The sequence below is a fragment of the Rhododendron vialii genome, chromosome 9a (genome assembly GCF_030253575.1).
Source record: "Rhododendron vialii isolate Sample 1 chromosome 9a, ASM3025357v1".
NCBI classification, from domain to species: Eukaryota; Viridiplantae; Streptophyta; class Magnoliopsida; order Ericales; family Ericaceae; genus Rhododendron; species Rhododendron vialii.
In genome coordinates this window covers 35,358,498-35,430,586 of record NC_080565.1, presented here as the reverse complement: position 1 = coordinate 35,430,586, position 72,089 = coordinate 35,358,498, and the positions used below count along the sequence as shown (strand labels likewise).

General features: G+C 38.2%; 5 protein-coding genes and 3 long non-coding RNA genes across 10 annotated transcripts; 3 read left to right on the top strand and 5 right to left on the bottom strand.

Moving 5' to 3' along the window:
• The first annotated feature begins 7,976 nt into the window (after positions 1–7,976).
• On the top strand, positions 7,977–10,501 carry LOC131301604 (uncharacterized). Of its 3 annotated transcripts, none has more exons than XR_009191349.1 (3): positions 7,977–8,298; positions 9,619–9,683; positions 10,280–10,501. It is a non-coding gene; the product is annotated as an uncharacterized LOC131301604 (long non-coding RNA). The 3 variants fall into 3 exon arrangements; XR_009191347.1 differs by having other exon boundaries at positions 8,176–8,298; positions 9,619–9,730; XR_009191348.1 differs by having other exon boundaries at positions 8,176–8,298; positions 9,619–10,501.
• Positions 10,502–24,168: 13,667 nt separating this feature from the next.
• Positions 24,169–24,975, bottom strand: LOC131299846 (uncharacterized). Its single transcript, XM_058325419.1, has 2 exons — positions 24,956–24,975; positions 24,169–24,703 (listed from the first exon to the last, which is right to left on the bottom strand). The coding sequence occupies exons 1-2, from the start codon at positions 24,973–24,975 to the stop codon at positions 24,169–24,171; spliced, it is 555 nt and encodes a 184-aa protein (XP_058181402.1).
• Positions 24,976–26,364: 1,389 nt separating this feature from the next.
• LOC131301639 (uncharacterized) lies at positions 26,365–29,040 on the bottom strand. The gene is made up of 3 exons (XM_058328015.1): positions 28,549–29,040; positions 27,331–27,601; positions 26,365–27,068 (listed from the first exon to the last, which is right to left on the bottom strand). Exons 1-3 carry the CDS (start codon positions 28,911–28,913, stop codon positions 26,628–26,630), a joined length of 1,077 nt encoding a protein of 358 aa, XP_058183998.1. The 5' UTR covers positions 28,914–29,040; the 3' UTR covers positions 26,365–26,627.
• Positions 29,041–29,179: 139 nt separating this feature from the next.
• Positions 29,180–29,675, bottom strand: LOC131301640 (uncharacterized). Its single transcript, XR_009191364.1, has 2 exons — positions 29,559–29,675; positions 29,180–29,471 (listed from the first exon to the last, which is right to left on the bottom strand). It is a non-coding gene; the product is annotated as an uncharacterized LOC131301640 (long non-coding RNA).
• Positions 29,676–43,884: 14,209 nt separating this feature from the next.
• LOC131299845 (uncharacterized) lies at positions 43,885–46,665 on the top strand. Its single transcript, XM_058325418.1, has 2 exons — positions 43,885–44,040; positions 46,079–46,665. The coding sequence occupies exon 2, from the start codon at positions 46,087–46,089 to the stop codon at positions 46,663–46,665; it is 579 nt and encodes a 192-aa protein (XP_058181401.1). The 5' UTR covers positions 43,885–44,040; positions 46,079–46,086.
• Positions 46,666–48,369: 1,704 nt separating this feature from the next.
• Positions 48,370–50,135, bottom strand: LOC131299844 (uncharacterized). The gene is made up of 3 exons (XM_058325417.1): positions 49,768–50,135; positions 48,556–48,820; positions 48,370–48,474 (listed from the first exon to the last, which is right to left on the bottom strand). The coding sequence occupies exons 1-3, from the start codon at positions 50,133–50,135 to the stop codon at positions 48,370–48,372; spliced, it is 738 nt and encodes a 245-aa protein (XP_058181400.1).
• A 927-nt stretch (positions 50,136–51,062) lies between these two features.
• Positions 51,063–52,057, top strand: LOC131301336 (uncharacterized). The gene has a single exon (XM_058327558.1). The coding sequence runs from the start codon at positions 51,277–51,279 to the stop codon at positions 51,898–51,900; it is 624 nt and encodes a 207-aa protein (XP_058183541.1). The 5' UTR covers positions 51,063–51,276; the 3' UTR covers positions 51,901–52,057.
• A 14,845-nt stretch (positions 52,058–66,902) lies between these two features.
• LOC131300546 (uncharacterized) lies at positions 66,903–68,722 on the bottom strand. The gene is made up of 2 exons (XR_009190983.1): positions 68,488–68,722; positions 66,903–67,112 (listed from the first exon to the last, which is right to left on the bottom strand). It is a non-coding gene; the product is annotated as an uncharacterized LOC131300546 (long non-coding RNA).
• Between the last annotated feature and the right edge of the window lie 3,367 nt (positions 68,723–72,089).

Here is a 72,089-nt window from a genome sequence, read left to right as displayed (position 1 = left end):
GATGCATTTTAACGGTGAAGTTATTCGCCTCGGTTGCGGCCGGAAGGACTATAGTGGGCCGCGGAGTAGTACGGGCTGGATTCAAATAGTCGCTCATAGTCCTTTCGGGCACAACCGGCGGCATTTCGCCTTCACCGTTTCCGGCCATTCTTTCTCGAGGAGGGGTTCTTATAGAAAAAGGAGTTCTTTGGGGTGGTGGTGTCCTAGCTCGAACCCGACGAGGAGTTTTGGGTCGAGGAGGAGAAAAAGATCTATGAAGCCTCTTAGAATTTGGGCTTCGAAAGGCACCACGATGACCACCACACATACAATTTAAAAACCCTTCTCGAGAATTAATGGGCAACAAGCACAAAGTAAACAGACAAGAGGGGCTATGCCGCCGCCTCCTAACAACAGCTTCGAGGGGCTATGCCGCCGCCTCGATAAGAGAAGACAATAAAAGAAAATGTGATTTGTACTTACTCTAGCTTCGTTAAACCTCACGTTTGAGAAACTCAAGTTAGGGGTATCCACTAGATTAAGTACAAATCACGCAAAGTAAAATGAAACGGGATACTTACAATGGTTTGGCGAACCTCCAAAATAAGCTATAAAAGAAAGCGCTCCCCGGCAACGGCGCCAAAAATGCTTGCGACCTTAATGTGTGTTGTAATAAGAATACCCCAAGCGTAGGGTTAGGTCGGTTGAAAGCATAATACCCGGAAGTCCGGGGTCGAATCCACAGGGAGCGCATCCATAACTTGTTTTCAGAGATTAGCTCGCGTAGAGATTTAGCGTTAGGACCGCCAACCAAACTTCGGCGTTGAGACGGCCAACTGAACGATTTAGTTAACTGGCTACTTAACCTAACTACGGATTTTTAACTGGAGATTAACCTAAAGGCTAGGTTTAGGGATAATTAACACCCATAACGCAAGGATAAACTTGATTCTTCTCTTTTTAACCAAAGTGTTAAACATGTCTAGGGTTCTTTTGGTGCATTTAGACAAACACAAGGAGGGACATAGCTCCAAGTATCAAATGTGGCAAGAAGTTTAACCCTTGCCTACATTTGATCAAAGAGATTAACACCTCAAAGTTTTGATACTTAAAATTGACCCTAGCACATGCTTAAGCTAGAAAAACGAAAATTACATGAGAAGAACAAGCAACACCCTTGGTTATGGGATGCTAACCATCCCACAACCTAACCTTACTACACTACTCACACATATCGTAAGAAGACATGAAATGAGTACGGGTAATGGTAAGGAGAAAACTAAACATTGATTAAATTCGAAATAAAGACAAGATCCTCGAAGAGAATGAGATTCCTTACACCTTTAATGAAGACTACAAGCTTCGGAAGTAGACGAATCGTACTCGAAAATCCTCCTCAAAGTATAAATGAAGAGAGAGATGGGAACTCCATCAATGGAGGTAGAGAGAGAGAGTGCCAAAGTAAAGATCCCCTACTGAAATCAGGCTTGAAAGTATTTATAGCCCCTTAAAAAAGAGTTACAAAAGTCCTAAATACCCCTAAGTTGTTGCTTGGTCGGGTACAAAATTCGGCAGAAAATCCCAGTTGGTACAGGTACTGCATTTTTGCGGTACCGGTACCAGTTCAGATTGGAGCTTTTTGCCACGCTACTGATTACTGGGTACAGGTACTGAGATTTCAAGTACGGGTACCACCTGGACAATTTTTATCTTTCATTGCTCCTTCACCCTATGCATGTCCCTTGGCCTTACGATGTCCGGCACACCTTCCAATGCTACTTCTCATCATTCTTGGGACTCGGTGGCAGGGTGCCACGTGGCCTCAGGTGTACGGCTACCCTTAGAGCTAATCCACGGCGACAAAACACGTCTTTTTTTCATGAGATTTGCCTGAAACTTGCAAACACAACGCCTTCGCACGAAATCAACGAATTTAGCAATGAAATGCATGGATGCGAGACAACAGATGCGAGAGATAAGCCCTGATATCAACACTTTCTGGGGCTTATCACAGTGCACATTACATATGGAGTTCACCAAGCACAATGTTGATCACTCTGACGTACTAGCTAATTTTATTAGCTGGGATGTTCGTCTCGACAATCGATGGTCTGAATTTTAAAAGAATTTTTTAAAATTTGGACAATCCAAAACACTTTTGAATGATTGAGATTTCACAGCACCACTCTCGCGTTGTTTTATTTAAAAGTTGGGGCCACTAAATTTTTTTTGCATACCCACCGGGCAAAATATAAATCACTTTTAATTTAATTTCTTAGTTAAATTATGAAAAATGATTTTGGCACTCGAGCTTTTTATAATGGCAATGTATACTCGAAAGACAAATTTTAAAGTACCCTTAGAGCATCTCCAATCCAACACCCTCCAAATCTCTATTTGAGAAGATCAAATTAATCTATTTTATTTGAAAAGTAGATTTAGAGGATTGTACTATTTGTCTCAACTCCAACCCAACACTCTATTTCTCAACTCCAACACATATTTGGAGGAGATCCTCTATTTTTTCCTTCATCCTCTATATTTAGAGGATCAAAGTTCATTCTCCCAAATGGAGGAGAGTTTTAGAGAATGGGTTGGAGAATGTTTTTCCTCCAAAATGAAGAAATGGAGTATGGATTGGAGATGCTTGTGGGCACACGCCCCCAAAATTCCATTTTTGTTCTTTTAAAAATTTGGGTGCGGCCCTTTTTTGGAAAGCGCAAAGAAACGCTTCGATTCAGAGTCGCCACTCGGGTTTTAGCGGTGAAATACCCAAAGAACCGAACTCGAAAACGTTTGCTACGTTATTTGATTTTGAAAAAGGCTCGTAGACTGATCCGTCGTCACCTTCGATATCTGAGGTTCGGGAGCCAGGTTTCGAGAGGGGAAGGGTTTTATGGCACCCCTCTCACCTAATCCGGAGATCGGTCTCTACTCAGGCATTTTTGTAAAACGTTTGCATTTTTCTCTCATTTGATCATTTTCTAGCCAGTTAGGGAGGGAGAACAGTTAATGGGGGATTAAAACTGTAACAAGTTGTGATTATATGACAAAAATGTTCATGGATGATTTGCTTGCAATAATAAACATAGAGTGAGAACAAGCACCGTGAGCAGTCTGAATAAGGTGGAGTACGCTGTTTTGGAGAGATGTGAGCAGGCATCGCACCAGTATACTGACACAACCTGCGCACGCCAACCCATCACTGGCGTACTCCACTTACCATGAACTCACAGCCTTTGTTTGCAATCTTCTGGACTTTGGAATGGACCAGCGCACACCCAGGACAAATCATGCAATTTAATGGAGCAGAATATAAGTAGTTACAGATAGGCAAAATGGCTCCAAGCCACGAAAAATAACAGAATATCCCAAAAATAGTGTGGGAACATAAAAGATGCCAAAATCATACTAAATGTAAGGGCCAGTCACTGGACCTTGGTAACATTGCCGTACGCCAGTTTTAGGAGACCGCACGCCAGTTCTACCATATGGTTAGTGCTTGGCTTTGCATTAACTGGGCTCTGGACCATGACCAGAAGGATTCCAGAGGCCCTCTAAACAGATAAGGAATAAGCATTAACTACTACAGCTAAGCAACTCTAAATATATAGAAAGCAGTAAACTGGTTATTAGCATGCTAAAGTGATTGACAGAAATGTAAGCTAGCAGAAGTGATGATCGATGATCCCCACGCCAGTAGTGCATATACTGCCATGACTGGCGTACGGCATTATTGTACTGGTGTGCGCCATGTTTCATCTCACACGGTTGTTGTATTTTACCAGTTTAAAGCTAGGACTAGTATTGACTACTAGCTTGGACCTTACTGGTTCCCCTCAGGAGTCGAAAACAGAAAGCCATGCAAAGGTGGTATACCTTTTTGTGTTGAGGCTTGGAGGTGATTTTGAGCTTTGAGGTTGAAGATGAAGGCTGGATGGTGACTGAATGACAGCGGGGTGTATGGAAGTGGGCTTCTCTCCTTTCTCTTTCAATGGAGGAGAAAAGGTAGAAAACAAGAGAGGAGAGAAGAAGGGTTTTTTGACTCTTAATGTGGTTAACCCCTTGCAAATGAATGCAAAGGGGGTATTTATAGAGGAGAGAGAGACTGAGGAAGGGGCTTAACCAGTTGGGTTAGGGCTGGCTTGGTTAAGGGGAGAGCTTCCCATGCATTAAATGCATGGGACTTGGCTTGATGGAGGGTGTAGGAGAGAGAGGGGAACGTCCCTACCGAGTGCAATCATCAGGGAGACTGTAGCCGACGTCAGGGTGGCACAAAAGTCTCGTCCATGTGGCTGAATAAAGTTGATTTGACTGGGTTTGACTGGCGTGCGCCATTCTTTGACCTGCGTGCGCTAGTAATAACTGAGTCAACGGTCGATGACCGACACGTGGCAGTTAATTGGCGTACGTCAGCACAGTACTGGCGTAAGCCAGTTTGGGTTTTGCTGGGGTTGTTTGGCTCTGGTTTGAAGGGTTTGAAATGGGTTTGAATGAGGTTCGAAACGCTCAAAGCTCAAACACACCACCGTCTTCAGACTATTCTGGACCATAATCATCATTGGGGAAATAAAAGACCGAAAAATAGCGTTATCCGGACAGTCCAGAAAGGGGTGTCTATAGTAGCCCCCCTTTGACGGCACTTGGGGTACCATTGACTGGAGACAAGTAACGTCAAAGGTTTTTCTAGACACCCTCTTCGAGGCTATCCAGAATGCATAAGACATGAATCTTTAAAGAACCTGATTGATATTTTGGACGAACGGGCTACTATAGGAAAGGGACTCTCCTGGGGAACAATCCGTTGCAAATGAATCGACTCCTGTTGGGGAAAGAAGGTAGTTGGATGGGTGGATCGTCATTGATTTGAAATTGGACGGATAGATCGTCGTTGATTTGAAATTGGATGGATGGATCGTCGTTGATTTGAAATTGGACGGGTGGACCATCGTTGATTTGAAATCGGACGGATAGATCGTCGTTGATTTGGAATTGGACGGGTGGACCGTCGTTGATTTGAAATTGGACGGATGGATCGTCGTTGATTTGAAATTGGACGGGTGGACCGTCGTTGATTTGAAATTGGACGGATAGATCGTCGTTGATTTGAAATTGGACGGATAGATCGTCGTTGATTTGGAATTGGACGGGTGGACCGTCGTTGATTTGAAATTGGACGGATAGATCGTCGTTGATTTGAAATTGGACGGGTGGACCGTCGTTGATTTGAAATTGGATGGCTAGATCGTCGTTGATTTGAAATTGGATGGATAGATCGTCGTTGATTTGGAATTGGACGGGTGGACCGTCGTTGATTTGAAATTGGACGGATAGATCGTCGGTGATTTGGAATTGGACGGGTGGACCGTCGTTGATTTGAAATTGGACGGGTGGACCGTCGTTAATTTGAAATTGGACGGGCCTCTGCTTGGGAATGGGTCCCAAAACGTTTCAGAATAGGTCGAGCTTCCACTTGAGAATGAATTCCGGCACAGGGCATGAATTGGGCCTGAGGCCCAAAAGTTACTGGCGTACGGCTCTACGAGACTGGCGTGCGCCATCTTGTACAAAGATTCGAGCCCAAACCCGGCCCAACTACTCTCTCATGTCGTATAAGCTTCCGAACCAGTGCAGAAACCGCCATCTTTCGGCTTTGAACTCCCAAGGGCTTTCAAACTCCCTCAAACTCTCTTAATCTCTTTCTCATTCTTCCATTTTTCTCAAAACCTGTGGGCACGCGCCCCGGAAAATGCTTATTTATAAAATTGGGGGTGGCTCTTTTTCGAAAAAGCACGGCGAAACGCCTCGATTCAGAGTCGCTACTCGGGTTTTAGCGGTGAAAATACCCAAGGAACCGAAGTTGAAAACGTTTGCCACGTTTGTTTGATTTTGAAAAAGGTATGGACCGGTCCGTCGTCACCTTTGATATCTAAGGTTCGGGAGCCAAGTTACGAGAGGGGAAGGGTTTTATGGCACCCCTCTCGCCCAATCCGGAGATCGGTCTCTACTTAGGCATTTTTTATAAAACGTTCGCATTTTTCTCTCATTTTATCATTTTTGGCCAATTAGGGCGGGGAAACAGTTAATGGGGATTAAAACTGTAACAAGTTGCATTTATATGACGAAATGTTTATGAATGACTTGCTTGCAATGATAAACATAGATTGAGAACAAGCACTGAGCAACCCGAATAAGTTGGAGTACGCTGCCCAGTAAGAACATGAACAGGCCCTGCACCAGCATGCACTGGTCGAGCCTTTCGACCAGTGCATGCTGGTGTAACCTGCGCACGCCACTATCAGGCTGGCGTACTCCACTTATCTAGCTTCTCAGTCTTTGTACGCAATCCTCTGGGCTCTGGAAAGGGACCAACGCTTATCCCACATCGATGCAAATGAGAATGCTAAAGAAATTGATTAATTGAAACAGAATTGCAAATTCGTAAATGCCTTTTTCAAATTTGGCTCACTTTATTTAGTCAATGTTTAGAAGAAACTACATGAGAGAACAATCGGAAAAGCTCCAGATTGGATTGACCGGACACGAGATCCCGTTAAATTACCATTCCAACCTTCGGCAGCGCGAAGCTCACCGTTTTGACAAACTTTTGTGGGATTGTCCTCAAGTAGCTATAACAAAAGTGAAAATTTTGCAAAGTAGCGATGATGTAAGCAATTTTGATGTTGCTGACTTTTCAGCATTTTTCTCATTAAAGACACGGGATTTTGCCTCCTCCCCCGATGTGGCTGCTCTTAGTTCAGTATTAATCATTCTTAAGTCTCCGTTTGTTTCGATGGATGTAGAATGTTTTTTTAGAAAACAAACTTTAAATTTTTATTTTTTGGTGTTTTGTTGGCACTTGAATTTTTTTTTAGAAATCAAAAAAAAAAGTGTAGAGAGAGGGAGAGAGGAGGGGGGTGCGGCTTAAATAGTGGAGAGGCTTAAGAATATTGTAATTGAATGTGGATCAAGACTGACGATCGAAAAAGCAGTGAGAATTGCAGTAGAATGTAGTGAGTTCATTTTGAAAAATAACTTACAGAAGATTTAAAGGTAAATCATTTTCATTCAATTGATGAAAAATATTTTACATGTAAAATGTTTTTTTTCATTTTTACACAACAAAACACCGAAAAATAGGTAAAATATTTTACCGAATAACATTTTACAACCAAACAAACGGAGCCTAAAAAAGTTTATTCATCAGTTTTAATACTCATTAAGACCGTATGTAGAAAACAACTTATGTACCCTTCTCCTTGCTTTAATACACTCCGTAATAATATTGTTGAAGACCAAAAATCACGTGACCGATCCCATATCCTTTTAAACTATTCCATTCGAATATATGGGATCCAATTCTCTCTGGTCCAAGTCAATTCCAAAAACTCACAAGGACGTCACTCACAAATGAATGTTTTGTTTGGTTTGTAATTTGAGTAGCATTTTTGAATAATGAGTGGAGAGAGAAATGAGAGTAATGATTGAAGAGAGATGTAAAAAGCGGAGAGAGATAGCGAGAAATGAGAGTAATAATTGAAAAGTTAGAAAGAAAAATAAGAGTAATAATTGACATGATCAACGGGAATTGAGCTTGAAGCATCGATTGTCCCCATGCCTCCAAGGAAGACACTTGTTAACGCCATGTTTGAATGCAAAGTCGCCTTTAACAGCTCAAACCCTAAAAAAGAAGGGCATGTTCATTTTCAGTACTAATAAATACTAACAAAGCAAAACTAAAATCGCCAAGGCAATGAGATTTCATTGAACAAAAGATAAATTTAATGCGGTACAAAGGAATTTGTTGTCGAAAATATTGTATTATCAAAATTCATTCCCGTCCTTTCATTTCAATTGTAAATTCTACCAACTATTACATGATTTTGAATGCATTTTCACAAGAAGTTCGTTCATAAATACGTCAACCTTTGAAGTGCACGCATATGAAGCACAATTACGGTGGCAAAGGTAACCATATCCTCCCTTACCGTATGTGTAACACCCATCCCGGGATATTTAGAGTTTCAATTTAATTTTGAGGTTTGGGGTTTAATTTGTATTTGTTGGATTCTATGAGGGGCCTTGGTGTGATTTACATGGAGAATTGTTATTGGTTTGGAGTATAAGTTGAGAGGAGAGGTGACCACATAGGATTTCTTCCTAAGTGACTAAATAGCCATCAGATTCTTCCCAATTCTGCCGACTCCCAATTCTGCCGACATAGCGAGAGAGAGAGGGGGAGAGAAAGGGAGGAGGAGGTCACGGCTAAGGGGAGGGAGGAAGGAGAGGTCCGGTTTCGACGATCCAACTCGGTGACAAGTAAGTTCTTGTACTCTAGAAGTGTAATCCATGTTTAATTTCATGTTTGTGTGGCTAGATTCTCCATGGATTGAGTTTTGAAAGGAAATCGACAAAGTTCATGTTTTGGGTCAAATTCGTGGGTTTTGGTAATCTGTCTTTTGGGGGCCCTTCTGCTAGGAATCAATTTTTGGTGTCTTCATAACTGTCAAAGTACGTTTCAATACGAAGATTTCGGTACCAAGATCATGCAAAACCGATAATCACACAATTAGTTATGAATCTTTGAATACTGGCTGTTTGCTGGATGTGCGATTCTGTGCGTGGCTGTCTTCTTTTAACTTTCTGGGCATGATGAACATTTTGGGTGGCTTTGGGTCTTTTATAGGAGCTGCATATTTAAGTTAAGAAGAGATTGGCGTTGGAATCAAGTAATTTGATTTAGTATACAATTTTTGGTGAATTTCTAAAGCAGGGTTGGTTGACTGGGGCGAAAATGGTTGCAAATCGGTTTTTCTTTTGATTGTTGGGTTAACCTCCTCTCGTTTCTGAACCTGGGATTTTAACTGAGTGCAGGGCTTGTAGTGGTGCAACTTTTGGTGTTGGTTTCAATATTTTTGGGTTTAAGATGAAAGAGTTATGATTTTTCAATCAATTTTACTTATTCCCGCGTAGAATCTGACAGCACCGACGGACTTTGGTATAATGGCCATAACTCCTAGCTCGGGACTCAAAATGACACACCGTTTGTTTTGTTAGAAACTAGACACATAGAGCTTTCCAACGATACGTCCCATGCGTCATGGGTATGTCCGAGCGATAACAGATTTGCATTTAAAGTTGACCTAAATTCTGCCTTTGCTCCAGTTTTTACTGTTATGTTGAAGCTATAATCGTAAGGCCGTAGTTAGGTTACCCGAACTCTGTTTTTGATGTATGACCTATGGATTCAAAGAAGAAGAAGTCTACTTTTCAATGGTTTAAGTGTCGCCCTGGAATTCATGTTGTTTAATTAGATATGGCCAAAATAAGACAGGCTGGTTGTGGTTGTCGTTCCTGTTTTGGGAGTTTTGTTGCGTTGGTCTGTTTGGTTGAGATTGTACACTTGTGGGTCTTTATATTTGATATTTTTGGGTGTGTTGGAGTACCTTGGAGTATGGAAAAGATGTGTGAGGTCTCCCGGGTACGTGGGTACTCCCGGACACCTCTAGAGATTTTGGTGACTTTGTGTAATGTTTGCCCCATTAGCTAGTGTAGAAGGCATGTTATGATTTGTTAGTCTAGCTTTTGGTTTAACATTCCTAGATGTGCATATGCTAATATGGGTTAACTTGTGGCTAGGTAACGAGCCGGTCTTTTAGGAGGTGCCGAAACCGTAAGTTTGGCATACTCCAGTCGAATGAAAGGTGAGTGTGTCTGATATGGTTCTTCTCAATAAGATATTGCTATGGTGGTATGTATATATCTTGCTAATGGTATTTTAGCTTTCAATATGATTATCGATATGTAAATAATGCGGTGGAGGTGATTATATATCAATGATATCATGCTAATCGAGGTTTAGCTATTGATATGGATATATGTGGTCGAAATTGTATATCATGCTATATATTGTTTAGCTAATGGTATGCATGCTTGTTGTATGTTGATTGTACCCGCGAAAGGATTGTGAAGTGAGTCACACCATATCGTGGGCCATGCCGTCTAATTAACGGTGAATGGGAGTGTGGTGTGCGGGACACAATTCCTTGGGTACATGGGATGTGGCAGACGTGTCACTGTATGTTGGTGTTTATACATGTGGTTATACGATTGAGTACTTATGTTGAGTTTCGTGTGATTTACATTCATGCCGTTATTGTTATGTGGTTGTTTATTGAATAATATTGCTATGTTTGGAGAATGTGGTGGTTATGATTATTGATATTCTTTTGGGTATTGTGACATTTTATTGAGCATTTCTATATCTCACACACTCTGGTTTTCCTTTTTGGACTGCCAGGTAGCAGGTGGCTTAGAGTGGGTCCACTACTGGTCAACGCTTTGGAGAGTGCTAGACTAGCGTCGGGTGATGTCTTTGGTTAGATTGTTGCGTAGCTGATTCGTCTAGAAGCTAACCTAAATGTTATGTAATTAATTGGAGAGAGGGATATTTATTATAACTTGAGAGTTGAGGTTTTGGGCGTTGACTTGGTTGTATTTTAAGTGAGAAGTCTTCCGCTAATTTGTATTCTGATTGGTTGTAGAGTGTGGTGTGGTCTATTGTGTGGAATGCCACGTGGCCGCGCTGACTCGGGCCCACTCTGGGTGCCGTTTGCGGGGCGGGGCGTGACAGTATGCCTCTATTACACAACTCAATTATCGAGCATGGAAATTCAACTAACCATCTTATTGTGTTCGCTAACAAATTCAATGAGAAACAGTCGCATAAATTCGCACCATGCAACTTGGTATTTGGAATATTTTCAAGTTGCTCTAGCTGGCACGATTAGAGTAACTGTTTTTCTCTTCCAAGAGTGATAGAAGCTCTCTTAAAGCAGAAAACCATTTCCTTTTTTTCTGATGAAAACAAGAAAATAGTATAGACGGATTTGAACAAATCCCAATTAGTAATCCTATTCCAAAGGGCAGATGCAATTAATTTTCCCGTTCCATAGACAACCAAAGCGAGTTTTAAAAAACTGATTGGTAAAACCTGGAACCGTTCTTGTAAGACTATGTAGACCATGGATTTAAAACTCTTATCACTGAAATTAGCAGAATTACTAGGGAATTAAAATTCTACACATTAAAGATTGCCGACTCAAGTAGTACGCAGACAAAGGTGCTAATCAAGCATGCTATAATGACCAAGTAACGAAGGTTGAGCGGCAACAAAGGTAAGTGTAGTATGTCGCTGATGTGTGGCAATTAGATCGATAAAACTATGCTGGACAAACAGAACCGGCAAACAAGCAAGGACCTCAAAACAGAGCATGCTCGTGATACGCATACAATGACTTTAGATTGTTAGAATTTTGCTCTAGGAAGTAGAATAAAATACACAAAAATATGGAACAAGATAAATATGAAATTAGAGATGCTTTGAGTAAAGATACTGGTTAAAACTGTCTTCGACTATAGAGATGCTTTGCGTAATTTCAAACCCTACCAAAAAAAAAAACCAAAGACATTAGTAATTGGAACTGTTTCCAATTGAAAATTAGAATAACCAACGAATCATTGTTTTCATTTCAAACGAAAGAGAAAGGAAATACTCACTCATAAGAATATGTGCAAATTCTCTAAATAAAATTACCCAAATGCATATCTGGCAATAACAACCTCTCTCTCTCTCTCTCTCTCTCTCTCGATCTCGATAGGCAACAACTTTTCTCTTATGTTTGAACTACAATAACACTGTATGCGATCCCTGTTCAGATGTTCTAACAAGAATTGCAATATTTGAATCCCGAAGTTCTGGAACAAAATTAACCAGAAAAAGGAATAACGAAAAGAAAAACTAAGCAACAAGAGAGAGGGAAACATCAATACCTCATCCATACCAAAACTCACCACCTTCTCCTCCAAAGATGCAACATTTGTAACATTGCACTTGCTAAGCAATGCAATACCAGAGATGGTAGACATGGGCATCACCACCAAATTATCCATCACCTTATATGTTACCACACCTTTAACAAAGCCTCCCTCACCAGATAAACCAGTATAGGCAACCTTTGTTGGCACGAATGTTACCTCAGTCGACATAGGATAGTAGCATATTGGACAAGTAGCTTTTGGGTCATAGGTGAAGTACCTGTAAATCCAAAAAAAAAAAAATTGGAACAAGAAAATGATGTTGTTAGTAAGTAATACAAAATTCTAATGTCAAAAAGAATTTAATCTCAAGCAAAGTCCTCAACTTATAGGATATGTAGGATCCAAATTCTGTGCCGTCCGCAGCAAAATAGAAAATATCTATGAGATCAAAATTAACTCTGAGATTAATAGCGATTCGATAGATATCATAATATGATTTAATCAACAAACAAGTGGTATTTATAATGATGTTCAAGTGTCTTTAAGACACAGCGGGACAAAACAAACCAAATACCACGACAAAAGAGAACCAGTATAATTGTGAGATTTTCTCTATCTCAAGTGCAAAGGGTAAACATCAAATAAATACATCCGAGATTTTCTCAATCTCAAGAATATAAGAGAAACGAAACTTGCATGTGAATAAAAAAGTCACCAGTTAGTGTACCACAGGCAGAAAAGAATATTAAAAAAAAAAAGGGCTTGACAGATTCAGTAGAACCTTGTGAGCGAAGAATGAAAGAATAGTAGTTTCCTTGTAGATTTGATTTCATGGCTTATGATATCTTAGATTTCGAATTTGGCACTTGCTTCCACGAGCTTACTTCTTTTAGCCAATTGTTACAGTGTGATTGGTTTTGACGGGTGATGGAAAATCAAGAATCGAGGATTGAAAATGAGACTGAATTGATGGACTGCATGATCATAGATTCTCTTAGACAACAACCAATTTGGAGAGAGAGAGAAAAATTCCAAACATTAGGAAAGCAACTTCGTGTTGCCTAAATGGTATTCTGAGCGGGTGACGTGGGGTAGCGTCTCTGATAGGTACGTAAATATGCCTATTTACGCCCCCTAACTTAGGTTTGTTATGTCCGTTTAGTGCGCTACTTGGAGTTTGATACTTGTTAATTATGTTTCAGGACTCTTTGAGCCGATGAATAACATCTGGAGTTAAAGCGCAAAATCGGATTTTATTTCGTGCCAAGACAAAGTCGGTCATCACAATTAATTAAAACTCGAATCGACAATTGATGAGTATGTGGCGTGAAATGGTCTTATTTGGGTCAAAACCCATTGTGACTTAATCATGATTGATTGGAAACTGGACAAGTATAAAATGGGCCCACTGATTACAATTTGGAAGGAATTGAAGAAGGAGTTGATATACTTTTAGAAGCCAAAAATCTCGGCAGATTACAACGGGATTGGTCCACTATATATATATATATCCATCCTTCTAAATAATAAGAACGGGATTGAGGGATGCCAATTTTTGGCTCGATTTTTCCAATTAAGTACCTTGATTGGGCAACCTCAAGGCTGGGCACGCGGGGGCTCTGCTGCCCAGGGTGGGCAGCAGCCCCTACCCACACTCACACACACTCACACACTGCACCGTTTTATCAAATGAAAAAAAAAACAAATTCTTCCGTTTGCAATCCTATGGAACAGAAACGTGATTATAAGAGTCTTAGAGTTAAAATTTAATTATGTTTCTTTAGAATAATATGATCAGAATAATAAGATCTTCACGTCAATTCAAACGGATTGAAAATTGGAGCACTTAATTTTTTAATCATATCCATCCTTCTAAATAATAAGAACGGGATTGAGGGATGCCAATTTTTGGCTCGATTTTTCCAATTAAGTACCTTGATTGGGCAACCTCAAGGCTGGGGACGCGGGGGCTCTGCTGCCCAGGGTGGGCAGCAGCCCCTACCCACACTCACACACACTCACACACGGCACCGTTTTATCAAATGAAAAAAAAAACAAATTCTTTCGTTTGCAATCCTATGGAACAGAAACGTAATTATGAGAGTCTTAGAGTTAAAATTTAATTATGTCTCTTTAGAATAATATGATCAGAATAATAAGATCTTCACGTCAATTCAAACGGATTGAAAATTGGAGCACTTAATTTTTTAATCATATTTTTTAATATATAAACGGTCTAAAAAATTAAGTGTGCCACTTTTTAATTCTTAATTCGTTTGAACAAGTACGAATATCTTATTATTCTAATTATATTATTCTAAAGCATCATAATTAATTTTTGTCTCTAGGACTCTCATAATTAAGTATCTGCTCTTTATTTAGGATCCTGTAGATCAGAAACGTGATTATGAAAGTCCTATAGACAAAAGTTAATTATATCTCTTTAAAATAATATGATTAGAATAATAAGATATTCGTACTTGTTCAAACGAATTAAAAAGTGGCACACTTAATTTTTTAGACCGTTTATATATTAAAAATATGATTAAAAAATTAAGTGCTCCAATTTTCAATCCGTTTGAATTGACGTGAAGATCTTATTATTCTGATCATATTATTCTAAAGAGATATAATTAAATTTTAATTCTAAGGCTCTCATAATCACGTTTCTGCTCCATAGGATTGCAAGCGGAAAAGTTTTTTTTTTTTTCTTTGATGAAACGGTGCCGTGTGTGAGTGTGGGCAGGGGCTGCTGCCCACCCGAGCCCCCGCGTCCCAAGGCTGGAGGTTAGGGGTAATTGCGTCCATTTGCGTGCTTCTATTTCGGTAATTACGAGTGTCTTGGAGGGCAATTGAAAATGTGTCATTCCTGTGGGAGTACACGTGTTCTCCTCCCGTTCAACTATTCCTCTCCACCACTTTACTCTCCCTCCCTTCCAGAAGTTTTACACACCGCTGCAACATCTCTCTCTCTCCTCCGTGCTTTCAACTTTGAAGAACGAAGATTGTCACGTTTTGATCGCCGATATTCATGGGTAATCTCTCTTGACCTCTCTACCTCCTGTTCAGAGTGTTTTTAAGGGTTATCTCGATTTCGATTTTGTTTTTTCTCTCACCTCTATGTTTCCCTCTGTCTCATGGAGGTGCCGGCGTCAGAGTCACTCATCGGCTGCAAGAGGTAGGTTTTACACGTACAACTCCAAGATCGCATTTTTCCTGCTTTTCGATTTTGTTTTTTTCTCTCACCTCTATGTTTCCCTTTGTCTCATGGAGGTGCCGGCGTTGGAGTCACTCATCGGCTGCAAGAGGTAGGTTTTACACGTACAACTCCAAGATCGCACTTTTCCTGCTCCAAAATCTGTCGCTGCCATAGATCTGGTACACACACACACACTCTCTCCATGGCAGGTGTTAAGAACACCAAATAATATACCTATTAGTTCTTGATTCTGGGTCTCTCGATTTGGTAAAGAAAGCCCAATAACTTACATGGAGTTTCTCAATTTTTTTATTTGTGAGATGTTGGTTTCTTGATGTAAATCAGATGCCCAATAATAAATTAATGAGGCTTGAGTTTTGTAGCACCTATAGCAGAAGAGTATAGGATCCAGATTTGCTTGACTAAACTTTTCTCTGATTTATAAATTGTCATGTTACGTGTTGGACGATAAGATTTGTCTTCCCTCTCTGTCGTTACTTTCCTTCTCTGTTCAGCAACATATTGAGGATTCTGTTGATTGGGCTACTTGATTGAGTTAAAAGCTTTTGATTTTCTTTTTCATTAGTAGGGAATATCATTGATTCGATGAGTACAAATGGAGGGCCCATGACCCCATTGTTCATTATATATATTCATCATATCCATATTACTGCAGAAAAGTATCCCAAATTATCTCCCAGATCGTCTCAACTAAAAGATCTCAACTAGCCGTCATCTTAGGCCTGTAATTTTCTGAAATCCAACTTGTTGAGTGAATGAATTTGTGTAATTCTTGGCATTTGGCCCAAGCTATTCTTACTCTCTCATCAGATTGTTGTATGGCCAGAAATGGATTGATGGAGAAGCATCAAGTGTCCTCCAATATAACTGCCTTTATGTCATTGTTTTGGCTGTGAATGGTTAAATTATTTATGTAGTTGTCTAATTATTATTTATGCATGCATACTATATATATGCCTACATATAAATTATTTTAACTTTATATATATACGAAGGCATCATGAACCCTTTGGGACAGGATTAGCAATAACACCCCACACTTGGGTTGGCTAATCCCATCAGTTCGGGGGATTGGGCAACACATGGGATTCCTAATCCATCTGATGAAATCACTCCAAGCATGGTTTTTGGTTTGCAGATCACTTTGGTAATCCTACCCAATCCTGCTATCAAATAGGTCCTAAAAGTAGGTTTCACGGAACTTAGTTCTCAGCATTTGTTTTAAACCCTGTTTATTGGACTCTCTTTCAATTAGACAGACTTTGATGTATCCTAATTTTGTTTACTTCTTAAGAAATATTGGACTCTCTTTCCTTATTGTCTTCCTTTATTTTAATGTTTGTTTTTAGAATAGAACTAGGGCTCTTCCTTTATAAAAGGTTCTTTTTCGTTGACTTGTGCAGTTCATTGAAGGAAATGTTGAGAAGGATTTAGATTCTGATGGTCAAGTAACTGGAGATGAAGGACATTCTTGAGGCCTCACCTGATGCCAATATCAAGCATTTTGATTTCTGTGCTTAGTGGAGCAGGTAGGTTTCAACAAGTATTTTACTGACTTAAAATTGTCATTTTACCATTGTGAGTCATCAATTTGACATTGTGCTGAAAGGGTATAACAGTTGGATTGCTAATGCTTGAACTGCAATTTTGAGATTAAAGTCCAGTATCCTAAGTTCAACCTTTTAGTATTGGAATCTGGACCTGTTTTCCTACAAATATACGAGTCTTGTTAGAAGATAGAACAGAAGTGTTGGGCTTACATACGAACAACAAAAATGGCCACTTTTCTATCACTGATAGCTGCCTGCTATTGCTGCTTGCATGCAGGAGAGTGGTAGTTCTAGGAATCTTACTACATTTTTTTCCAGCTTTTGGTGCACAAAAATGATATGGCAAACTATTTTCTTCTCTGATACCTGTCATCATCTCTCTTACATTGCACAAATAAGAATTCTATAGTATTGTGCTCTATTCTAGCCACAAGCATGTAAAAATACCTCCACAACTCTGAAGGTGCTTCTGTTTCGTTCCCCCTTGCAGGCAGATCTTTGTTCATTTACTGTAATGTTACTGAACTAGAATTGCTTGAATTGAATTTTGCAACAGTTGGGATGCCAAGCATTGAGTACATGTTGGTTTAATGTCTTAGCTTCTTGTCTTCAGTCCAATTTGTTCCCAATTTGATGCTGCATCTTCTATTTCTGATGCATATATTCCTTGTTGCTGCCAAGGATGATATTTAAATGCTTCTATAGAATGAAGGTGCTACTATTTGATTTTCAGTGATGCTTTGATGTAGTGCTCTTCATTTTTTGAAGACCTCATTAGTACAAGAAGAATTCAGAAAGCATTTTTTTATTTGTTGAGTAGTGTACTCTCAATGTATAATTATGAGACATTGTTATGTGGTTTGATAGAAAATATTGTGAATTTTTTTGGACAATATGTTTTTCATTTAGAATTATGATAGGCAGATTTGTATGATATTATGAATTGTTTGTATGTGTGTATTTCTTACTTTATTACTTATTATATGTTTGTTAATGAATTATGAACAAGTGAAAATAATAGCAAATGGGTAAAAAAAAGTATTAGTAAGACTATTCCCGGTGTTTAGTAAACGCGGGGAATTCCCTTGTTGGAGGCGGTATGGATTCTAGCCGGAAAAAACGCGGGGATTATTCCCAGCGTTTTGTAAATGCCGGGAAGTATTCCCGACACCGGCAGTCACAGTGTTCATGGAAAACGCTGGGATAAACTCCTGGAAGATTTTTACCAGCGTAAAAGTCAGCGTTTATTTCACTTTTGCTGGTGTTTAAAAAAAAAAAATACCGGGAAAATTGTGATTTCTTATAGTGCGTAAACCATCTAATGCTTTTGCTACTTTGATCAATCTATATAGGAACAAGTTTTCATGCTCTTCTAATCTATATCAAAACTTGTTCCCTTCAACAGGTATGCATTCGTGCTTTGCACGAAGGTGCACCTAGTAAAGAAGAAAAGAAAGGGTTCGAGGGATGTATTATTCCCACGGCAGAAACATTGAAGAGAAGAGGCAGTCAGCAGTTCGACCACGTTTCCGAATCACGGCCGAACCAGCAACAACAGGAGCTTTGGGTTTTATATTTCTTCGTTATTTATTCGAAAGCTTTTAAGTTGTCAATGGAGTTCTGTTCTTACATGCTTATTTGTTCCAATTCCATGAGTGGCTAAACCCCTTGAATAGGGTGATGAAGAGGTCTTTCCAAGTAGCGTAGTTGTTAGATTTCTAGGGTTTTTTATATTCAACTTGATTGTGTGACTTGATCAATTCATAACTTTTTATGAAGTTTTATATTTTTCCAGTATTCGAATGTGTTTGTATCCATGGTTTCAAATACTGTCATGCAATGGTTTATAATGTTCTAGGATAGGCTTTGAGATAGACTATACGACGTGAGACGGATCGTGCCGTTGGTTAAATCCAGTGAGATGATCCGTGCCGTGTTGAGATAGCCTATACGGAGTACAAATCTTGATTATCTTTTTGAGAATTATTGATAGGAATTGCTACCCTACGGTGATCTTGTTGAATGTTGAATATAAACCCTAGGTTTCGAAACAATTGCGTTACAAGGGGAGACTGAATCGGAAACGCTAGTCCCTTCTCTCATTTGTTTCCAAATTCTTTAATCGCTCTCTAGTTTAATTTTAGTTTAATCAAATCCAAATAAAAATCCAACTTCTCTTTACTTTCCGAATTAAATTAGAAATTAATTAAAACGACTGCAACTCAGCTTTTTACTCTCTGCGGACGATCCTGGACTTAACCACTGTTCTTTGGAATACTAGTTAATTCTTTGGTTTTATAAATTATATTTTGGTGCGAAAACGACAGACCCTTGGCCTAAAAGACGAGAATGCTTTGTAGAACTAATCGTGGAGAAGGGCAATTAAGTTGGATTGTGTCCCTTCGCCCTTCAGGTACTGTTTGTACCAAAAAATGACCCAACAATGAGAGATGACCATGAGGGAGGACAACACAAGATTGTCACAAAATCAAGAGGAGCTCCATAAAATTAGCTCATGGAATTTCATTGCTACACAAACATGGATTGAAGGGAGGTAGTGGGCACGTGATCACCTTCACATTCTTTTTTTCTGGTGTGTGTGAGATATGGTGATCAGGAGGAGGAGTGTCTGGGGTCGCTTACATGCACTTCGACTAGTCTCTTCTCCAATTCGGTCAAGGGCAAATCATCCAAAACGAGAAATTACAAGAAATTACTTTCTTGAGGTATATCCCCAAGAGCCAATTAGTTTAATAGACTGACAAACCCAAAGGGATCTTCACGAACGACTCAGTTTATTTCTAACCCTAAAAAAATGTACTCTAAGAAAGCTTTCGTTCCAAAACAGTTAATGCATCCTTAATCTTCAAATTGCACACACATTACAACACGAGTTGCAGGGGAGAAACCCGCGATAATAAATGCGCAACGAAATCAGAAAAAACAAAAATCACATTGGTTATACCTGTGACAGTTTCCAGTCAACTTTGCACACTTGTACACCTTCTTAACTGCCGGCGCGGGGGCATCGTCGCCGGTGAGAAGAAGGGAAGCCTCCGTCGAACAGACCGCCGCCTTGGGCTTCAACAAACCTCCTTGCTCTGGTTGGGCTGCATGTAGGTATCGCTCAGGTTTTCGACGCTTTCGTAGAGGTTCCCAGGCAGCCGACCATTCTGTTGGCGTTGAGGAGGCGGACGACGGTGCCAACGGGGAGAGAGAGGAGGGTGAAGAGGAAGTCGACGAAGTCTTTTCCGGCCTCGGCAAAGAGGACCCTGTTCATCTTCGTGTCGATTAGTAGCTTCAGGGTTACTTCTTTGGAGGAGGATGCCATGGGTGAGTTGAGCGAGTTAGTCGATCACTGGTGCTTTTTTAAATTTTTAGAGGGTTCTGGGTGAAGGAGGGGTTTTTTTATTAGAAAATTATAGGCCGGTCCTCTTTTTTTGATTTAATTTGATCCCAACCCTAAATATTTTTTCCGAACCTATATAGGCTTGGTAATGTTACGTAATGACTTTTATATCCAAATGGATCAAATTAAACCCCTCTCTCTCTCTCTCAAATACTCCCTTCTCCGTCACCGAATTCCCTAAATTCAACCACACAGATTTTCAACCATGTTGAACTAAGCCCATACCAGTTCGGTTCTCAAGATGACGATGACATGGCAGTGGCCGACTAACGTACATGGTTGTCGTGGACTTTGTCGGAGACTTGGTTGAGTTTAAGGCCACCGTCCTTGACGACGGCGTTGACGGAGGTGGAGCCAGCGTCGAGGCTATTCTCAATCAGCTCCTTCACGGGGGAGACTGGCCACTGGATCACTTCTCCGGCGGCGATTTGATTCACCAAGGACATGTCCAGTTCTGTTCTTGAGATGACGACGTGGTGACAAATCGGCACAAAAGGGAGTGGTGCAGTGGAGTGCTCAAGATGATGGGCTCCGGCCGATCGACGGCGGTGGTGATCAATGTCATCATAGGGAATCCCACACTGCAAATTGCATTTCAAACTAAATAGGAGAGAGAGTCCCAATTGGTGGGTGTATCTTTATTCGTTCCTATTTGAGTGAATCTGTACAGGAGGTGGAAATGGTGTATACGAAAACCTGACTATTGTTGTATGTATATTTGTTTGACCCCCTGTTTGTTTGCCATTTTGAAAAACTGTATGTGAACTGTGCCAATGATGCTATCTGAACTATGCGATGATTTATGTGAATTGTGTATTTTGATATGTGTTAAGGCTATGTGAAGTTTTTTTTTTCCACAGAGGCTATGTGAAGTTCACATTACATATGTGAACTGTGTATTTTTGTGCGTGGGAGGCTATGTGAATTGTATGGTGGGTTATGTGAACTGTGTGTGGTGAGGCTATGTGAATTGTATGGGGAGCCGTCAACCTCTCTGTTGATTTTAAATCTTCGAACAACGCAAGCGAGCTTGAAATCGAAGTAATTTTTCAGGTTTGTCACGGAATGTGCTTCGAACCTTGTGATGTCAGTTGAATTCCATTTGTGCGTTTTTCCAATCAACAAAATCTAGAAGTTAAAATGTCTTTAATAAGTAATTGCTGAACACAGAAAAATCAACATAAGAAACCAATGTTGGGTAATCACTGTATATTTTAGTGTGTTAGAGCTATGTGAATTGTGTATTTTAGTATGTATTTGGGCTATGCGAATTGTGTGGTGGGCTGTGTGTTTTTTTTATGAGAATTGTGTATTTTTTTATGAAAACTGTGTATTTTTCATGAGAACAGTATATGAGAATTGTATATTTTCCTATGAGAACTGTGTATTTTCCATGAGAACTGTGTATTTTTCTATGAGAATTGTATATGGTCTATGAGAACTGTGTATTTTAGTATATGGTGAAATTATGTTAACTGTGTATTTTCTATGAGAATTGTGCACAATTCTCATAGACACTATTTTCATAAATAATTCTCATAGAACAATTCTCATAGACACTATTTTCATAAATAATTCTCATAGACACAGTTCTCATAAAAACAGTTCTCATAAAGACAATTCTTATAGAGATAATTTTCATAGAAACAGTTCTGATAAAGTCAATTCTCATAGAAACAGTTCTCATAACAAATGATATTTTTTTAATCTTACCTAATTTCATATTCAATATGAATCTTATTTAGTAGGTATCATTGAGTAAGATCGAAAAATATAATTTTAAAAAAAAAATGAATATCTACAACAAAAGATATGACTTATAAGAATTATGTATCTTAGTGTGTGGTGAGGCTATGAGAACTATATGGTGGAGTTATGAGATTTGTGTGGTTGGAGTATGTGAAGTGTGTAGTGAGTTTATGTGAATTATTTATATAAATTGCAAAGCCCTATGTGAACTGTTTATTTTAGCGTGTGGTGTGGCTATAAGAACTATGTATTTTAGCTTGTGGTGGAGGACTTTCAAACCTAAGTGATGACTCTAAATTGAGCGTTTTGCCCTGCTTTAAAAAGGGGCGCACCCGCTTATCGCGATCGATTTTCGGAGTGTATGCCCACACTACTACACTTGGCTGAATTTTAGCCGAGTGCTATGAATTTGTTCAATTTTTTGGTACTTCGAAAAATTATTCAACTTTTGTTCGTGTGTGTATTTTCTATAAAAATTGTATTTTTTTTATGAGAACTATGTACTTTCTATGAGATTTGTGTATTTGTCCCTGAGAACTGTGTATTTTCTATGAGAATTGTGTATTTTTTGTGAGAACTGTCTATGAGAATTGTGTATTTTATATGAGAACTGTGTATTTTCTACGAGAACAGTGTATTTTTCTATGAGAATTGCATATTTTTCAATGAGAATTATCTATAAGAACTGTATATTTTTCTATGAAAACTATGTATTGTCTATGACAACTATCTATGAGAACTGTGTATTTTCTATGAGAATTGAGTATTATCCATGAGAACTATGTATTTTCTATAAGAACTGTGTATTTTAGTATGTGTTGAGACTATTTTAACTGTGTATTTTTCAGTTCACATAACTAATGGTATTTTGGTCCAAAACAGTTCTCATAAAGACAAGTTCTCATATGGACAATTCTCATAGAAATAATTATCATATACAATTCTCATAAAAACGAGCATTTTTTTAATCTTACATAATTTCATATTCAATATGGATCTTGTTTAGTAGATATTGTTAAGTAGGTTTCAAAAATATAATTTTTTAAAAAAATAAATATCTACAACAAAACATATGACTTTTTGAAATTTAAACAATGTTTTAATGGTGCACTAATGCTCATGGAGCATTGGATAATTTTTCTATATTGGATGCTCTCTAGTTCCGTGCGCTAATGTGCGTGAAGGGGCATGGTTGAAATAAAAAATATAAATAATTTGTGCAGGACTAAATTCAATCCGAACCTAATTTTTGGGACCGGCCTAAAAATTTCCCTTTTTTTTTTATAGGGTTTTAGAGGGTCCTGGTAGGATCGATAAACAACGTAAATTATGATTATAATGTATTTTGAATCTATTACTCCCTCCGTCCCTTTTTTAGAGTCCAGTATTTTATTTTGGGTTGTCCCTTAATAAGTGTCCATTTTGTAAAGTTAGTGGGTAAAAGTTGGTGCATTGTCTATTTTACCCCTAAAAGTAGATTTCTTTTTGAAAAGTAAGTGAGTAAAAGTGTAATGATGATGGGTAAGTAGGGAAAGTGGAGGAAAAAGTTGATGTGAAAGGTATAATGATAATGTCTTTTTAATAAGTTGGAATTACGAAGCAGGACACTTAAAAAGGGACGGAGGGAGTAGAATGTTTAGATGATATGAACAGAATATATTTTGTAACATGATTAGTGTTTGAAAAATATGTGCAAAATATATTATGTATATTTTTTGGTTCGAATTAATGTGAATCACCGGGCTTGGTCCATAGTCCGCTACACTACCGTGAACACTCAAAAGTTTCGAACTTCTCTAATTCGCAGCAGCTTATTTTGGGCATTTCAAAGCTAATAAAATCTGAAACCGGAACAATTAGCAACAGATGATTATATAGATGGAATTCAATATTATGTACACACTTCACAAACCACAGGAGTATCATTGCATGCTTTTGAACCATAGGGCGTGTATCCGCACAAGATCCAAATCACAAGATTTCAAGTAGAGCGTGTATCTGCACAAAATCCAAATCACAAGATTTCAAGTAGAGCGTGTATCCGCACAAGATCCAAATCACAATATTTCAAGTAGACATTGCCAATAAAAAAAAGAAAGGAAGAGAATAAGTGACTAGTCATCTGTATTCATTTGTGTCCGGATGTTTGTATACAAATTTGGCACGAATTTATCATTTCAAAGGGTTTGGCTTAGTATTTGTGAGAAAATCAATAAGTGTTCATATATGAGGTCACTTGTTTCATTTTTACCGAGACCAAACATTCCTAACCTTGGAGCCACTGGGATTTAGGGATTATGCGCATTCGTTATCTTTAAGGCCCCGAAATTAATCAAAAGTACACGCAAGCTGGTTCTGACATCTGGATATAAAAAAAATAAATGATGTCCACCCATTCCTATCTCAATAATACTCTCCGTTTCAATTTAAAGTACCGTTCGTTAAATCATGATCGAATCCACAATGGCAAAAAGAACAACCCTTTCCACAAGTGCCCCCACATCCTTCACATGACATTTGTTCAGAAGGTTAATCGCTGAAATGGTAGACATTGGGGTCACCACCAAATCATCCATCACCATATAAGCCACCACTCCTTTCACAAATCCTCCCTCCCCTGCTTCTAATTTCACTTCCTTCATCCCCTCCTGAGTAACATAAGACATCTCCTTAGACATGCGGTTGTTGCAACGGGGGCAAGTAGCATCGCTAACATACATGTGAGACTGAGTCCCAGTGTAATTAGGGCACACGAAAAACTTTTTGGCTACGCTGTTGGAGACGTCGTTGAGCAAAAACAAAGGATTGACGTCGGAAGAATTACCAGTTGGTGGCTTGGGATTCAAGAGATCCAGCTTGGTTGCGCTGGGCTGGAAGTAGGTTTCGTTAAGATTTTCGATGCTTTCAAAAAGGTTGCCCAAGGTCCCAACCATAGTCTGTGTTGTGAGGAGCTTGACCACGGTTCCAAGTTTCCAACTGGCAAACGGAGAAGGTGGAACAGGAAATCGACGAAGTCTTTCCCTGCTTCTGCAAAAAGGACTCTTTTGGACTTGGTATCGATTAGGAGTTTCAGGTTCACCTTGGCTTTAGAGGATGCCATGGTGGTTGCTCTCTCGTTATGTGCCTTACGCGTACATCTGTTGTCTATATATATAGACCTATATATACGCAGATAGAGTTTATTTGGGGTGATTAACACATTTAATGATTTAATCCACTTTGACTTACCAACCCACATGACGGTCCATCTTCGATATTCAAGCTCTCTCTCTCTCTCTCTCTCTCTTCTCGATATTCAAGCGCGCTCTCTCTCTCTGGCTTGTTATATTGAGAATTGGAACAGACAGAGAACCATTTTTTGCATGCCTATGAAATTGGCTTCCCAATGAGATTTCTTCCGAGAGTAGTCAAATAGGAGTACAATGATATGGATGAAAAGAGCAGAATTGAATCCCGATCGGGGCTGGGTGCTCGGCTTGGTCGAGCGCATGTTTTCCATTCCCACCATAAGCAACTTGAACTTGATCCTCGGAACAACAGCCACCAGTCCCCCACAGCCCCCATGGCTCCTATAACCAACCTCCACTCCTAACAAGAAGGGGAGTTCATGTGCTCTGTTTTAGTGCAGCCCAAATTGCAGGAGGTATAGAGCGGCCGATTCAACCGTCCATTTTAATACGAGCCATTCATTATTCGGATTAAAATCAGAGCTATCAATTGCCGAAATATATGGCAAGATAGGCAGCCCTATAGGATCCCCGGTTGAACAGACAAAACTTGCAACCTAGTTATGACTAAAAACATAGTTTAGGCAAACCACCAGATACCCTCATCAACAAAATAAAATAAAAACAAAAGGGTCAGGTACCTACCATAATATTATGGATCATCAAGATAACCAGAAATTAACATCTCTAAGTCTGGAAAATTTTAAGTGGGATACCATTGTTGACTTATGGGAGGATGTGTTTTTGGTTTTTGAATTTAGAGAGGAGAAGTCAGAAGTATGAGGAGAGGAGCTTTTTGACGTCTCATTTTTTCAGTATTTTTATTGTGGTTAATAAAAAGACGTACAGAATGTATTATGCACATATTTTCCAATATTCTATCATATTCAAAACACATTTTGACCAAAACACAAAAAGCCAAAAAATCAATAACCAAAATATAAAAAGCCAAAAAGTATGGTACCCAGACACAACCCAAGCAGAAAGAAAGGAAAAACTGAAATTAGTAACTCATAAATTTTCCATCAAGTCTGGTACTTTTATTATAGTAGAAGTCAGAATGGCGTTAATGTTAAAGGTGGAGTTTCCACCAAGTTTTTTCCCCCAAAAAAAGAGAGAGGCCATTTTACCATTTCGTTTATAGTAATTAATAAGTTTTGGCATTTTATCATGTTGTTCACAGTAACTAACAGCTTGTTATCAACAAATTTTCACTCAATACCTATCTACAATTTATTGGTGAGTGAAAACAACTTAACATTTTTTAACAACTTATTGATTAGTGGAAATAGCTAATAACTTGTAAGCAACAAATTCTTTCTCAAAACTTATTCCCTATTGAAAATGCCCCCTAAGTTATGATGAAAGGATCTGGAAAAGAGAAACTTTATCTAATCTGGATTGTCAGTGTTTTGGACAACTGAAATTGAGCGCCGTGAATAAGTTTTTCTGTATGTTCATATACATAGCATTATCCAAATGGCTGTTAAGCACTAGCAGAGTATTACACACACACACACACACACACACACACACATATATATATATATATACACACACACGCACACATCCACGCATCGCGCCAACAAACACGTGCAATTGGAGTTCCCAATGAGCTCAAATCCTCCATACCAAATTTGACTTTGTTAACATGCGATCAACGAAGTACTTCATTAGGTTATAATATTGATATCATGCGGCACATAATTAGCGTCCTCTTCTTCTTCATCCGAAAAGTAAGTTGCACCAAATTGCTCCTCCAACTTCGCGACAAAGTAATCAATCCTCCTCCGAATCCTCTTCTGCTCTTTTATGATATTCTTCTGCTCTTTTATGATATTATCTTGGCGGCAGAAGGAAATGTTGAAACATTCCTCAACCCTTTCATGAAACTCTTTGGACTTAGGCTCGGAAGAAGCAACGGCTTCATTTGGAGGAGGTTCAGACAAGGCTTTGTTCGTGCTCGCCGAGGCATCCGTGGTAGACCCTGTTTCGCTGACCGTGACAGGATCACGGGGAATGGAACTTGAAGCATCCATTGTCTTCATGCCTCCAAGGAAGACACTTGTTAACACCATTTTTGAATGCAAAGTCGCCTTTAACAGCTTCAAACCCTAGAAAAGAAGGACATATATGTTCAATGTCTTTTCTACTATGTCACTCATAAGAATTATGTGCAAATTCTTTGTATACAATTACCCAAATGCATATCATGGCAATAACAACTTTTTCCTTATTTTGAACTACAATGACGTGCGATCCATGTTCTAACAAGAATCGCAATATTTGAATCCGAAAGTCCTGGAACGAGATTAACCAAAAATAGGAATAACAAAAAGGAAAACAAAGCAACAAGAGAGGGGGAAACATCAATACCTCATCCATCCCAAAAGTCACCACCTTCTCCTCCAAAGATTGAACATTTGTAACATTGAACTTGCTAAGCAATGCAATCCCAGAGATGGTAGACAAGGGCATCACCACCAAATCATCCATCACCATATATGATATGGGACCTTTAACATAGCCTCCCTCACCGGATAAACCAGTATTGGCAACCTTTGATGGCACAAATGTTACTTCGTACGACATAATATTATTATACTTGCATGATGGACAAGTAAGTTTTGGGTCATTGGTGACGAACCTGTAAATCCGGTTTAAAAAAATTGAAAGAAGAAAACGATTTTGTTAGTAAGTAATGTAAAATTCTAATGTCAAGACGAATTGAATCTCAAACAAAGTCCTCCACATATAGAAAATGTAGGATTCGAATTCCGTGCCATCCGCCACAAAATAGAAAATATCTATGAGATCAAAATTAACTCAAAGATTAAAAGCGATTCGATACATATCATTATATGATTTAATCAACAAAAAAGTGGTATTTATAATGATGTTCAAGATAGTCACAAAATCAAGACGAGCACCACAAAAATAAGCTCATCGAATTTCATTGCTACACAAACATGGGTTGAATGGAGGTAGTGGGCATGTGATCACCTTCACATTTTTTGTTTTGTGTGTGTTTGTGTGAGATATGGCGATAGGAGGAGTGTCAGGGGTCGCTTTCACGCACCTCGAGGTCCTCAACTAATTTCCTTCCCAATTCGATCAAAGGCTAATCATTCACAATGAGATTAGAGAATTCACAAGAAATTATTATTTTGAGGTATATCCTCAAGAGCCGATTTGTTTAATAGACAAATCAAACTAGAACAAATCTTTGCTTTACTGAGTCGGGTCTCGAAAAGTTCACGAATGGCTCAGTTCATTCCTAGTCCTAAAAATAGGTACTCTAAGCAAGCTTTCTTTTTAAAACAGTTAATTAATGAATCCTTAATATTAAAATTGCACACACATCACAACCTGAGTAGCAGAGGAGAAACCCGCGATACATAATTGCTTAATGAAATCAGAAAAAACAAAATCACATTAGTTATAAGGGAGTTTTTTTTCACATTTTTTTTATATTCACACTCTCTTTTTTGTCTTTTAACCAAAAAAAAATACATATTCTTTAACACTAAAAAAACAAAAAAGTGATTTTGGATATAAAAAAATTGAGTTTGAAAATCAATTCCCAAGTTATACCTCTCACAGTTTCCACACTTGTACATCTTGTTAACCGCCGGCGCGGGGACATCGTCGTCGGTGAGAAGAAGGGAAGCCTTCGTCGAACGGACCGCCACCTTGGGTTTCAACAGAACCTCCTTGCTCTGGTTGGGCTGCATGTAGGCATCGCTCAAGTTGTCGACGCTGTCGTAGAGGTTTCCTAGGCTGCCGACCATGCTTTTGGCGGTGAGGAGGCGGACGACGGTGCCAACGGGGAGAGAGAGGAGGGTGAAGAGGAAGTCGACGAAGTCTTTTCCGGCCTCGGCGAAGAGGAGCCTGTTGTTCTTCGTGTCGACTAGTAGTTTCAGGGTTATCACTTCTTTGGAGGAGGAGGAGGATGCCATGGGTGAGTTGAGTCACTAGTGCTTTTTCATAGGGTTTTGGGGATGAATGTGGGATTATACAAACACAAGCTAGGGAAACAAAGAAGGAAAGAATTAAGGATGTTAGAAAGAAATGCGAACACATGAGTTTATTACTTAATTGGCTTCTCCTTTTGTAGGTATAGGGAGAAGCATTTGGCATGGCTTCAAGTCTCTAGACAAACATAATCGTAACTTTCTACTTTGGACATGAATATCTTCCTACTATAGACAAGGTTAAGCATATCTTACAGCATTGGTCAAGCATATATTAAAACTTGCAGCCTCCTTCATGAACATAGTTTGGGCAAACCACCAGATACCCTCATCATCAATAAACAAAAAAAGATGGTACATAGAAAAAACAACCAAATTCTAGACCACCACAAGACCCTTGAACGAATCAAAGTCTAACGCGCGTGCATTGTTTCCTCAGCAGCAATAGGATCGAGTATGCATCAATCCTCAGCCCGTGTTACCGAGAAAGACGCTTGCTAAAATCGTCTTCGACTGCAAACTTGCTTTCAACAGCTTCAAGCCCTAAAAACCCTAATAAGAAAGGGTCAGAAATTAACATCACTAAGCCTAAAACATGGTTAAAAGAACAGTTTGAGATTAATTGAATACCTCAGGCATTCCCATGTCAACAACCCTTTCCTCAAGTGCACCAACTTCCTTCACATTAAATTTGTTAAGCAAAGTAGTAGTAATACGAGAAACAGCAGACATAGGAGTCACCACCAAATTAAATCATCCGTCACCATATAAGTTGTAGTGTACCGAATCTAACGGTCCAAGTCCATTGAGGAGCAGGCCGAGACCAAGCTTGGCTATTGACAAAGATTACGACATGGATGGCTTAATCAAGCTTGGCAACCATTCTGAAGAAGTTAGCTCTCAGCCCTCGGCTTTCTTTAAGGAACCACTTCAGGTTCGGCCGTCCCTTGTGTGGCGGCTCTGTTGAACTTCTCCCCTCGTGTCGTCCGCCGGGATCGGCGAGACATGGGCTCGGCCACCTGCTGAGTCATGAGCTCTCTCACGTGACGAAGCGGTTAAGCCAAGAGATAGCAATGGGAGCACATGGGGGCTGCCAGCTCACGCCCGAAAACGGTTGCTAGATCTACCCAGTAACGTCCGGGCGACATCACCTAACATGTGCAAGGCACATGCCTATGCTTGGGAAGCAAGTCAAGGAGGCACTATAAATACCGAACGAGTAATCCTAGAAGGTACACATGCCGCGCCGGCACTACGCCAAATTTTAGTATTAGCGGCATGAGAAGACTGCCGTTAATAGTCCCAAAACCGCCGGTAATATTCAAAACCGCCGGTAATAGTTCAAAAACCGCCGGAAATAAACCGCCGGGAAAACAATTGTCGGAAAAACAAAAGCGGCATTAGAAAACCGCCGGTAATACTAAAAACGGCAGTAAAGAACCGCCGGTAATAATACCGCCGGCAATAAAATCGGTGGTTAATTTTTTTTGCTTTCCCAGGAATCGAACCCGGAACCTCCGGATCCGATAGCGCGCATGCTACCAACTGGGCTGACTCGCATATTTCATCATGGAGGATAAATAATAATATTTATATTATACGGGTCGGTATTATTATAAACGGCGGTAATAAACCGCCGGTATTAAAAAAACCGTATATTCTATTATTTCCGGCGGTATTTTAAAAAACCGCCGGTAAAAGTTTGTAAAAACGGCATTTTTAAAAAAACCGCCGTTTTAGGTAGTTATTCCCGGCGGTTTTACTAATGCCGGTAAAAATAGCTTTTAACGGCAGTTTTTTTACCGCCGGTAATAATACCGTCGGTAAAAGCGATATTTGGCGTAGTGGCCATCTCAAAACCGTAGTCTCTTACTTGATTCTCCACACATTCTCATCTTCTCGCCGGAGGGTCTTGCCGGGCAACTCCGGCCAGGCCTTAGTCGTGTGTTCACTGTGCAGAATTGAACGAGAAGGCTAGGGAAACCACGAACCAACGGAGGAGAATTCCAAATCAAAGGATCGCGGGCCACACATAAGTCACCGGCCACTCCTTTCACAAATCCTCCCGAGCAACATAAACCGCCTCCCTCCACATACCCAAGTTGCAATCGGGGCACAAAGCTAATAAAATATACCCAAGTTGTAACACAATCAGTGTTTGAAATTATGTGCAAAATATATTCTGTATGTTTTTTGGTTCGAATTAATGTGAATCACCGGGTCTTGGTCCATAGTCCGCTACAGTACCATGAACACTCAAAAGTTTCAAACTTCTCTAATTACCAGCAGCTTATTTTGGGCATTTCGAAGCTAATAAAATCTGAAACCAGAGCAATTAGCTACAGATGATTATATAGATGGAATTCAGTATTATGTGCATACTTCACAAATCACAGAGGTATAATTGCATGCTTTTGAATCATAGAATGTGTATCTGCACAAGATCTAAATCACAAGATTTCAAGTAGACAATGCCAATAAAAAAAAAAAGGAAGAGAATAAGTGACTAGTCATCCGTATTCATTTGTGTCCGGATGTTTTTATACAAATCTGGCACGAATTTTATCATTTCAAAGGGTTTGGCATAGTGTTTGTGAGAAAATCAATAAATGTTCATATATGAGGTCACTTGTTTCATTTTTACGGAGGGTAAACATTCCTAACCTTGGAGCCACTGGGATTTAGGGATTATGCTTGGTTGTTATCTTTAAGCTCTGAAATTAATCAAAGTGTACGCAAGTTGGTTTTGACATCCGGATATAAAAATAAATAAATGATGTCCACCCATTCCTATCTCAATAATACTCATTCCGCCCAATTTAATTGTTCTTTTTGAGAGTTCATGCCATTTTTCAATTGATTATAACTTATAATTTATAATGTTTTATGCGATTTCGAAACTATTGTTTTATAAAACTAATTGGGATCTATCAAATAAGATCTATATTTAATATAAAATTTATTACGAATTAAAAGATACAATAACTTATTTTTTAATCGATTAAAATAGAATTAAAAAAAAATAGAATTAGAAACAATTAAATTGGAAGGAAAGAAATAGTACTCAAAGGGGAAGTGACATATCTATGCCGCAACCATAAATATGAAACCATTTGCGGCTGATAACAGCTGCCTGGTTTGGCGTATCCACGCCGAAGATTAGCATTTATAGCGCATTCATTCCCGTATAACGGTCATCATCGGGCCGGGCCGCAGCCAAGTTACTGTCCAAGTCCGTCCACGGATCGGGCTGATCGGACTTTTTCTTTTTTCGGGCCGGGCTACCTATAATAAATTAAAGCCCAAGCTCAGCCCACGGGCTACCCAATTGGCGGGCAGGCAGGCCAAAAGCCAGGCGGGCTTAAATTTCCTTGGGCCGAAACTAAATCAAGGGAAAAAAGAAAGGATTTTGTGGAATTTTGGGCTAATGAGCGGGCTCGTGGGCAGGCTATTGGTCGGGTACCACCAGCGAGCTCACGGGCCGGGCCTACGACTGGGCCGAATAAAAATTCATAGGCCCAAGCCAGCCCATTATAAACTATGGGCCGGGCCAGCCTGCCCGTTTTACTGGCTCGGGCCGGGTACAAGCCCAATGGGCCGGGTGGGCTGTCGGCGGGTCATGGGCTTTGGGTTAAATAATGACCCTTATTCCCGGTATCTTGTCAGTTTATATTAAATAATCATTTTTTAGAAAAAAAAAATATCGCAAGACTAACTAATGCAAAACAAAACTCTCGTTTGATTTTTGGGTAATAGTAGAGAGAAAAGTTAAGGTTATAATTGGAGATATCAGTAATGAGTAGAGATAGATAAAAAAAATAAGAATAATGATCGAAGAGGAATAGAGAAATGAGAGTAAATGAGTAATGATTTGAAGTAGGGAGGCTTTGTCCGGTTGTGGGTTTGAAAAAAATTTAGGTTTGGTTTTTAGGTAACGAGTGAAGAGAAAAAATAGAGTAATAATTGAGGATATGAGTAATTATTAGAGAAAGATCGATTTTGCTATTGTCAGCCATTGGGCTGACGATAAGAACACTAGAAGATAAGAAAAATACATAATATTTCTGTATATTTTTTATACTCTTTAATACACATTCACACACTCAATATTGTCAGCTCATTAGGCTAATTTTAGTTCTTTTTTCAAATTCGAATTTGAAGATAAAGATGGGTGTCCTTTCGTATCAAACACACGTCCTTTAAAAATCTGATTGACAAGATACAGGAATGGATGCGCAATAAATGCTTATCTTTTTTATTGATCTTCGGTGTACTGAACCACGGCAAACCATGCAACCTGATCGAGAAGTTTTAGGGTGACGGCGGATATTAGACACACGGTATTCTGTCGACAACCTGATCGAAAAGTTTTTAGGTGATGGCGGATATCAGATACACGGTATTCTGTCGACGATCTCAATAGTTTAAATGTGTTTTAAACGATTTGAATTTTAAAGAGAGAAAAAAAGAAGAGAGAATTATCAGGTAAGGGAAAGGAGAGAAAATAAATCCAGACCGTTGGTCCAAAACACATTTAAACAACTAAAATCACCAACAAATACAATCATGTGGTGCATGTTCGGCACCTAAAATTTTTTCAGCTTGATAAGCCGCAAATCAAAGATACTTGTATGGATTCATTAATGGTTGTGGTGGATGTCACTTCCCCTTTTATTATTGAGAGATGATAGGAATGGAGAACGTTATTGCAATGATAAATTTCGACCATGTTTGTTTTATGTTTTAAATGAGATTTTTGAAAGTAACAAATAGAGAAAGATAGAAAAAGAAAATTTATTAAAAATTATGTGTATAAATTTATATACTCAAAACAAAAAAGCGTGGCAGATTTGTATATAAACATCCTGACACAGTTGAATGCGCACGTGCTTCTCAAAAAACCACTTTTTTTGTGACTCCTTGTCATTACAGTTACTTCTTCTCTTTCTTTCTTTTCTGCTCTTTTCCGGCAAGTAGCTTCTAAATGCCCAAAATAAAGTATCATCTGCTACTAATTGGCGGCACCGGCTACCATGCCCCAAAGTGGTATTGGGGCATCATGCCCTCGTTTTTTTTAAAATACTTTTGGATCTCTTCTTTCGATCTCAACCCTTGGATTCATGCCCCTCTCTCCTAGTAACCCTTGGATCCATCCCCCTTCCTCCTAAAATTATTTTGAAAACACCTAAAAACGTTGAAGTACAGCCTTTAGTTGTGGTAAGTATGCCTTATTTTGTGGTAAGTATCACCATAAAGTATGGTAAGAAGAGCCAGTATTCATGGTAAGTATAATGGTTGAAAAAACGCAGAACCACCTTACTTTTAGGAGGTGGTTTTGATCCAAGGGTCCAGATTAACCTAAAACTTAATCTAGTGGCCTATATGAAATGGGGGCATGATGCTCTAATACCACACTGGGGCATCATAGAATTTTACTAATTAGTAGTAGTAATTATTACTTCCTTTTCTCCAATCTTCAGTCCTTTTTGGGAGTCCGTATAATTTTTTAATTGATTATATTTTGTAATTTATAATAATTTTTTAAGTGAATTTAAAAATATCATTTAAAAGAGCCCATTAAAATCTACGGAATATTAAATAATATCCATATTACGTATAGATAATATTACCAATTAAAAATTATAATTAATTTTTTATTCGGTTGAAATATGACGAGACAAAAAAATGAAAACAAAGAGAATAGAAATTTGAAACTTTTGAGTATTCACAATACCGTAGCGGATTATGGACCAAGCTGAGGTGATTTATCCTTTTGTGGAACATGCCTTATTATTAGATAAAAAATAAATTCTTATTATCGTTCTAGAATGGGACCTTAATCTTATAAGTCCGAAATCCAAATCTCCCCTGCGTCCTCAAACTAGTTTGTCATTTGTCTTCCGAATCTCATCTTTGTTTGTTAGAGCATCTCCAATGTACTCTCCATTCCTCTATTTTTCCATTTTAGAGGATTATTTTTGGAGGAAATACCAATCCAACACATCATCTATTTTCTCCTCCATTTGAGAGGATCAAGTTTGGTACTCCAAATATGGAGGATGGAGTAAAAAATGGAGGATGTCCTCCATTTCACTATTCACCCTCACCAAATCCCATTTTGTTCATCAAATTAGTTTTGATACACTAATCCTTTATAAAATTGGTACCAATCAAAAGATATGTACAATATCTTCAAAATAAGACCCATATTGAGTATTTTTTTAATGAAGTTAGAAAAATGAAAATTTGAGTTTTGGAGGAAAAGTGGGGAAGTTTGAGATTTGGGAAGAGTTTTTAAAGAAATAGAAGTAGAAATAGAGTATTGAGTTGGAGTTAGGCCCCATTCCGGAACGAGAAAAAAGTTCTTATTTTTTAAGAAGGTAATTTCAAACTAAAAAATTATGGGTTTATTGAAATCTAAAAATATGCAATATGGATCTTGTTTGAAAGATCTCATCGAGATCTTTTATACGATGCAAAAAAAATTGAAAAATTATTTTTCATTTATATTATTTTCTAGCTTGAAAATGTAAAATAAACTGCTTAGTTTTTAAGAAGGTTTCTGGAACGGGACCTTAGATTTCCTCCAAAATAACTTTTGTAATAAAATATATTATTTTGATACTCTCAAATGAAGAAATAAAGGTAAAAATGGAGTACTGGATTGGAGATGCTCTTACGGGATAATTGGACGGGACAGCCACATATGGACTTGTATGCCTAAAATTGACTTCCCAATTACCCCATAAAGAAAACCTGACAACTAAATAACCTAACGATGAGGGGCCGTTTTGCTAACTTTGTAAACCTTCTTTTTTAACAAAGATGGTAATTTTAAATTAAAAAATTATGTGTTTAAGCAAATAATTTAAAGTTACATTTGAGTTTGAAATTATATTCTTTTTGAAAAAGAAGGTTTAGAACATCCCCTAAAATTTTTCCACCGGCGTTGGAAAACTCCACATTTCCTCCACCACCTTATTCGGTCCTACCGTATATTTATTGTTGATCTGAACTTTCATCTTATAGACCACATATAGTAGTGTATCAATTCAATATATAAACTTGATCGGATATCGATAGGAGTATCAAAAATTCAATTTTACTTTATAAAATTGATAGTTTATCTTTATTATTATTGACATAAATTAGATCATTCATTTTATAAACCAATATTCAAATGTTGATATATCTATCGACTTCCGATCAAGCTGATTTTTTGAATGGCAATACTATATTACGAGTCTTAAAATATGAACGGTTCAGATCACAACAATAGATACTCGGTGGGGCCCATAATAGACGGTGGTGAAAAAATAAAATTTGACACCGACAGTGGATATAATAAAACAATTGATTACTACTGGCATTGGACTCTAAAAGACTGATCTGATCGAGAACTTAAATGAGTGAGATTTGTTACGGGAATTTCAACTCTGCTGATTCAATCTTCAACTCTATTATATGAAACCAAATCATTTGACATGTCGATAAAGTACCGTTCGTTAAATCATGATCGAATCCACAGCAGCAGCAGAACTACAAAAGCTCTAATGACACACCATTACTAGAAACCACATAATTAAAGTTTGCAAAACATGGCTTGGCAAAACACTCGATACCCTCATCACTCGGAAAAAAAACAAAAAAACAAAAAACAAAAACTTGCAAAATCCTAAACCACCACAAGATTCTTCAAAAGAAAATAGCACGCACGCATTGTCAATCAGTGACGGTAGGATTATCCATCAGTTCTTAGGCCCCTGCGTTTAGTACCGAGGAACACACTTGTAAGAACTGTCTTCGAGTGCAAACTTGCTTTCAATAGCTTCAAGCCCTAAAAAACCAAAACAATGAAAGAAAACTATGCCGTGTAAGTGTGGATAATCAAGAACTAACCAAAACAAACAGCTATTCAATTAGAACTAATTGGAGTATACTGTATAATTTATCTGCGTACCTCAGGCATCCCAAAATGAACAATCCTTTCCTCAAGTGCCCCCACATCCTCCTTCACATTAAATTTGTTCAGAATGGTAATCCCTGAAATAGTAGACATGGGAGTCACCACCAAATCATCCATCACCATATAAGTCACCACTCCTTTCACGAATCCTCCCTCCCCTGCTTCTAATTTCACTTCCTTCATCCCCTCCAGAGTAACATAAGCCATCTCCTTAGACATGCGGTTGTCGGAACGGGGACAAGTAGCATCGCAAACATCGCTAACATACATGTGAGAATGATAAGTCCCAGTGTTAAAAATATTAGGGCACACGAAAAACTATTTGACTTCGCTGTTGGAGATGTCATTGAGCAAAAACAAAGGATTGACATCGGAAGAACCCGTTGGTGGCTTGGGATTCTAGAGGGATAGTTTGGTTGTGTCGGGCTGGAAATAGGTTTCGTTGAGATTTTCGATGCTTTCGTAAAGGTTGCCCAAGGTCCCGACCACAGTTTGCGTTGTGAGGAGCTTGACCACGGTTCCAACGGGCAAACAGAGAAGGTTGAACAGGAAATCGACAAAGTCTTTCCCTGCTTCCGCGAAGAGGACTCTTTTGGACTTGGTATCGATTAGGAGTTTCAGGGTCACCTTGGCTTTAGAGGATTGCCATGGTGGTGTTTACACCATATTTCACCGCCTGTCGATGATCGACCGAAAGGTGGCAATTATAAGAATACTTCATATTTTATTATTATTAAGTATTCATATTAATATTAGAACTAATATTAGTATTCCTTTTAATATTTTTATTTGCATGCAGGACACTTGACTTGTTCCTACAAATGTGAAAGTTAAAAGGACACTTGTCATGCTCCTACACATTTGAAGGGAAGTGGGAAGTTATTTTGACAAGTGGAAGCAAAAGATTGAATGAAGACTAGTGGAGAAGTTAGGAAGTTATTTCCTACGTTTGTTGTTTTCTATAAATAGTCTTTTAAGACTTCATTGTAATTCCTCTCCAACAAATCAAAGTCTATCTTTATTTGTCTTAATTTTTGGCACTATTAACCCATTCGGGTTATAATTAGGAGTAGGAGTAGAATTTCATATTCTAAGCTTAACTTAGGACTTTCGATGTGTCGCTTACGGCTGTGGATCAATCGTTGAAGATTAATGGAAGTCTCTTCCATGTGTCTTCAATTTCGTCCTTAATCTCACATTTGACTCGACTACCATTTCTCTTCCGGTGAAGTCCTGAAATACGGCGTGGAACCACGGATCCGTCTTGTGGAGACATAGTCGCATTTGCCCTTATTTTTGTTGTTGGCATTGTTTCCCGAAATTTCTGTCGATTTCGATCGAGGGAAAAATTGGTAAACAATTTTGGCGCTAGAAGGAGGGCAATCATTACTAAATCGGAAGTAATGGCAACGATCAACTGTGAAAATGCAAGCCTTGCATGTAAGGCTAGAACATTTTGCGAAAACGGAATACCGGCCATGTATTGGCCAACTTTGGGATCATTTTGGAAAAAGGAAAAACCAATCGACAGAATGAGAAGCCAGTGTAATGTGAAACGAAAGCCTCACAAGGCTTCGACAATTTACTCATGCAAAAGCAGCCATTCATTGGCTTTGTAAAAACGAAAGCCTTGCATTAGAAATCGACGGAGATTCCAGCCAAATGGCCATGAATTTGAGCCATACAGTGGCCATAAATTAGAGCCATACAATGGCACATGGAGGCTTGAATATTCACTTTTGTTCAAAATAAGTGCTTATAAATTATTCCATTAATGGAACAGCCTGTGAATGTTAATTTCGCCTTTAATGTAGAAATTTTTCTAACAGAAAGTGTGTTACCACAAATAGATGGAAAAGGCTATCTTAAAGGCCTTGCATGCACATGGAAGGCTTGAACAATTTATTTGTTCAAAACAAGCCATTTGATTGTTCGAAAATTGGATGAATTTATGTGTTTGGCCTTCAACAGAGAACATATCCATGGTTAAGTTCTGTTGGCCTTCAAATTATGGCCTTAGTCAAATGTGGAATAAAAACATTAGCACTCTTAATGGAAGGCCAAAACGGTGTTGGTTCAAATTATCCCTCATTTGAATGAGCAAAGGCCAAAAATGCTTAGTGGCCATTTCTGATCATTCTTTGAAAGGGATAAGTTATTGTTGTAGCCAAATTTCTTTGTGGCTAAATTATAGGATGAGAAATAGCCCCCTTTCGATGATGAATTTGGGGGCCAAAAATTGATCTTTGGAAGAGCCAATTATAAAACTTAAGTGGCTTAAAAGTTTGAAATCTGACGTATACCATTCGGTATGAAAGCCTTGTATGGAAGGCTTGAAGAGTATTTGTTCGACATATGCTATTCGGTTAAAGATTTGACTGCAAATTTGACGAATAGATTATGGGTGGCCAATGGTCATCAGTCGATCGATTGAAGAGGCTTTTGTTCAAGGTTGCTAATGTTCACAACGATGCCCATTATGCTTAGTAAAAGAAAAATGATGCCTTTACATATATAATAGGAATCACATGGGGGGCACATCTGGACTTTAATTTGTTAAGTGGACACACTAATAAAGGACACATGGTAGCCTATGGGAGAGCATGAGTCCATGATCTTGAAGAAACTGCTACAAACTGCCGTGCATGGGCAACGGGTGACACTTGGCCCATCTCAGAATTGGCAGTTGATTTCCATGGTTCGGCTTGTGTGGAACATCGTTAACTGCCCAGTATTATTTGATTTTGCCAAATGAACTTGGGGGGCAAAATTCATTAAGGAACTTGAAATTTAGAAATTCAAGCAAGTCGAATCATGAAAAGAGTAATTCGACTAGAGTTTTTAATTTAGACCATGAATGGTCGAAATAGAAAATGATCCCTACACTCCATCTATACAGGTTAAGGATAGTGAAAACTTGCCCATGGAGTATGAGTTCAAGCCAATTATGGCTGTGAATTGTTGATCGACGGTAACCATGTGTTAAGAGGGATATGGATTCTCCGAAGCCATTTATATTGGCTTTAGTCGAAAAACACCAAGTATTTTATGCCACTTATCCCACCACTGATCTTTGGCTAGCAGAAGACTTTTGTCGAGGACTAATAGAAATGGTTAATTATGGCAAACAGGTGGTTTTGCAAGGGGTAATAGATCGACCATCCATTAATTGCAGTCGATTGGTGAAATTTACAATCGATAATGGCTTATACTGGCTTATAGTTGAAGGAAACAAATCGACAAGGATTTTTCAACAGAGGCAATACTATCCCATAATTCAACAGAGGGAATATTGCATCCAATAAGCCAGCAGTGGTTTTTAAGCCTTAAAGGCTTTATTGTAGTCGAAAAATGAAAAGATTGGTGTAAAATTTATCAAAAACTCTTCGAAAGTTGAGGGGCATAAATGTTTTCACTGTAAAAGGTTATTACTTGCTTTTGGCCCTTACTCTTGTTTCAACTTAACTTTGTTTTCCGAAATCTCGGATGAATTCGATAGAGGGAATGTTTGTCGTTTGCTACGCGCGTGTTTTGGCCTTTTCTTTATCAAATGTTGGGGGAGAAATTAAGTAAACAAATGTTTGTGCTTGATTAAGGCTCATGGCATAAATCCTTTTATCGATATGCCATTCTTAGAGTTTTGATCTATAGGCCTTTATTCGATAGGCCACGTATGTCCAACATGATCTGTTTCTGGTATCAATTGATTGCCCAATTGAGTTGGGGGCATAAATCTTTACACCGTAAAAGGTTATTACCCGTCGATATCAACAGAGGGGTGATTTAAAACTAGTTAAATTATTCACTTGGGTTACGTTATCCCTTCACCCAAATGAATAAGGGGGCATTGTTTACACCATATTTCACCGCCTGTCGATGATCGACCGAAAGGTGGCAATTATGAGAATACTTCATATTTTATTATTATTAAGTATTCATATTAATATTAGAACTAATATTAGTATTCCTTTTAATATTTTTATTTGCATGCAGGACACTTGGCTTGTTCCTACAAATGTGGAAGTTAAAAGGACACTTGTCATGCTCCTACACATTTGAAGGGAAGTGGGAAGTTATTTTGACAAGTGGAAGCAAAAGATTGAATGAAGACTAGTGGAGAAATTAGGAAGTTATTTCCTACGTTTGTTGTTTTCTATAAATAGTCTTTTAAGACTTCATTGTAATTCCTCTCCAACAAATCAAAGTCTATCTTTATTTGTCTTAATTTTTGGCACTACTAACCCATTCGGGTTATAATTAGGAGTAGGAGTAGAATTTCATATTCTAAGCTTAACTTAGGATCTTCGATGTGTCGCTCACGGCGATGGATCAATCGTTGAAGATTAATGGAAGTCTCTTCCATGTGTCTTCAATTTCGTCCTTAATCTCACATTTGACTCGACTACCATTTCTCTTCCGGTGAAGTCCTGAAATACGGCGTGGAACCACGGATCCGTCTTGTGGAGACATAGTCGCATTTGCCCTTATTTTTGTTGTTGGCATTGTTTCCCGAAATCTCTGTCGATTTCGATCGAGGGAAAAATTGGTAAACAGGTGGTTGCTCTCTTGTTATGTGCCTTACCACGTAGATCTGTTGTCTATTATATAGACCTATACGCAGATAGAGTTTATTTGGGGTGATTAACACATTTAATGATTTAACCCACTTTGACCTACCAACCCACATGACAGTCCATCTTCGATATTCAAGCTCTCTCTCTCTCTCTCTCTGGCTTGTTATATGGAGAATTGGAACAGACAGAGAACCGTTTTTTGCATGCCTATGAAATTGGCTTCCTAATGAGATTTCTTTTGAGAATACTCAAATAGGAAACTTATCCCGAAAGTACTCCGAAAACAGTAATCAATGGTTGAGAATCACTTTGATGATTAGGTCATACATGTCAAAGTGAATCTTAACCATTGATTGGTGTTTTCGGGATACTTTTGGGGTAAATTTTCTTTGTCCTTAGCATTTCTGACCTTGATATGAATGATAAGAGCATAATTGAATTCCGATCGGGGCTGTTCGGTCGGCGCGAACTGTGCTCGGCTTGGTCGAGCGCGTGTTTTCCATTCCCACCATAAGCAACTTGAACTTGATCCACACACACACACCAGATACCCTCATCAATAAAATAAATTAAAAACACACAAACCACCAGATACCCTCATCAATAAAATAAATTAAAAAAAAAAGGGTCAGGTACCTACCATAATATTATGGATCATCAAGATAACCAGATATTAACATCACTAAGTCTAGAAAATTTTAAGTGGGATACCATTGTTGACTTATGGGGGTCAGGTACCTACCATAATATTATGGATCATCAAGATAACCAGAAATTAACATCACTAAGTCTAGAAAATTTTAAGTGGGATACCATTGTTGACTTATGGGAGGATGTGTTTTTTGGTTTTTGAATTTAGAGAGAAGTAAGAAGTAGGAGGACGGGAACTTTTTGACTTCTCATTTTTTTTGTATTTTTATTATGGTTAACAAAAAGACGTACAAAATGAATTATACACATATCTCTCAAATATTCTACCATATTCAAAACACATTCTGACCAAAACACATTCTGACCAAAACACAAAAAGCCAATAACCAAAATGTGAAAAGCCAAAAAGTATGATAACCAAACACAACCCAAGCAGAAAGAAAGGAAAATTGAAATTAGTAACCCATAAATTTTCCATCAAGATTGGTACTTTTACTATAGTAGAAACCAGAATGGCGTTAATGTTAAAAGGTGGAGTTTCCACGCCATTTTACCATCGCGTTCATAGTAATCAACAAGTTTTGGCATTTTATCATATTGTTCACAGTAATTAACAACTTCTTTATCAACAATTTTTCACTTACATATATGTCTACAATTTATTGGTGAGTGGAAACAACTTAATATTTTTTAACAACTTATTGGTTAGTGAAAACAGTTAACTTGTAAGCAATAAATTCTTTCTCAAAATTTATTCCCTACTAGAAACGCCTCCTAAGTTATGATGAAAAGAATTGGAAAAGAGAAACTTTATCTAATCTTGATCGTCAGTGTTTTGGACGGCTGAGATTGAGCGCCGTGAATAAGTTTTTCTGTATGTTCATATACATAGCATTATTGAAATGCCTGTTAAGCACTAGCAGAGTATTACACACACATATACATACATACACGCACACATCCACGCATCGTGCCAACAAACACGTGCAATTGGAGTTCCCCAACAAGCTTACATCCTCCATACCAAATTTGACTTTGTTAACTTGCTATCAACGAAGGACTGCATTAGGTTATAATATTGATATCATGAGGCACATAATTAGCGTCCTCTTCTTCTCCCTCCGAAAAGTAAGTTGCACCAAATTGCTTCTCCAACTTCATGACAAGGTAATCAACCCTCCTCCGAATCCTCTTCTGCTCTTTTATCATATTCTTCTGCTCTTTTATGATATTCTTCTGCTCTTGTATGATATTATCTTGGCGGCAGAAGGTAATGTTGAAACATTCCTCAACCCTTTCATGAAACTTTTTGGACTTAGGCTCGGAAGAAGCAACGGCTTCATTTGGAGGAGGTTTAGACATGGCTTTGCTCGCTCTCGCCGAGGCATCCGTGGTAGGCCCTGTTTCGCCGACCGTGACAGGATCACGGGGAATGGAACTTGAAGCATCGATTTGTTAGTAATTTATTTTAATCAACGGGTATCTGTAATCTTAACATGGGGAGATTAATAAGTATTTAATATCATGGAGCTCGTAATATAATTGAGATAAGGACGGGAGTGCAATTATAATTCTGTAGTGGGGTGAATTATAATTAGTGAAATAAGAAATAGAATCCTGGTGTGATTAAGTTTTCTTATTTACATTGGGAGCCCAGACTTATTACTCCTTAGGTCTCTATCGTAGCTCTATATATACACGTTATGCTTTCTAGGTCAGGATGATGTTTTTCTATTATTCAGGAAATAGAGGCAGGCTTAGAGAGAGCAAACAGATCATGAAAGAGTCCACACTTGGTTCGTGTTCTAGACGTGCAGGGAATACGATAGAAGATCGTAAGGTACGGTCGAGCAGTATTCGTGGTTTATAGCAAGACGTGCTATAACAAGTTCAACCAGCGTTCGTGTCGCAGGGAGTTGAGGTAGAACCCTAATTCCGCTTTATAGGGTTTTACAATTTTTGTTGTCTAATCTGTACGCATCATTACTGGGTCTTGGGGATTCAGTTTCCCAACAGTGGTATCAAAGCAGGCTGTAATCACGCGTATGGATTAAACAGGCCATATTGTCCGTAGGTTATAGAGGGTAGAACGTAGAACTGTGCTAACCCTTATTTTGCAGCGTTCTTACCCAGCTATTATGGTCACATGATTTTTATTGGTTTTATGTGATTGAATCCCACGATAATTTTTTCGTTGTTATTGTTATTTATTGGGTACCACGATTATTTTTCGTGGTTGTAATAATTAACGTAACATGTGTTATTTATTGGGTGCCACGATTATTTTTCGTGGTTGTAATAATTAACGTAGCATGTGAACTTCAATGGAGGCATAAGATCGATATTTGTATGTTTCTTCGATTGTAATAGCATTCGATGGTTATTCGGAGATCGAAGATGGTAGATACAAATGATTCAAGTTATTTGGTTCGCAACAGTTTTTTTCCAGATTCGTAGGGTCTGATTGCAGGGCTATTTTGACCCAGTAAACATTGGAATCAGAAAATTTGTTCTTCACAAAAGTTGTAGATAATTGAATTTCGAATCCAACCCAATTTGAATCACCTCAATTGGAGGTCAGATGAAAAAGATATGGCCAAAATACTGAAGGCTGTGCAGTTTACGCGGGAATATGTTAAATCCGAAATTTCTTGCCTAAGCACGGTTGGATTTTGGTTTTCTTGATTGATTCAAACTATCTAAGTCTTCTACACAAGTATAGCCGAAGGATTTCAAATTTGGAAGGACTCCTTATTGCTTAAGGATTTCAAATTTGGAAGGATTCCTTACTGCTCAAGAATTGCATCTTTGACCATAATAGTTGGGATGCATATTTTATTATGTTTCCTAATTTATATTTATGCATGTTTCGATGATTGTTTGCATATGTGATAGTTTACCATATTGGGACAACATGGTAATATATGGCTTTTGACCTAGATCACGTTTTTTGCAAACTTAAAAATTTTGATAACCCTCACAATTTTTTTTTTAAATAACTAAGTGGGAGAGGGAGTTTAGTTTTATAAATCCCACGGTCTCTATTACTAGTATGTAGATGATGTAATTAATTTTGTGTAATGGTTTTAGAACCTTCTCCCCCATCGGGCAAAATTAATTATGGCCTCATCGGTACAGACTTCCTTAAAGGATAGGTCTATGATGATTGTTGTGTGAATTACTACACCATCTGAGGTAATTCATAACGGAACAATGGGTCATGGGGCTAGGTAATGGTATACACTTAGCTGTAAATAATAGTATCCTCACCATCTGAGTCACTATTATTATTTATAGGACTGAAGTTATATTGGCTATTTAATTTTGCTTGGCACGGTATAGTGTCTATATAGTAAAATTAAAAGGTTGTGCCTATCTACACGAATGATAAAGAGTAGAGACTTCCCATCGAGGCATGCTCTTCACGGTGTGTAGGGTTGCCAATATTTTTCTTTTAACATGTGGTAGAGGGAACCAATATTAAGATGAAATTCAAAATTTTTACAAAAATGATAGAGGTACAGAAATTTTGGGACCGAATCCGGACCGACGGCCGCCGGCGAGCCATCTCCGGCCACCGGACGGCCGATCCGAGCCGTCCAAAAATTCTAAAAAAAAAAACCGAGGGGCCCCACTCGGGAATCAACGTCATCCGAGGTGCGTAGGGTGCTTGATCGGAGCACCCCTTTTCGTATGTGTATATGTGTACACATATACACATACGAAAAGGGGTGCTCCGATCAAGCACCCTACGCACCTCGGATGACGTTGATTCCCGCGTGGGGCCCCTCGGTTTTTTTTTTTAGAATTTTTGGACGGCTCGGATCGGCCGTCCGGTGGCCGGAGATGGCTCGCCGGCGGCCGTCGGTCCGGATTCGGTCCCAAAATTTCTGTACCTGTAGTGTTACTCAAATTTTTATTGCCCTTCATAATTGATTGTTATGTTATTTGATTCTCAGATTCAAAAATGGGCTCTTTCAATCCACTTGCCATTATTCTCAAAGAAAATAAACTTACTGGACCAAACTATGTTGACTGGAAAAGAAACTTGAATATTGTGTTAACTAATGAGGGCCACAAATATGTGCTATCTACGGCGTGCCCTCCTATACCTGAAGAAAATGCCACAGAACAAGAAGCAAAGCCTTATAAAGATTGGGTTAAGGCTGATGAGATGGCGCGGTGTTATATTTTGGCTTCTATGTCGAATATATTGCAACATCAGCATCAAGCTATGGAAACTGCTTCTGATATGATGCTGAACCTCAAAGAAATGTTTGGGGATCAGAATCGGGCAGCAAGGCTAGTTGCTATGAAAGAATTGGTGAGCATCACCCATGTTGAAAGGACCCCGATTAGGGATCATGTTCTAAAGATGATAGCTCTTCTTAATGAACTAGAGATCCTTGGAGCTGAAATTGATGGGGAAACCCAGATCGATTTCGTTCTTAACTCACTGCAGTCTGAGAGTTTTAAGCAGTTTCGCCTGACTTATTCTATGAACAAAATGCATTTATCTTTGGCGAAACTTCTTAAGGAACTCTAAGCGGCTGAGGGTCTTTTGGTTGCGAAGAAACCACCATCAGTGCTAGTGGCAGAGAAGGCTTCTACTTCTAAGACGAAAGGCAAGAAGAAGCAGAATAAGTCTCAGAAAAAGGTTGTGGAGGCAGTTCATGCGCCTCAAGGCGGAGTGAAAAAGCCTACGGACAAATGTTTTCACTGCAAGCAGAAAGGACACTGGAAGAAGGAATGTCCGATTTTTCTCAATAAAGTGAACAAACAAGGTAAATCTTTTTCACTAGTTGTTGAATCATGTTTAGCGGTGTTCTCTACCAGTACCTAGTGTGTAGATACGGGAGCCACTAATCATGTTTGCAATTCATTGCAGGGGTTCCAGGAAACCAGAAGACTCAGTGATGGGGAGATTTATCTACATATCGGAAATGCTACGAGAGTGGCAGCAGTTGCAGTAGGAAATATTTTTTTTAAATTTTAGTAGTAATAGGAGTTTAATTTTGAGAGATTGTCTTTATGTTCCTACTGTTAGAAGGAACTTGGTTTCAGTTTCTAAGTTAATAAAGGATGGATATTTGGTTTATTTTAGTGACTCTGTGGTTATTAAGTTAAATAAACGTTTTATCTGTTCTGGTTCATTGGTGGGTGATCTCTACATTATAAATCCTATATTTCCTACAGTGCAACTGCATGAATTGAATAACACTAATAATTTACCATGTAAGAGAAAAGAGCCTTCGAAATTGAACGAAACGTATCTTTGGCACTTACGTCTTGGTCATATTAATCTGAATAGGATTTCTAGACTGGTTAGAGATGGACCTTTAGGTTCATTAGAAGTTAAAGGAACTTCCAGTCTGCGAATCCTGTTTGGAAGGTAAGATGACCAAAATACCTTTTTCAGCAAAAGGATATAGAGCTAAAGAGCCGTTAGAATTGGTTCACTCTGATTTGTGTGGGCCTATGAATGTCCAAGCTAGAGGTGGTTTTGAGTACTTTGTCACTTTTATTGACGATTACTCAAGGTATGGATACATTTATTTGATGCGCCATTGGAGTTCAATCAGAGTGAACTAATTCCAACGGCTCTTTGGCTCTATATCCTTTTGCTGAAAAAGGCCTTTTGGTCATCTTACCTTCCAAACAGGATTCACAGACTGAAAGTTCCTTAACTTCTAATGAACCTAAAGGTCCATCTCTAACCAGTCTAGAAATCCTATTCAGAAATCCTATTCAAACATACAAATATCAATCTTGTGCCTCTATTGGAGTTCACATGCTACGTTAATTATTACAACCACGAAAAATAATCGTGGCACCCAATAAATAACACATGCTACGTTAATTATTACAACCACGAAAAATAATCGTGATACCCAATAAATAACAATAACCACGAAAAAATTATCGTGGGATCCAATCACATAAAACCAATAAAAATTATGTGACCATAATAGCTGGGTAAGAACGCTGCAAAACAAGGGTTAGCACAGTTCTACGTTCTACCCTTTATAACCTACGGACAACATGGCCTGTTTAATCCATACGCGTGATTACAACCGGCTCTGATACAATTGTCTTCATGCCTCCAAGGAAGACACTTGTTAACACCATTTTTGAATGCAAAAGTCGCCTTTAACAGCTTCAAACCCTAGAAAAGAAGGGCATATATGTTCAATGTCTCTTTACTACTACAGTCACTCATAAGAATTATATGCAAATTCTCTGTAAACAATTACCCAAATGCATATCTGGCAATAACAACTTTTCCCTTATTTTGAACTACAATGCTGTGCGATCCTTGTTCTAACAAGAATCGCAATATTTGAATCTGGAAGTCCTTGATCGAAATTAACCAAAAAGAGGAATAACAAAAAGAAAAACTAAGGAATAAGAGAGAGGCTAGGGAAACATCAATTACCTCGTCCATCCCAAAACTCACCACCTTCTCCTCCAAAGATTGAACATTTGTAACATTGAACTTGCTAAGCAATGCAATACCAGAGATGTTAGACATGGGCATCACCACCAAATCATCCATCACCATATATGTTACGACACCTTTAACGTAGCCTCCCTCACCGGATAAACCAGTATTGGCAACCTTTGATGGGACGAATGTTACATCGTACGACATAGTAGACTTGCATGTCGGACAATTAACTTTTGGGTCATTGGTGACGAACCTGTAAATCAGGTTAAAAAAAAATTGAAACAAGAGAACGATTTTGTTAGTAAGTAATGTAAAATTTTAATGTCAAGATGAATTGAAAATCTCAAGCAAAGTCTTCAACATATAGGAAATGTAGGGTTCGAATTCCGTGCCATCCGCCGCAAAATAGAAAATATCTATGAGATCAAAATTAACTCAAAGATTAAAAGCGATTTGATACATATCATTATATGATTTAATCAACAAAAAAGTGGTATTTATAATGATGTTCAAGATTGTCACAAAATCAAGACGAGCACCACAAAAATGAGCTCATGGAATTTCAGTGCTGCACAAACATGGGTTGAATGGAGGTAATGGGCACGTGATCACCTTCACATTTTTTGTTCTGTGTGTGTTTGTGTGAGATATGGCGATCAAGAGGAGTGTCAGGGGGTCGCTTACATGCACCTCGAGGTCCTCGACTAATTTCCTCCCAAATTCGGTCAAAGGCTAATCACTCACGATGAGATTAGAGAATTCACAAAAAAAATAAGTTTTTGAGGTATATCCTCAACAGCCAATTCGTTTAATAGACAGACCAAATCAGAACGGATCTTTACTTTACTGAGTCAGGTTTGGAAGAGTCACGAATGACTTAGTTCATTTCCAGCCCTAAAAATAGGTACTCTAAGTAAGCTTTCGTTCCAAAACAGTTAATGAATCCTTAATATTAAAATTGCAAACACATCACAACTCGAGTAGCAGAGGTGAAACCCGCAATACATAAATGGGCAACGAAATCAGAAAAAACAAAATCACCTTAGAATTTTTTCAATTTTTTCTTTTTTATATTCACAATCTCTTTTTTGTCTTTTAGGGAAGGAAAAAAAAATCATACACTTCAACACTAAAACATAAAAAAAAAAGTAAGTGTGGATATCAAAAAATGAAGTTTGAAAATCAATTCCCTAGTTATACCTATAACAGTTTGCACACTGCTTGTATGCCTTGTTAACCGCCGGCTCGGGCGCATCGTCGTCGGTGAGAAGAAGGGATGCCTTCGTCGAGCGGATAGCCACCTTGGGTTTCAACAGAACCTCCTTTTTCTGGTTGGGCTGCATGTAGGTATCGCTCAGGTTGTCTACGCTGTCGTAGAGGTTTCCTAGGCTGCCGACCAAGCTTTTGGCAGTGAGGAGGCGGACAACGGTGCCAATGGGGAGAGAGAGGAGGGTGAAGAGGAAGTCGATGAAGTCTTTTCCGGCCTCGGCGAAAAGGACCCTGTTGTTCTTCGTGTCGACTAGTAGTTTCAGGGTTATCACTTCTTTGGAGGAGGAGGAGGATGCCATGGGTGAGTTGAGTCAGTACTAGTGCTTTTTCATAGGGTTTTGGAGATGAATGTGGGATTATACAAACACAAGCTAGGGAAACGAAGTAGGAAAGAATAAGGATGTTAGAAAGAAATGCGAACACATGAGTTTATTACTTATAATTGGCTTCTCCTTTTGTAGGTATAAGGAGAAGCATTTGGCATGGCTTCAAGTCTAGACAAACATAATCGTGACTTTAGACATGAATATCTTCCTACTATAGACAAGGTTAAGCATATCTTACAGCATTGGTCAAGCATATATTAAAACTTGCAACCTCCTTCATGAACATAGTTTGGGCAAACCACCAGATACCCTCATCATCAATAAACAAAAAAAGATGGTACATTGAAAAAACAACCAAATTCTAAACCACCTCAAGACCCTTGAACGAATCAAAGTCTAACGCGCGCGCATTGTTTCCTCAGCGGCAGCAGGATCGAGTATGCATCAATCCTCCGCCCCTGTGTGTTTACCAATTTTTCTCTCGATTAGAGATTTCGGGAAACAATGCCAACAACAAAAATAAGGACGAATACGGCTATGTCTCCACAAGACGGATCCGTGGTTCCACGCCATATTTCAGGACTTCACCGGAAGAGAAATGATAGTCGAGTCAAATGTGAGATTAAGAACGAAATTGAAGACAAATGGAAGAGACTTCCATTAATCTTCAACGATTGATCCATCGCCGTGAGCGACACATCTAAGATCCTAAGTTAAGCTTAGAATATGAAATTCTACTCCTACTCCTAATTATAACCCGAATGGGTTAGTAGTGCCAAAAATTAAGACAAATAAAGATAGACTTTGATTTGTTGGAGAGAGATTACAATGAAGTCTTAAAAGACTATTTATAGAAAATAACAAACGTAGGAAATAACTTCCTAACTTTTCTGGTAATGGAGAAAGGACCTTCTTGTGGTGGGATAATTGGCACCCTCTTGGTCCCTTATATGATCGATTTGGGGATAGAGTGGTGCATAATGTTGGCAGATCTTTAAGGGCTAAGGTGGCTTCAATAGTGGAAAATGGGGCTTGGAGATGGCCTAGATTAAGAAACCACCTTATTCAGACCATCGTCTCTCACACTCCTCAGAATTTGGTTCCACACCCTGAGATGGTGGATTCAGTAATTTGGGTGCCTCATCCTAGTGGTATTTTCACTATTAAGTCTGCTTGGGAAGCTATTCGGGAGAAATTCCCTATTCAGCCTCGATTCAAGGTTATTTGGGGTAGTCATAATGTCCCTAGATGGTCTTTTATACTTTGGTTGGCAGCTCTTCACAGACTGAGTACTAAGGACAGATTGAGAAACTGGGGTATGGCTTTGGATGCTCTTTGCTGCCTCTGCCAGGATGAGGAGGAATCACATCATCACTTGTTCTTTGATTGTTCATATTCTACACGTGTTTGGCAGTACTTGGTGTCAAAGAATAGAGTGGCTGGCATTCCTAATAATATGGGAGATGTCCTTGATTGGTTGCAGGGCAATGTATCTTGGGATACTTTCAGATTTGTTAGTTTGAAGAGTACATTGGCAGCTACTGTTTATGGTCTTTGGCAGGAAAGAAACTCTCGTATTTTTTGTGCAAAAATGAAGGATCATACTCAGGTGGCAACAGATATAGCCAATGGGATTCGTGCTTTCCTTAGCTCCAGAAGGAATGTAAAACAATCCTTGCAAAATCGGAGTATTTGTGAGATATGGGCCTTGCCTCATAGGATCATGCAATCTGTATAGTTTTTTTTTATAGGGTGTTCTTTGATTTTGTTTTCTTGTTTAGAGCTGTTAAGTATGGCTGCCTGTTTTGTTGTTTCTTGTAAGGGGATTCTATCCCTTATACTTTGTTTCTTGGTTTGAGCCTAATAAAATTTTGTGCACTTATCAAAAAAAAAAACTTCCTAACTTTTCCACTAGTCTTCATTCAATCATTTGCTTCCACTTGTCACAATAACTTCCCACTTCCCTTCAAATGTGTAGGACCATGACAAGTGTCCTTTTAACTTCCACATGTGTAGGAGCAAGCCAAGTGTCCTGCATGTAAATAACAATAATAAAAGAAATACTAATACTAGTTCTAATATTAATATGAATAATTAATAATAATAAAATAGGAAGCATTCTCATAATTGCCACCTTTCAATAGATCATCGACAGGCGGTGAAATATGGTGTAAACACTGTGTTATCGAGAAAGACGCTTGCTAAAATCGTCTTTGACTGCAAACTTGCTTTCAACAGCTTCAAGCCCTAAAAACCCAAACAAGAAAGGTTCAGAAATTAACATCACTAAGCCTAAAACATGGTTAAAAGAACAGTGTGAGATTAATTGAATACCTCAGGCATTCCCATGTCAACAACCCTTTCCTCAAGTGCACCAACTTCCTTAACATTAAATTTTAACATTAAATTTGTTAAGCAAAGTAGTAGTAATACTAGAAACAGCAGACATAGGAGTCACCACCAAATCATCCATCACCATATAAGTCACCACTCCTTTCACAATTCCTCCCGAGCAACATAAACCGCCTCCCTCCACATACCCAAGTTGCAATCGGGGCACAAAGCTAATAAAATATACCCAAGTTGTAACACGATCAGTGTTTGAAAAATATGTGCAAAATATATTCTGTATGTTTTTTGGTTTGAATTAATGTGAATCACCGGGCTTGGTCCATAGTCCGCTACAGTACCGTGAACACTCAAAAGTTTCAAACTTCTCTAATTAGCAGCAGCTTACTTTGGGCATTTCGAAGCTAATAAAATCTGAAACCGGAGCAATTAGCTACAGATGATTATATAGATGGAATTCAGTATTATGTGCACACTTCGTAAACCACAGGGGTATCATTGTACGCTTTTGTACCATAGGGCATGTATCCTCACAATATCCAAATCACAAGATTTCAAGTAGACATTGCCAATGAAAAAAAAAGGAAGAGAATAAGTGACTAGTCATCCGTATTCATTTGTGTCCGGATGTTTGTATACAAATCTGGCACGAATTTATCATTTCAAAGGGTTTGGCTTAGTGTTTGTGAGAAAATCAACAAGTGTTCATATATGAGGTCACTTATTTCATTTTTATGGAGGACAAACATTTCTAATTTTGGAGCCACTATGATTTAGGAATTATGCCCGGTCATTGTATTTAAGGTCCCGAAATTAATCAAGGTAAACGCAAGCTGATTCTGACATCTGGATATAAAATAAATAAATGATGTCCACCCATTCCTATCTCAATAATACTCATTCCGTCCCAATTTAATTGTTCTTTTTGGGAGTTCGTTTCACTTTTCAATTGACTATAACTTATAATTTATAATATTTTATGTGATTTCGAAAATATTATTTTATAAAACTAATCGAGATCTATCAAATAAAGTTAACACATTAGATTGATTTTAAAATTTTCTTTTTTCGAATTTGAAGATAAAGATGGGTGTCCTTTCGTATCAAACACACGTCCTTTAAAAATCTGATTGACAAGATAGAGGAATGGATGCGCTATAAATGCTTATCTTTTGCATTGATCTTCGGTGTACTGAACCACGGCAAACCATGCAACCTGATCGAGAAGTTTTTGGGTGACTGCGGATATTAGACACAGTATTCTGTCGGCGATCTCAATTGTTTAAGCATGTTTTAAATGGTTTGAATTTTAAAGAGAGAAAAAAGAGGAGAGAGAATTGTTGAGTAAGGGAAAAGAGAGGAAATAAATTCAGACCATTAGTCCAAAACACATTTAAACGACTGAAATAGCCAACAAATACAGCCATGTGGTATCTGTTCGGCACCCAAAAATTTCTCAGCTTGATCAGCCGCAAATCAAAGATACTTGTATGAATTCATTAATGGTTGTGGTGGATGTCCACTTCCCCTTTTATTATTGAGAGATGATATGAATGGGGAACGTTATTGAAATGAAAAATTTCGGCTATGTTCGTTTTATGTTTTAAAGGAGATTTTTGAAAGTAACAAATAAAGAGAGATAGGAAGAGAAAATTTAATAAAGACTGTGTATAAATTTTGAATACTCAAAACGAACAAGCATGGCAAATTTGTATACAAACATCCCGACACAGATGAATACGAACCATTCAACTAATGCGCTCGTGCTTCTCAAAAAAAAACTTTTTTGTGACTCTTTGTCATTACTAGTCACTCTTCTCTTTCTTTCTTTTTTTCCCTTTTCCGGTTTCAGTAGCTTCGAAATGCCCAAAATAAAGTATCATCTGCTGCTAATTAGTAGTACTCCATCTGTCCTTTTTTAAGTGTCCTGCTTCGTAACTCCAACTTATTAAAAAGACATCATCATTACACCTTTCACATCAACTTTTTCCTCAACTTTTCCTACTTACCCATCATCATTACACTTTTACTTACTAACTTTTCAAAGTAAAATCTACTTTTAGGGACAAAATAGACAATACACTAACTTTTACCCCCTAACTTTACAAAATGGACACTTATTAAGGGACGGTCCAAAATGGAATACTGGACACAAAAAAAGGGACGGAGGGAGTAGTAATTATTACTCCCTCCGATCTTCGGTCCTTTTTGGAAGTTCGTATAATTTTTTAATTTATTATATCTTATAATTTATAATTTTTTTGGTAATTTTAAAAATATCATTTAAAAGAATTCACTAAGATCTACAGAGTCGCAAATAAAATTCATATTACATATAAATAGTATTACCAATTAAAAGTTATAATTAATATTTTATTCGGTTGAATATGACAAGTGTCAAAATAATGAAAACAGAGAGAATAGAAATTTAAAAAACTTTTGAGCGTTCACAGAATCACAATACCGTAGTGGACTATGGACCAAGCCGAGGTAATTCACATAAGTTCGAACTGAAACACAGATCGAGGGAAATGTGATTAACCTTATGAGGCCCATAACTATAAATACTCAGTGAGGCCCATAACAAACGGTGACAAAAAAGTGAAGTTTTACACCGACAGTGGATATAATTTATTCTCCTAATGAAACCATAGAAAGAACAAAACAATTGGTTACGACTGGCATTGGACTCTAAAAAGACTGATCTGATCGAACTTAAATGAGTGAGATTTGTTACGGGAATTTAAACTCTGCTGATTCAATCTTCAACTCTATTATGAAACCAAATCATTTGACATGTCGATAAAGTACCGTTCGTTAAATCATGATTGAATCCACAATAGCAAAATGAACAACCCTGTCCTCAAGTGCCCCCACATCCTTCACATGAAATTTGTTCAGAATGGTAATCCCTGAAATAGTAGACATTGGGGTCACCACCAAATCATCCATCACCATATAAGTCACCACTCCTTTCACAAATCCTCCCTCCCCTGCTTCTAATTTCACTTCCTTCATCCCCTCCAGATCGTGAAACATAAGCCATCTCCTTAGACATGAGGTTGTTGCAACAGGGGCAAGTAGCATCGCAGACATCGCTAACATAAATGTGAGACTGATAAGTCCTAGTGTTAAAAATATTAGGGCACACGTAAATTTTTTTGGCTATGCTGCTGGAGACATTGTTGAGCAAAAACAAAGGATTGACGTCAAAAGAATTACCAGTTGGTGGCTTGGGATTCAAGAGATCCAGCTTGGTTGCGTTTGGGCTGGAAGTAGGTTTCGTTAAGATTTTCGATGCTTTCATAAAGGTTGCCCAAGGTCCCAACCATAGTCTGTGTTGTGAGGAGCTTGACCACGGTTCCAACTGGCAAACGGAGAAGGTGGAACAGGAAATCGACGAAGTCCTTCCCGAGTTTCAGGGTCACCTTGGCTTTAGAGGATGCCATGGTGGTTGCTCTCTCGTTAGGTGCCTTACGAGTACATCTGTTGTCTATATATATAGACCTATATATACGCAGATAGAGTTTATTTGGGGTGATTAAATGATTTAACCAGCTTTGACTCACCAACCCACATGACGGTCCATCTTCGATATTCAAGCTCGCTCTCTCTCTCTCTCTCTCTCTCTCTCTCTCTCTCTCTCTGGCTTGTTGTATGGAGAATTGGAACAGACAGAACCATTTTTTGCATGCCTATGAAATTGGCTTCCCAATGAGATTTCTTCCGAGTATACTCAAATAGGAGTACACTAATATGGATGAAAAGAGCAGAATTGAATCCCGATCGAGGCTGGGTGCTCGGCTTGGTCGAGCGCGTGTTTTCCATTCCCACCATAAGCAACTTGAACTCCACTCCTAACGACAAGGGGAGTTTATGTGCTTTGTTTTAGAGCAGCCCGCACTGTAGGAGCTGTAGAGCGGTTGATCTGGCCGTCCATTTTGATACGAGCCATCCATTCTTCGAATTAAAATCTGAGCGGTCAATTGCCGAAATGGACGGCAAGATCGGCGGCCCTATAGAATCCCTGGTTGAACAGACAAAAACTTGCAAGTTGCAACCTCCTTCATGACTAGAAACGGAGTTTGGGCAAACCACCAGATACCCTCATCAATAAAATAAAGTAAAAACAAAAGGGTCAGGTACCTACCATAATATTATGGATCATCAAGATAACCAGAAATTAACATCACTAATAAGTCTAGAAAATTTTAAGTGGGATAATCCTACCGTCACAGATGAATACGAACCATTCAACTAATGCGCTTGTGCTTCTCAAAAAACCACTTTTTTGTGACTCTTTGTCATTACTAGTCACTTCTTCTTTTTCTTTCTTTTTTCTCCCTTTTCCGGTTTCAGTGGCTTCGAAATGCCCAAAATAAAGTATCATCTGCTGCTAATTAGTAGTAGTAATTATTACTCCCTCCGTCTCCGATCTTCGGTCCTTTTTGAAGTCCGTATAATTTTTTAATTAATTATATCTTGTAGTTTATAATCTTTTTGATAATTTTGAAAATATCATTTAAAAGAGCTCACTAAGATCTACAGGGTCTCAAATAAAATTTATATTACATATAAATAGTATTACCAATTAAAAGTTATAATTAATTTTTTATTTGATTGAAACATGACAAGAGACAAAATTATGAAAACAGAGAGAGTAGAAATTTAAAACTTTTGAGTGTTCACAGAATCACAATACCGTAGCGGACTACGGACCATGCCGAGGTGATTCACATAAGTTCGAACCGAAAAACACAGATCGAGGGAAATGTGATTAATCTTATAAGTACGAAATCCAAATCTCCCATGCTCCTCAAACTAGTTTGTCATTTGTCTTCCGAATCTCATCTTTGCCTGTCACGGGAGATTTAGACAGCCACATATGGACTGAAATTATGCGGAAGTGTTCAATCTACTCTTATAGGGGGATGAATAGGAGTTTTAATAAAAATATACCAATTTTCAGATTTAAAAATTAATAAAGATAAATGGGTTGATTATCTCGATTAATCAAAACAAAAATAAAGTACTGAAGTAGAATAAAAAATGTAACAAGAGACGCACGATTTACGTGGAAAAACTTAGGGTCCTAAATAACCCTAAGCCAAAACCACAGCCTAATACTACTGCTTCATTCTATTAATCAAAAAGAAGTACAGATTGCGAAATAGTAAAATCCTTACCCAAGCCTTTACCTATTCTCGCCAATCTTCGATGCTCCCCGAGCTTCTTTAAGACCCAATAGATCTACCACGGACTTCACGCCCGATCTCCGGATTCAACCGACTCCAAATCAATCTCCAAATGATTCGGCCACAGTAGCAAACGGCACCAAGAATCACGAACAATGAATGGATGAATGATATGATGTGAAGCGTGATCTAAACCACCCAAAAAATCGTTCAAAGAAATGCACGAACGAAAAAGAAAAATATGGGCTGTGATGAAAACTGTCACTCTCGCCTCCTACGGCCGTCCGTCGTGCACCACTTTGTTTACATATAAGCAAAAATCTCTCAAACTAAAAAAGTGTCGACCACACATCTATATAATAAAATAGGATTGTGTTTGAATCCAAAAGACAATCAACGCTCAAATTTGTTTCCTCTATAAATCTAGACCGTTGGTTGTTCAAGGGTTATCATCATCGCATCTTGGTAATCGGCTAATAAAAAAAAAAAAAAGAATCCCTGAGATTGATATTCCTATGATTCAGGGATTTAATTTTTTACCATGTTTATCAAATATTGACATTTAAACTTCTATTGATTATCACATTAATTAGAAAATATATAGCAAGTATGTTTGGAAAGAATGAACCCCCAATCACGTAATGAATTGCAAGAAGGAAAAAATCACGGTTGTTAAACGGCAATCACAATCACAATCACGGCTGCCAGTTACTAAAATTTTTTAATTTCCTTTTCAGTTTAGGAATCACAATCACGGCTATGATTTTGTGGGGTTTATTAAAAAATTTTACAATCACAATCTCTCTCTCTCTCTCTCTCTCTCTCTCATACACAGAGACACAGAGATATCTACACCATTTTTTCCCACCGCTGTTAAGCGGTAAGCAAAAAAGGTTACTGTAAAGGTAAAGGAAAAACGATATAATGTGTTCTTTTTTAATCGGCACGATACAATGTGTTAATATTAGTTTTTAATTCTAACTTCTAACTTAATGATGATTTTTTATTCCAACTTTTGATGCTGAACCATAAAGACCATTGCAGATAGGGCTGCAAACGATCCGAGCCGCTCGCGAGCGGCTCGGAGCTCGGCTCGACAATGGCTCGACTCGGCTCGGTTCGAGACACAAACGAACGAGCTCGAGCTCGAGTCCTGGGCTCGTTTCGTAAACGAGCCGAGCTCGAGCTAGTCGAAACTCGGCTCGAATTGGCTCGCGAGCTCAATTATATTTTATATATATATATATATATATATATTTATATATATTTGTTTCATAAAAGAGCCGAACGAGCCGAGCTCGAGCTCTGTAAATACTTCTTGAGCCGAGCTCGAGCTCGAGTTCTGCAGCTCGTCACGAGCTCGAGCCGAGCTCGAGCCAACTAAATTTTTGGCGAGCCGAGCTCGAACACTCTAAAACTCGGCTCGGCTCGGCTCGGCTCGTTTGCAGCCCTGATTGCAGACATCACCAAGGTCCAAGACACCGATAGTGAGGTAATCTTTTGTTCTTCTGCTTCAACAGTTTTTCCAGCTCTAATGCACGGAGCTAAATCCCCTTCTTTACAGTTTAAAAAAACAAAGATGTTATGATAACGGAATTATAGCCCTTCGCTATTCTATGAAGATTAAGGCTATGCACGTAACGGAATACCATTCTTGATGTTTTGATGCCATGTATGCCTGAGTTTGCGTCAAACGTATTGAAAAAAGAGAAAAAGTGATGAGTGGTCCCATTAATATTTTTGTGGTTTGGAGTTTTGTTGGTGATTATTATAGATTTTCATGTTTAATCAAATTTTTTAACAATACGTTTGCTAACAATACAAATTTTTTTATGTTCGTAGATATAGATCGATATAGATTTTTTTATATTCATAGATATAGAACGACTTAAGAATATTGGTAGACTGTGCTTCTCATTTTACTAACACCACAGCGTTTTTTAATGTTTATGGACATAGATGCAAAAATAAAGATTTAACCTATCCATTCCTTATTTTCAGAATCCTAAATTCCGAAGATTTGTATTACTGTACAAGAGAACAAGAAGATTGGCCATATTTACACCCTAAATTAAGGAGATAAGACTGGTTTTGAACCAGGCTCTAAATGTCTAGAAAGTCTAAAATCAAAATGACAGAGAAGAAAACGATGAGAGACATGTTTATAAAAAATTGTAAGCAATTGGAGTGTTTACTTGACGCTGGGGGCATTTTTTTTTAATGTCTTTTAATATCTACCGACATAGGAAAAGAAAGAGTGCAAAACTAATTAACGCCCTATTCTTTCTTTCTTTTTTTTTGAACGGCAACACCCTATTCTTTTTTTCCTTGATAGTTGTCAGAACAACATTTTTTTTGCAAGATTAATACATGAAGTAATTGTAAACCTTTTTTTCTCATTTTTATAAACTTTGTTTCATTAGAACATGTGTTGTTATTGACACTCTTTTAAACGTTACCATATACGCATCGATGAAAATATTATGATGTTAACCAAACACACCGCAAACTGAAGTTTTGTATTCTTTTTATTTTTATTTTTTGTCACTCATTTAATATTATGGGAGTCTATATATATCTTTAAAACATTTTCTATTGTTATTCCCATGATAACTTTTGACTATTACTCTCTTTCAAAATTCAGATAACTTTTTGGGACTTTAACTAATCATGGACAATCTAAGCATCTATGGCCATGTGAGTTGAACCGTTTCATTTTATACCTTGGTCGTAATAATCAAATTAATTATTTTCTATGCATTCGGTGAATTCTTCATTTTCTTATGCAGCTCGACGGTAACTTGCAAAAAATGTAAGAACTATTTACTCAATTGCATTGCTTAATCTGACTTTATATATTTGATTCATATTTGCTTTGTTTTATTTTTTCAGTACAAAGGTTACGTGTCTTCGAGAAAAAAATGTAATTGTGGTGATTCATGATGAGGAAGAAGTTAATCGTATTTTTATGCATGAGGTATGCCCACGAATGCCATTATTACTTTACTCCCTATGTACTGTAATTGATCAACGAATTGATAAAAGGGATGTGCCATACAATACATACCTTTCGAGAAAATATAATTCTCATATCAATGTTGAAATTTATCCTAGAATAAAATCTGTTAAGTATATCCACAAGTACATCTACAAAGGTCATGATGGTACCATGATTGTGTTGAGAGACGAATAAACAAGATCTAGAATTAAGGTAACTATTATTAGTCATCATTTTACTTTTACAAGAAGGGATTCTTGCTCATTAATTATTTTTTAAGCTGTTATTCATGTTCCTAATTGTGCTTTTTGGATGAAGTAGATATGCGTTGGTACAAAAACTCTTGGGAGTCAGATGGAGAGACAAATTTCAAGAGAATAAGACCTATGTTGAACACTTTTTTTTCCCCCTACGTAGTGTATCAGATTTGACTCTATAAAGATTTTTAGATTTTTTATGCATGTTAAAATTGGATTCTATGAATGCAACATGTTATTGGTTTTGAGTTTTGTGGTTTGGATTAATATAGTTCAGTGTGTCTCCTATCATTGCTATCAATGCAATTAACTCGGTATATGTGATTGGGATTATCACTGGTAGTGATGTACACACGGGTAGGAGCTTAACAAATAAAACTCTTTGTTGCGGAGTGCTACAGGCATAGGTAATTAGCATATCAAAGTTTTGCAACAACAAAAATATACCATATTTTACTTTGTTTCTATCCATTTTTTTCAACATGCTCCCTTTGCTCATTGCTCGACCCGTAGCTTTAGTTGTCTTCAAAATGTGTTGTGTTGTGCCTTCAGGCACGGGTATTCGCTAGTCTTTTATATAGAAAAAGACAATCTTTTCTTTTGATATATATTTCCTTTTTCAAAACATATTTTCTGGAGAGTCAATGATATGCATACACAGAAAAACGTGTTTTTTTTTTTTGGGGAGAAAGCATATCACCTAATTAATAAAGGAAACTAAAAGATTAAGGTAGTGTATATATATAAGAATATGAGTAAGGAAAGTACCCTTATCAGTAAAGGAGAAAAATAATTTTGAACTCAATAATGTAATGCTATGCATGAGATGCCGTGCAATGCTTTTACCTCTCAGGCAATCAGATCAATTTCGTAGCGGTCAACTTGGCGCAAATAATGGGAGGAGCATCGAGCGAGCAACTACCCCCTACGAACCTACCCATTACAATCAAACGGAGTCGATATAACAAAGACACCAATGGTGGGTTTTGGACAACCCCGGAAAGTGCCAAAATATCTAACAATCTCCCCCTTTGGCATTTCCGGGACAAAACCAACTGCACTAAAAAATATTGGAAAATACAACTGAAAGATATAAACACTAGCCTAAACTAGGTCTATCCAATGAAGCTTGAGTTGCTCTTCCAAACACTGCAAAGACAGCTCAACAAAAACTATGCGACAAAATATATGTTACTAGAATGAGTAAGCATAATTTAATACTCCCTCCGTCCCTTTTTTAGAGTCCAGTATTCCATTTTGGGCTGTCCCTTAATAAGTGTCCATTTTGTAAAGTTAGTGGGTAAAAGTTGGTGCATTGTCTATTTTACCCCTAAAAGTAGATTTCTTTTCGAAAAGTAAGTGAGTAAAAATGTAATGATGATGGGTAAGTAGAGAAAGTAGATGAAAAAGTTGATGTGAAAAGTATAATGATGATGTCTTTTTAATAAGTTGGAATTACGAAGCAGGACACTTAAAAAGGGACGGAGGGAGTAATAAACGCCAAGCAACATTATATCAAAAGTAGAAAACTAGACCAGCGATTCATCAATAAAATCAAAAAATTCTCCATTACTCCCCAACCCATGACCATACCAGAACCATAAAAATTCTCCCCCTTTTTGTCACGGAAAAACAAAGGAAATGACTCTACCAGAGTGAGACACATGCAATCAGAAAGCATACAAGAGAATCATACGATATGCAATAACAAGAATCACATAGGCAAGATGGCTATAAGAGAAATGCATCAAATGGAAATTTAAGACCATATCAACTCGTAGGAGCAGAATGATGCAGATCAAAGAATGGACAGAATGCCATGCTCAAGCCTATGAATGTGAAGCGTAAAAGCCGTGCATGAGGAGCAAGAAAACTTATCAAGGACTAAGTGGATGCTATAATCTTATCTCAAGAAAGGTTTAAACAAGACTATCACGAGGAAGTCAAACCAGAAACGCTCGGACCTAGGAACTTAAGCACAAACTTCATCGATTGTTTTAGACTCGAGATTAGCGACTTACACCTAGATCTTGTGGGGCAAAGGACCAGGCAGCTATAACCTTTAAGGTGAAGAGACAAATATAAATAAACCCCTTTTTTTTCTTCTTCTTCTTTTTTTATAGGGGTATTGTTCATCATTTTTTTTTGATTTTCTTTCCAAACAATAGACAAGAAATAAAAGAAAGTCTCAAAATGATTTTTCCAAACCCTAGAGATGCTGTACACACCAATCCATAGGCGGCCCATCTCATAAGGAGTCGAATGAGGGAAAGCATCCCTAGGTAAACAACGAACATGTGGTCAATCAAAGTTCATAGTCAAGATAAACCCAACTGAGACTCAATAGAGACCACTTAAACAAAGTAAGTTTACTAGCTCCAAGTGAGATTGTGTGCATAGAAACAAGAGCATGGGATTCTATTACCAAAGCAGAGAACATCACTATGTAACAGAGAGATATGATAGAAAATTCGATTGGATACATAACTCTCAAAGGCATAAGCATATGTAAAACTGATATCAAGACAGCACGTGATTCCCAAGCACGCAAAAACATTGCAAGCACGCACATGATTAAAAAAATCTTTGACTCAAAACAATATACCAAAAAAAACTAAGTACATAACAACACATGACAACTCAAAATTAAAAACATTCAAAGCAAGCATATGAGATGGCATGTGACCCCACACACAACCTAATCTAGAGAAATTAAACCAAGAGATTTCCTAAGGTACTCAAACCTAAGAGAATCTAAAGGCTTAGTGAAAATATCTGCTTTTTGATCTTGTGTGGGTATAAACTCAAGTGTCACGACACCATCTTCAACTAAATCACGAATAAAATGATGACGGATGTCGATATGTTTAGTCCTAGAATGTTGGACTGGATTTCTAGAAATATTAATGGCACTTGTGTTATTGCAAAAAATAGTCATTACACCTTGAGATAGACCATAGTCTTGAAGCATTTGCTTCATCCATAAAAGTTGGGTGCAACAACTACCAGCGGCAATATATTATGCCTCTGCGATGGACAACGAAACACAATTCTGCTTTTTGCTATGCCAAGCAACCAAGCAATTTCCCAAATAGAAACAACCACCAGAGGAACTCTTCCTCTCATCCGTGCTTCCGGCCCAATCGGCATCGAAAAATGCGGCTAAGTCCACATTAGTACCCTTAGGATACCAAAGACCAAGCGTGGAGGTGCCCTTAACATAACGAATAATTCGCTTGACAGCGATCAAGTGAGACTCTTTAGGGTCAAATTGATAACGGGCACACACTACAACACTAAACGAAATATCTGGACGACTAGCGGTAAGATATAATAAGCTTCCTATCATACTACGATAAAACGTGGAGTCAACACTAGCGCCCTCAATATCTTTAGCAATTTTAATGGTGGAACCCATGGGAGTACGAGTACTCTTGGAATCTTCCAAACCAAATTTTTTGACCAATTCTTTCGCATATGTGGATTGGGACAAAAATATCCCATCATTCAACTGACGAATTTGAAAGCCTAGAAAGTAAGTCAATTCTCCCATTAGGCTCATTTGAAACTCATGGGACATCTGTGCCCCAAATTGTTTTGCATGCCGCTCATTTGTGGAACCGAATACAATATCATCAACATATATTTAAGCAATTAAAAGGTCGCTCTTAATTTTTTTCAGAAATAAAGTTCGATCTACTCCCCCTTTCACAAAGCCGATATTTAAAAGATGATCGGTTAAACGTTCATACCAAGCTCGAGGGGCTTGTTTAAGGCCATAAAGGGCCTTATGAAGGCGGTACACATGATCAGGAAATGAAGGATCAATAAACCCTTTAGGTTGTTCCACATACACCTCCTCCTTAAGGTCACCATTCAAAAAGGCACTTTTAACATCCATTTGAAATAATTTAAAATTAAAATGAGATGCAATGCAATGCCAAAAAGTAACCTTATTGACTCCATTCTTGCTACGGGGGCAAAGGTATCATCGAAATCAATTCTCTCAATTTGGGTGTACCCCTGGGCAACTAACCTAGCCTTATTACGCACAACTATGCCATCTACATCATTTTTATTTTTAAATATCCACTTAGTGCCTATGACGTTAGTGTGAGATGGTCTCTATACTAAGTACCAAACGTCATTCCACACAAATTGTTGTAGTTCATCTTGCATGGCTCCTATCCAATAGTCATCTCCTAAGGCCTCTTTTACCCTTTTTGGCTCTAATGTGGACATGAAACACACATAATTGATCTCATTCCTAATTTGCCTCCTAGTTTTCATCTCATCATTGGGTTCTCCTATGACTTGGCTAATGGGATGGTTAAGCCTTACTCTAGCCGAGGGTTCTTTGGCAGAGAAAGGAACTAAGTTGTGTTGACCTAACTCCTCATCTTCTAAAGGCTCATCTATCTCAACCTCACTATCTTTTTCAACTCTCTCATCCACACTCGTAGGAATGTCAACAACCTCTTTAGAAGAAACTCCCTCATCTAAACCATTGGATTGAAACTCCCCCTCAAAAATTTCCCAACTCCCCTCATCATCATCATAACCTGAGGGACTGACTCATCAAGTGTGGTATCGTCAACAACTACATTGGCTGACTCAACTAGGGTAGAGGTGCGTAGATTATATACTCTAAATGCTCTACTCGTGTTGGGATAGCCTAAAAAGATACCATCGTTACTCTTTGAGTCAAATTTGCCTAAGGACTCACTATCTCTCAAAATATGACATTTACTACCGAACACCCTAAAATACTTCACTGAAGGCCTCTTACCATTCCAAATTTCATAGGGTGTGAGAGTTGTCCCTGGTCTAACATAGACTCTATTTATAGTATAACACGCAGTATTAATAGCTTCAGCCCAAAGGTTTCTAGGGACGCGTTTGGCATGAAGCATAACTCTCGCCATCTCTTGAAGGGTTCTATTCTTTCTTTCAAAAATCTCATTTTGTTGGGGTGTGCGAGGTGCGGAGAACTCGTGCTTTATACCCTTTTTATTACAATATTTTTCAATGTCGGAGTTCTCAAACTCACGACCATGATCACTGCGGACTCGTGTGATAGGGTACCCTTTCTCATTTTGAATACGTTGACAAATAGTTTTGAAACAAGCATAAGCATCAGATTTTTCTATAAGAAAACCAATTCATGAGAAGCGAGAAAAATCGTCAACTATAACCAGAATATATCGCTTGCCCCCTAAACTTTCAGTACGTGAGGGTCCCATCAAGTCCATGTGAAGTAACTCTAAACATTTTGTGGTTGCAACTAAATTTGTCTTTTTATGAGGGCTTTTTATTTGTTTGCTCTTCATGCAACCACCACACACAAGCCCTTGCCCATTGGCAAGTTTGGGCACTCCCCTCACAATCTCGTTCTTGGTTATTCGATGCAAATCTGAAAAATTTACGTGTCCTAAACGTTGGTGCCAAATTTCTACATTGTCAAGCAACACTCGATGACACACATTAGAACCGGCAATTTCAACACAATAGCAATTATCTGAGGAACGAACACCTTTAACCACACATAAACCCGAAGCAACAATGGAGCAATTATTTTTAGAGAAATTGAATTCATGCATATTATCACAAAATTGCCCTATGCTTAACATGTTAGCTTTCAAACCCTCAACATATAATACGTTATCTAACGGAGGGATTCCGGGTGCATTTATGGTGCCTTGTCCTACGATTTTACTTGTATTACCATCGCCAAATGTGACAAAACCACCATTATACTTCTCTAGCTTAGCAAAGAAAGATTTATTTCCGGTCATGTGTCTAGAACATCCACTGTCACGACCCTGACCCGCCCCTTGAGGTCGTAATCATGACAAATGCCAGTGATTTCTCACTAAGGCCAAATCACAAATCAAATATCATCTAAGCAAGCGATGATCAAAAGGGGCTAAACATAACAGCGGAAGCAAAAGTTAACTTTTATTGATAACAAACCAAAGTCTTACATAGGTTTACAAACCAAAAGGATAAACCTCTCAGAGCTGTGCTTACCTACAAATTTACAAACTAAACAAATCATACACAAAGCTAAGTGATCATGAAGTATAACTTTCTTTTCCAAATATACAACACATCTCAAAAGTAAACACTCTGCCACACTACGCGTCGCTTCCTGAAAGGTGGAAAAGAAAATACATAAGCCAAAGCTCGTGTGAATGATTAATACTTATCTCACATGCCTTCCATGGACAATGCAAAATAATTTGATAATTTTTCAAAACAAGGAACTCAAAACCATAGGCCAAATATAATGCACATTCCGCTATTCAAAATTCAAAAGCTACCAGGCGTCCCCGGTAGTGGATAAGCCAGACGTCTACGCATTATCCCAAAACACATACCAACCTCAAACACCCTTGCTAGCCATTAAGCCGTCCCCTAGCAAGACCGGACGTTGGGAATGCCATTAAATAGATTCGCAAATATTTTACAAATAGGTCCACCTTTCATTGGTATCCATGGAGTACACAATTTATAAAACATGTTCAAATAAGTACGATAAGGAAAACAAGTTCAAAACCATGTGATTTAGGTATTAAATCACTCACCTCGATCCACGTGACGACTCGAACTTCCTAAAACATTCAATCAAATGGAAATATGTTTAGACAATACTCAATGATTCTATTTATGCTCAATACAATGCCCTAATAGTGTTTAAGTTCAATTCAATCCAAATAAATCATACTCCCTTTCATCTTAAACCCAAAAATATTGAAACCAACGCCAAAAGATCACAAACTTACCAATCTTTAAAACCCATAAAGACCCATAACCAATAGGGTCGTTTAACCATAGCTAAACAATGAAAAACGCTGCTCAGTGAGCTGCCCAGATTTTCAGATTACAAGGCAATCTTCTAAAAATCACTATAAATCGAGTTCTTAATATTTTTGAGTGATTCCAATCTCTATAGTTGCGCGATTGAACGAAGCTTATAAGTCACGAAGGAACTCTTGTCAAATCCGCACCCCAAGGGTGGTTAAACAGGGGTTTACCGAGGCTACACGAATCTGTCACGCAGCATGACAGATTGACACGCCTCCACTCAAATGATCATAACTTTCCGTATACTAAGAGTTTTAAGACGATTCCGGTGGCAAATGAAAGCTAACTTTAAGACCTTCGAACCGATACATAGTTTGCATAAAATGGACATCAGACGAGGAAGTTATGGCCATCCGAAGTGGGCTGAAACCCAGAAAACGAGACAGATTGCAGATCAGTATTCTAAAAACCACCAGAAATTCAATTCTCAACGGTTTCGGGTGATTCCAGCGGCATTAGAACAGGCTTTAAGTCTACTCTATTTCCTATGAAGGAACCAAAATTCAATTCCGAGTTTAAGACAATGAAAATCCCATAAACAGTAACCCATTTTCTGCAGAATTCCAGAAATGGAAAGAACAACCTCAAACAACGAAACAAGACACAATCTAGGTACATAAACACCGTATAAACGCATAGCAAGAGTAAGAAATCCCTACCTCATGGGTTTTGAGCAAAACCCGAACCTTTGACCAAGTCAACCAAACTCCCACGTGGTCCGATCATGATTTTTCTTGGATATTCGGAAAGCCCGTGCTCCATAGAACAACTTTAATTCTCGGACTTTGTTCGGAATCACGCTCTAAGTAGATGAAATCGAGGAGAGGAGTGGAGGGAGAGTTTCGGAAGGAGAGAGCCGAGAGAAAGAAAGAAAAAAAAAGAAAAGGGGAAAAATGGTTTTTTTCCTGTACGCCCATATACATATACATATATACTTATCACACTTTCACCCCTGCACTTGCAATTATGTCACATTGATCCCCTAATCTTATAACCATGCCTTTATTCAAATTTCCACAATTTACGTCATTACTCGATAATTTTAATATTTCTTAAAAAAAAAAATACGGCCCTAAAATACGGGTCTCTACATCCACTGTCTAAGTACCAAGCGCAAGCATCATGTGCCCGAAAAGCAGTGTGTGCTACATGACAAACGACATCGACTCTCTTCCATGTTTGCTTTGGTTTGGTGTTCACATGCGATGTGTGACCGTGTGTGATACGTCTTTCAACAATCTGATTAGTCTCTCCATTGTTATTAGCCAAATTTGACAACTTTTTGATTTCCTTGACGAGGTGAGAAGTTTGATTCGCCAACTGACTCAATGTCTTTTGAAAATTCTCATTCTTAATGTTTGTGAGAGACTGACGCACAACTTGAGGTCTTTCCACATTGGGTTGACCATATCGAACACTTTTATTAATTGGGGCTACAAACAGTTTCCCCTTTGTTCTCTGATTGTCCCTTCTAAGTGTATAACAAAAAGGTCGAATGTGACCTTGACCACCACAGTAGTGACAAATAAACAGATTTTTCTTTTCAAGAACATGATTACTGTTGTAAGCATTCTTAATGATGGTGGGAGATTTAATAGAAGATTCGGGTTTATCGCTCACTACCTCATTCTTTGCAATATCAGATTTCACAAACTTCATTTCGTTCTTTGTAACCTTGTTAGCCATAGGTGTCAATGAAGGTGGATCAATAAACCCTAAGCCGCTTCTATTTCTAAACGTACGTGTCATTTCGGCAATACGAGTTGCGCCACACTCATTACGCTTTATGGCCTCAGTGGCCTCCCTAAGGTCACGCTCCAAGTCAAAAATCCTATCCTTAGACCCTTCGAGAGCCTTCAAGGCATCCACATGCTCTCTCTCAATTTTGGAAAACTTGTCTTTCAAATTAGCGGTATAGGTTTTTAATTCTTTAAGATCGATGTTCTTAGATTCAATGTCATCACTAAGTTTGTTCCTCTCACTACTAATTTTCTCGATGACACTCACGAGTTCCTTCTTTTTCTTTTTCAGTTTGACACCCTCTTTAAACAATTAATTATAGGACTCATGAATAAAATCTATATCATCATCACTATTCTCACAGTCTTCGTCAGTCGTGACATACTTACTATCATCGCTAAGAGTTGTAGAAAGTTCAACCAATTTGGGGGGCATGGGGGACTTAATGTTGGCAACAAGCACAGAATATCTAGGAGCTTCAGAACCCCTATCACTACTGTCAAGACCTCTCCAAATTAATCCTTAAATGCTCCGATTTAATTTTGACTAATCCGGCTCCACACCTGAAAAAGAAATTATCCGAGAAGTATACGATACAACAGAATAACAAAGCTCATAAGTGGAATCAATAAACGATAATCGACCAAGTCGAAGCAACAATCACAAAGGACCTCACACCATGTCATTCTCAGTACATGACCAGTGACACTCCCCCAATACCTTTCTCAACGAGTCAACCTCGACCCATTCTGGCTATTGGATAGGCTATTGGTGCATGAGTTCACTCGATCTCTGTACTAAACAATTCCATAATACTCATCCAACAACATCATATTCAATACCAATTATTCCACTTTTCAACAATATTCCACAAGATTGAACAAAGATCACGGGATAATCAAAAGGAGTACAAAGATGAGAGGGAAAAAAAAAAGTTTTCGCAAGTAGGAAGCATATCGTATACCACCCGGATTACCTCAGAATATGTCCGGCCGTTAAGTCTATGAATCAATGCCTTAAAACATTTTCCATCTTCCGACTAAATCCACCACTAGCCCACCAATCCTTCCATCTTCCAACTAGATACACCACTAGCTATAAAACAAACTCTCAAGCTTTTCCCTTCTCTCTCTCTCTCTCTCTCTCTCTCTCTTTTCTTCCTTTATTTCCTTGGTGACGTGTGTGGAGAGGGGTGGAAGGGAGAAGCCTATTTATACTAGTGGAGGTGAATCTAAATCATATCTAGGAAATCATAACCATATCTTATAAAATGTTATAATATCTAAACAAAATCCGATAATATCCAACAAAATCTATATAATATCCAATAATATCCAAACAAATCTAATCATATCTAATAAAATCTCAATCAAATCTAATAAAATCTTATCATATCTAATAAAATCCCATAAAATCTTATCAAATCTAATCCTAATCATATCTATAAGATCCAATCCAATCTTAACAAATCTATATCAAATCTCTCCTAAATTCTTCCATATCCTTCCTAGATTGTTAGGATCACGAACTGAAGGTTAGGATTCTATAATAGTTGGGTACAATCACTTTAATAAATGATAAAATAATTTTTAGTAAAAGAATTATAATAAAATATTGAAACAAATTGACGTGAAAATTCGGGTCATTACAGTTTCTTTGAGAGATGATTCAATTCAAACGTTTGAAGTTTACCTACAAGCTCCTCAAAAAGAATGTCATCAACTTTATCACTTTCTTCGATCGCAACAACTTTAGCCCTAAACCTCTCAGGAAGTGACCTAAGCACTTTTCGACAAACTTTAAGATTAGGGATTGGTTCTCCTAATGCGTGGAAGGAATTAATGATGTTACTCAACTTAGTGATAAAACTATCAAATGTCTCATCTTCCTGCATTCTTAAATCTTCAAAATGTGTTGTAAGCATTTGGAGTTTTGAAGTTGTAACAGTCTTAGTACCCTCGTGGGTGACTCGGAGAATATCCCAAGCCTCTTTTGCAGTAGTGCACGCGGAAATACGACTAAATTCAGTTTTACTCAATGCTCCATAGATGGCTCCTAAAGCTTTAGAGTTTGCCTCAAAACTTTCATTGTCAGCAAAATTTCACTCAGTGTCCTCCTTAGCCCTCATTTGTTTAGTCGTAGTGTCTTCTATGGTAGGGGCCTCATAGCCGTACCTAACAGATCTCCAAACTCTAACTCCAAGGGAACTCAAATGTGTGGTCATACGGGCTTTCCAATACGGATAATCATTACCATTGAAAAAGGGTGGCCTCGAGTTTGAGGCTCCTTCTCGTGGTGTGTTCATGTCCATTATAACCAGAATAAAACTCAGGTGGTTAAACCTAAACAGAGCAACCCGCTCTGATACCAATTGAAATTATGCGGAAGCGTTCAATCTACTCCTAGAGGGGGGGTGAATAGGAGTTTTAATAAAAATATACCAGTTTTCAGATTTAAAAATTAATAAAGATAAATGGGTTGATTATCTCAATTAATCAAAACAAAAAATAAAGTACTGAAG

Coding starts and splice junctions, on each gene's coding strand:
- LOC131299846 (XM_058325419.1), bottom strand. CDS start 24,975: ATGGACCGTCATGTGGGTTG. Junction 24,704..24,955: donor ATGGACCGTCATGTGGGTTG/GTAAGTCAAAGT, acceptor TCCGTTTGCCAG/TTGGAAACTTGGAACCGTGG.
- LOC131301639 (XM_058328015.1), bottom strand. CDS start 28,913: ATGGCATCCTCCTCCTCCTCCAAAGAAGTGATAACCCTGAAACTACTA. Junction 27,602..28,548: donor AAGTGTGGAAACTGTGAGAG/GTATAACTTGGG, acceptor CCGGATTTACAG/GTTCGTCACCAATGACCCAA. Junction 27,069..27,330: donor TGACTTTTGGGATGGATGAG/GTATTGATGTTT, acceptor CTTCTTTTCTAG/GGTTTGAAGCTGTTAAAGGC.
- LOC131299845 (XM_058325418.1), top strand. CDS start 46,087: ATGGGCTCTTTCAATCCACTTGCCATTATTCTCAAAGAAAATAAACTT.
- LOC131299844 (XM_058325417.1), bottom strand. CDS start 50,135: ATGGCATCCTCCTCCTCCTCCAAAGAAGTGATAACCCTGAAACTACTA. Junction 48,821..49,767: donor CAGTGTGCAAACTGTTATAG/GTATAACTAGGG, acceptor CCTGATTTACAG/GTTCGTCACCAATGACCCAA. Junction 48,475..48,555: donor TGAGTTTTGGGATGGACGAG/GTAATTGATGTT, acceptor ATTTCGATCAAG/GACTTCCAGATTCAAATATT.
- LOC131301336 (XM_058327558.1), top strand. CDS start 51,277: ATGGTGGATTCAGTAATTTGGGTGCCTCATCCTAGTGGTATTTTCACT.